The sequence below is a fragment of the Sorex araneus genome, chromosome 2, assembly GCF_027595985.1.
Source record: "Sorex araneus isolate mSorAra2 chromosome 2, mSorAra2.pri, whole genome shotgun sequence".
Taxonomy (NCBI): domain Eukaryota; kingdom Metazoa; phylum Chordata; class Mammalia; order Eulipotyphla; family Soricidae; genus Sorex; species Sorex araneus.
The window spans coordinates 263,051,254-263,122,051 of NC_073303.1; the positions used below are offsets into that span (position 1 = coordinate 263,051,254).

The 70,798-nt window shown below is 49.8% G+C and overlaps 6 protein-coding genes across 6 annotated transcripts; 1 reads left to right on the forward strand and 5 right to left on the reverse strand.

Annotated features, from left to right (window-relative positions):
- Positions 1–5,227: 5,227 nt before the first annotated feature.
- LOC101541974 (olfactory receptor 14A16-like) lies at positions 5,228–6,187 on the reverse strand. The gene has a single exon (XM_004611604.2). The coding sequence runs from the start codon at positions 6,179–6,181 to the stop codon at positions 5,228–5,230; it is 954 nt and encodes a 317-aa protein (XP_004611661.2). The 5' UTR covers positions 6,182–6,187.
- A 12,528-nt stretch (positions 6,188–18,715) lies between these two features.
- LOC101542244 (olfactory receptor 6F1-like) lies at positions 18,716–19,675 on the reverse strand. Its single transcript, XM_004611605.1, has one exon. The coding sequence runs from the start codon at positions 19,673–19,675 to the stop codon at positions 18,716–18,718; it is 960 nt and encodes a 319-aa protein (XP_004611662.1).
- Positions 19,676–27,871: 8,196 nt separating this feature from the next.
- On the forward strand, positions 27,872–28,804 carry LOC101542510 (olfactory receptor 14A16-like). The gene has a single exon (XM_004611606.2). The coding sequence runs from the start codon at positions 27,872–27,874 to the stop codon at positions 28,802–28,804; it is 933 nt and encodes a 310-aa protein (XP_004611663.1).
- A 7,809-nt stretch (positions 28,805–36,613) lies between these two features.
- Positions 36,614–37,576, reverse strand: LOC101542769 (olfactory receptor 1C1). Its single transcript, XM_004611607.2, has one exon. It carries the CDS (start codon positions 37,574–37,576, stop codon positions 36,614–36,616), a length of 963 nt encoding a protein of 320 aa, XP_004611664.2.
- Positions 37,577–50,964: 13,388 nt separating this feature from the next.
- Positions 50,965–51,927, reverse strand: LOC129401855 (olfactory receptor 1C1-like). Its single transcript, XM_055124766.1, has one exon. It carries the CDS (start codon positions 51,925–51,927, stop codon positions 50,965–50,967), a length of 963 nt encoding a protein of 320 aa, XP_054980741.1.
- A 9,302-nt stretch (positions 51,928–61,229) lies between these two features.
- On the reverse strand, positions 61,230–62,210 carry LOC101543044 (olfactory receptor 14A16-like). Its single transcript, XM_004611608.2, has one exon. The coding sequence runs from the start codon at positions 62,208–62,210 to the stop codon at positions 61,230–61,232; it is 981 nt and encodes a 326-aa protein (XP_004611665.2).
- Positions 62,211–70,798: the final 8,588 nt, after the last annotated feature.

Consider the following 70,798-nt stretch of genomic DNA (forward strand, 5'->3'; position numbering starts at 1 on the left):
ACACACTCACACACACACACACACACACACACACACACACACACACGCTGTTGAGGTCACAGACTTGGCTGCCTGAGAGGCACCAGCAGCCCCGCCAGGCTCCCTCTGAGGGCTGAGGGTAGCGCAGGTGACCGAAGGGAGAGACAGGTGTGCCGTTGGTGGTGGGGCCAGAGACGATCTCCTGTCAATCACAGGGCCTGGCCGTGCTGGGGTCAGTGGCGTAAGCCTGGCCAGCCAGACCTCTCTGGGGTCGGTGGGACAGTGTTTCTGCCCAGGCCACTGGGATATTTATCACATCATTCTGGGACACACAGCCCAGCCAGGTAGATCAGAGCAGGTGTGTCTGTCCCGCCCCGGACCCCCGCCCACGCTCAGAGCCCACCCCTGTGTGGGATGTTTCCCGCCCCTCTGTGGCTCATGCTCACTCTGACCCTCGTCTCGTCCGGATCCCTCTGGCTCCCAGCTCGAGACGGGTTGAGAGGCTCAGCTCAGGGGCCCTGAGGCTTTTCTGCCCAGGAACTTTCTGCAAGCTTGGAGGCCCCAGAGGCTGCTCACCGGCTGCGCGGGTGGCTGAGGTGCGCCAGTCCTACCAGCTCTCCCCGGCCCTGGCATGAGGGAGGCAGGAGATGCCTGCCTGAAGGCTCGGTGGCTTTAAAGAGCACTGGGGTCTCTGTGCCAGACACACGTACACCCTGGGGAAACAGGGGCTGGCAGAGAGCAGCTCCCCCTGGGGCCGGAGGGCCTGCCTGCGGGGCCCATTAGTCTGGTGGCTGGTCCAGGGCTGTCCCTGTTAGCTCTCCGGGGCCCCTCCAGCAGGAATGGACTGCAGGGTCCTTCCAGCAGGCCAGGCCAGGGCTCTGGGGCCCCTCCTCCTACTCAGGTGGAGCTGACGGGGAGAAGAGATGTGACCACAGCCCCCCTCTCAGCCTCAGCTGAGGGATGGGATTCTGCAGGGGCCTCAAGATATCTGGACCTGATTTTTGTTCTCCATTTTCCCACATTTTGCTATTTATTACCATTCCTCTGAGGTGACAAAAATATGCATTTTTTTTTTAATTTTACTGGATCACCACGAGATAGTTACAAGCTTTCATGTTTGGGTTACAATCTCACAATGATCAAACACCCATCCCTCTACCAGTGCACGTTCCCCACCACCAATATCCCCAGTATACCACCCCTTTCCCACCCTCCCCCTGCCTCTAAGGCAGACAATATTCCTCATACTCTCTCTCTACTTTTGGGCATCATGGCTTGCAACACAGACAGAGACCAAACACAATCATGTTTGGTCCATTATCTACTTTCGGCATGCATCTCCCATCCCGACTGGTTCCTCCAGCCATCATTTTCTTAGTGATCCCTTCTCTATTCCAGCTGCCTTCTCCCCTCTGCTCATGAAGCAGTCTTCCAGCTATGGGGCAATCCCCCCGGCCCTTGTATCTACCGTCCTTGGGTGTTAGCCTCATGTGATGCTACCCTACACTCCACAAATGAGTGCAGTCCTTCTATGTCTGTCCCTCTCTTTCTGACTCATTTCATTTAGCATGATACTCTCCATACTTATCCATTTATAAGCAAATTTCATGACTTCATCTCTCCTAATAGCTGCATCGTATTCCATTGTGTAGATGTACCAAAGTTTCCTTAACTAGTCATCTGTTTTAGGGCACTCGGGTTGTTTCCAGATCTTGGCTACTGTGAACAGTGCTGCAATGAATATATAGGTACAGATGTCATTTCTACTGTGCTCTTTTGCATCCTCGGGATCTATTCCCAGAAGCAGTATTGCGGGGTCATCTATATGGAAGCTCAATTTCTAGTTTTTGAAGGACTGTCCATATTGTTCTCCAGAAAGGCTGGACCAGTTGGCGTTCCCACCAACAGTGCATTTTGACTAGAAATAGTTCTCCAGCTCGAGGTTTTGGCAGTGTGGGCAGAGCAGAGCTCTGAAGCGTGGTGCCATGTCCTGATGTGACGGTGGACCAGGCCCTGAGACTCAAAGCCTGTGACCCAACCAAAGGCCAGACTGGGGTGTGGGCTGGAGGGGGGTGGTCAGGAGGCGCTTGCCCGCCCTAGCCCATCACCTCCATTGGTGAAACCAAAGGCTGGGCCGTATGGACCCCAGGAGGGATTTCCAATGTGGGCTGAGGCGCCGCACATAGACTGTGGACTGTCGGTGACTGTGTCTCACCCCCTGCCCCCTGCAGAGTGCTGAAAGCACCCGGGCCAGCCACCGGGCAGCGCCCCTCTGGCACTGGGACAAACACACAGCACCCCCACGCCAGGGAAGCAGCGAGAGAACTCAGGCCTCCCACGCTGTCCCAGCCGTAACAGGGCAGCACCCCGTCAATATTCATCAGAGGGGGTGTGGAACAGGGTTACAGCAGAGGGACAGACCCAGAGTCTTCCTACCAGAAAGCCAAGAAGAGACTATGGAGAAAGTGGGGGGGGGAGAGAGGGCAAAGAGAGGAAGAGAGGGGGAGAGAGGGAGAGAAAAGGAGAGGGGGAGGGGAGGAGTAAGGAAGAGGGAGAGTGAGAGGAGGGAGAGAGAGGAAGGGAGAGGGGAGGGAGAGAGGAGAGTGAGAGAAGGGAAGGAGAGAGAGGAGAGAGGAGGAGAGAGACAGAGAGGGAGGGAAGGAGGGAGAGAGGGAGGGGGAGAGTGAGGCGAGAGAGAGAGAGAGAGAGAGAGAGAGAGAGAGAGAGGGGAAGAGGAAGAGACACAATATTAAAAGCATGAAAACTGGAGGCTGGAACTATAGGACAGTGGGGAGGGCGCTGGCTTTGCACGCAGGTGTCCCAGGTTCAACCCTGGCATCCCATGCGGTCCCTTGAGCTCCTCCAGGAGTAACCCCTGAACATCACGGTGTGGCACCCAAACAAAACAATAACAATGAAGATGAAGGGCCAGACTGATGTGGTAAGGATCTTAATGCGACACCATAAAAATTTTACAGCCAACTATCAGACAGATGCTTGACATTAAAACATACCCCCCCAGAGAAGCATTTAGAGGAGATACAGACACATCAAAATTATGACAGCACCCCATATGGTCCCCATCCTCCAAGCTTCGCCAGGAATGATCCCTGAACACAGGGCCAGGAGTAACCCCTGAGCAACACTGGGTATGGTCCCCCCAAAACAAGAAAGAACAAACAAGCCATGTCCCTGGCACCCCAAGCTAACCAACGAATAAGAAACTAAAAGTTTTACCGTGATGAATAGAAGCAAAAGAAGGCATGGGGTTCAGCACGGGAACAGGGGCTGAGAGAGGAGGCAGTGGGTGTGAAGTTCAACAGCCCAGATCCCTCTCTCCAAGAGCTCAAGACAGGAGGGAGATGAGTGTCCAAGAACAGATGACTGGTTAGAGAAACTTGGGGGGTAGGGGTGTGGGGGTAGGGGGCAGTTTCTGGGTGTGACTGCCTAGCTCCTGGAAAATGGGGGATCTGGGTGGAAGAGGCCCAATCCCGTTCAGAGCAGGCTTGGAGATCTCAGCCACGGGTCCCGCACACCTGGTTCCTCTGCCAGTTCCTTTATGTGTGAGGCTCGTCTAAGCATGTGGAGAGAGGCCTTGAGCATGACTGTGGCTGGGTTCTGGAGCTCTTTGCTGCCAGGGCTTTTCTCGGGGTGGGGAGGGAAACTCAACCCGCCCCCTCCGAGGGGCTCCGGTGAAGACAGCTAGGTGCGGGGTCAAGAGACTCCACCACTGGGATCATTGGTGGTGGAGAATGGGCACTGGTGGAAGGATGGGTACTCGATAACTGTATGACTGAAATGCAAGCACGAAAGTTTGTAAGTCTGTGACTGTACCTCATGGTGATTCACTAATGAAAAAATAAAGAAGGAGGAAGAAGGGCAGTAAGACCAGAGCCCCACCACCCCCAGGGAGGCTGAGGGTGGGGAAAGAGCAGATGCCCAACCCCCAGATGGGTCAGAGTCATCACCAGGAGCGTGACACCGGCAGGAGAAGGCCCCACAGAGCCACATCTAGAGGCGGTGGAAAGACCCCCTGAACACAGACAGGAGGAGGCGGTGGCTGAGGGGGAACCTGTTCCTGCTGGCTCCTATACCACAGGTGTGAGCCGCAGTCTCAAGGTCCAGCCAAGGCCAAGGACACCTCCGTTAACCGTGTGGGGCTCAGACTTCCAAACGAGAGCAAGGTGCCAGGGAATTTCAGTAGGCGGAGTGACCCCTGCCACACTCTCACCATTGCCACCAGAACGAACCATCATGCTCCCATTGCAGATTCCACCACAACAGGGGCAGGAGAAGAAAAAGGAGACGGTGAGTGGCCAGAAAAAGAACAGTGAACAGCTACAGGAAAGAGGTCATGGACAGGGAGTCAGTTAAATGCTGTTTTTAAGGAGGAGGAAAATAAAAATGAGGAAATACAGGGGAAATGACAGAAAAAAACAACAAGTGTAAGGACAAGAGACCCAGAAAAGAACAATAGTGGAATAAAGCCAATATAATACAAAGAAAGCTAATTTACACATGACTATATTACACGTAAACTGGAAGTAAAAACAAACTAAGGCACACATTTAACTGTTACAAACTAACATACAATTAAAAATAATTTTAGGGGTCAAGGAAAATGAACAAATTTAAACTGAGAAATGGAACTTCAATCTCAATTAAGTGCTACATCATTTGACATTGTATTTCTGGGAAACAAGATTGTGAAGGACAAAAATACTGCAGAGGAAGCATGGCTGGTGTGTCCCCTAACTGCTCTTGGTCAGCTTCCTCAGAGGGGTAGTGAGAATTTCCCATGTGCAAACCAGTTCCTTAAAGACTGCAAGACGGTAGTACTTGCAAAACCAGATCTGTGCATCAATGACTGAATCCATCCAACTTTCTTTGTAAAAAACTCGTTGACACACAAACAAATAGTGGACAATCACAAATCTGAAATTACTCGCTTTCAGAAACTACTGCAAGGATGACCTGGAAGCAGGATTTGCAGTGCGCACAGTCTGAAACCATGGTGCCACCGTCCCAAAGTGGGAACAGAAGCAGTGCTGGTGAGGAAGTGCAGGAACTGAAAATCATGACTGCATGGCCATCATGACCTATGGATGTCAACGTCGGGCTGGGATCGCCCCCTGACCGGGGAACTACTAAGACACTACAGACCCATGGGCCCCACACACCACGGGGCTGCATCAGTGAGATAACCTGCAGACGAGAGTGCATTTATACTCCAGTCCGCTGGCATCAGTCACTGTGATTTTAGATTGCACTTTTTCCTACCCCAAAACTTGCTAAGCGCCACCTTCATATCTCTATTTCTCAGACTGTAAATGACAGGGTTCAGGCTGGGAGGCAAGAGAGAGTATAGCACAGACATGAAGACATTCAACGTTGACGGTGACTCTGAAGCTGAACCTAAGTAGGCGATAAATCCTGAGAAGAGGAAGAGGGTGACCACTGTGAGGTGGGGCAGACAGGTGGAGAAGGCCTTAAACCTGCCCTGTGCGGAGGGGATCCTCAGGACAGTGGAGAAAATGTGGACATAGGAAACTACCATCAAAGCGAAACACACAAAAGCCAAACCACAGCTCCCAATGATGAAGGCGTACTCGAGAATCTGGTCCCCGGGACAGGCCAGCACCAGCAGCGACGGAATGTCACAGAAGAACTGGCGCACGATGTTGGGCCCGCAGAAGCGGACGGAGAACGTCCCTGCCACGTGCAGAGAGCCGTACACGCAGCCGCTGAACCACGACGCCGTCACCATCCGCACACAGGCGCCTCTGCTCATGATGGCCTCATAGTGCAGGGGGTGACAGATGGCGGCATAGCGGTCATAGGACATTGCAAGCAGGAGGGCGAACTCTGCCCCTGCAAAGCCAATCACCAGGAACACCTGAGCTGCACAGCCCGTGAAGGAAATGGAGCGGCTGTGGGCCACAGAGTTCAGGATGGACTTGGGGACAGTGGCAGAGATGTAGCAGATGTCGATCAAGGACAAGTTCCTCAGGAAGAAGTACATGGGCGCCTGGAGTCGCTGGTCCGTGGTGGTGAGGGTGACAATGAGCAGATTTCCCGTCAGGGCGGCCAGGTACATCAGAAGGAAGAGGCTGGCACAGAGAGTCTGCAGCCCCTGGTTGTCAGGGAGCCCCAGGAGCAGGAACTCCGTGACGGCCGTCATGTTGGCTGGTGGCTCAGGCATGCTGACTCTCAACCGTGCAGGTATAAGACAGTTGGCGTGGTGCCCAAGAACCATTCTCTCCTTGCCGGCCCTACTATTCATAAAGCATGCGACCATTCCCCGGGATGAATTGTAATTTCCTCAAAGGGTGCAAAGCTAAGCACATTAGCTTTATAAATAAATTATAAATTAGCTTTACAAATAAAGCTAAGCAGCTTGTTCTATGACAGCCTTGAGTTTATGCAGAAATCCCACTAAATCCCACCTTGTCTGTCCATAAGTGAAAGATTTCTCTGTCTTTCACAGACTAGCACCAGAGGAGCAGGGGGTGTGGATAAAGGAAGCAGCATGAAATCATGGTTAGAAATCTGCTTTGGTTGGCTGTGAAATGTATTTTCAATACGCTGGACGCGTCTGCAAGAGTAACTGGGAAACCAGCTTTCCCCCTTCCTTTTCTAGCCCCTTGCGGTGTAGCCCAGTGGGGAAGGGGGCATGGCAGGAATCTAAGGTTTCTCTTGGCAGCTGTCTGGGACAAGGTAGAACTGCACCAGTGATTCGTGGCCGTTGACTCCAGGAAACTGTAACTTAGACGCCGTTACGTGGAGAGCTCAAAGCAAGCCAGCCTCCTGTGACTACTGCAGAAAAGCCAGCAGAACCCTGGAAGTTTCCACACATCCACACATCCTGGTCTCACAGGAAACAGCTTGTCCATCAATATTTTCCTTCTTCAGGGCCTCAGGCCTGTGCACACACTGGCCAGTGTGGTGCATGTGAACACTCTAACTGAGGGGAACGGTGACTTTTCTGGGAAGCAGCTGCACCGAGTCTCCTACTCAGCATCTCCAGGGAGCGGAGCGCTGCTGTGCCCATGCCCCTTCTCACTGTGCCCTGCCCTTACCCCTCTCACCAGCAGCTCTCCAGTCTTTCAGATCCCCTGGTTTCCTGGTGAGTGCAGCACGGTGCCCTTTAGGAGGGTGGAGAGTGGAGGTCCACACCCTCCCCAGCGGGGGCTGGGGGTCCCTTCCCTCCTAGAAATGCACTTTCCCCACTGGATTCTCAGGGACACTCGGGGCCCTCTGGCTCACCTGGAAGTACCTGGCTGCTCTGGAAGGCTGGCCCTGCAGGATGCATGCGCCCACCTCATTGCTGCCCGGGCCATTGCTGCTCCAGGGCCACGGGCTGCAGGAGGCTTAACTGGCCTCACACCTTCTGGGACACACAGACTGGGAGCTAATTAGCAGGTTCCCAGGAGCTCTGCTGCAGAAAGGTGTCAGCCCCTGAAGGGACCCTCCTTCTGCCCAGTGGGCGGCTGGCCCCGAGGCCCAGCAGCAGCAGGGACACAGCAGATAGCTTGCCTCACTCTTGCAAGGGAACGAAGGGTGGACATGCTGCTGCCCTTCAGTCTGTGTCCACCCCTCCTGTCAGGACAGTGGGCCACTTCCTATGCCACTGTGCACATTAGGGGCAAGTGTCGAACCTTCCACGGCCTTCCTGCTTTGTGTTCCAGGGGCTGCTGGGAGAAACGGGCATGTGTCCCCAAGACCTGCTGTAGAACGCCCCTGGTCTACAAAGCAGCACAGAGACGCTAAGTCACTGCTTGCTCTGCCGGGCTGCTCGTCCTTCACGCGTTTCCCAGAAACCCATTCGGCAGCTGCTGGGGATGCCCAGTCTTCCATTTCTAATGCATGTATATTTCTGAATGTGAATAAAAATATTTTAAAATTTCAACGTGAAAAGTCAGCTGTGAATAATACCGTACAAACATTTTACAGATGTGTGCTTTCTTTTGAAACAGTTTTGAGCAATTTCATAGGTTAAGTCACTTTTAGACTGACGTGTGCCAAAGAGCCCGAGGCCTGTGCCCTTTTGCATTCGTCCTCCCTGCCAGCACTGCACGCCCGTCTGCAAGGAATGCCTCTTCCACGGGCTTTCGCTTAGTCTGGAACTGAAACACTCTGCTTGTGCAGTCTGCAGCTGCCTACTCGGAGACGTGAGGGTCAGCAGCACACAGAAGTGAAGTTGCCCACTGCGACCCTCCACACCAGCACTGCACAGTCCGAGTTCAGGATGAAACTCTCAGCACCACGGACACTGGCATCACTACACCCAGAGGACAGAGTCACGGGCATGGACACGTGGCAGATCCACCTGGAATGAGCTGCACACGAGACGAAGCTCAGAGGCAGTGGACGTGTGGGCTGCTCCCAGAGTAGACGCTTTGCTGAGGGGTGGCCCCTCTCAGGGACCTGAAAACTCCCTCATTCGATCTTGGTACCAGCAGCTGCTGGGTGCAGGGGTGGGGGCCAGTGTGACTTTGATAAAAAATGATTTAAAGTGCCCCTCAGAAGAAGCCTGAAAACGACGAGTCATGAAAAACTACTCAGTCCTTGTCCCACTAAGCGGGAAGCTGGCCGTGTGGGGGACAGACAGAACATTCTACTCCCCACAGACGCGACGTCTGACTGGCCTGGAGGGCAGCGAGCCGGCACTATGGGGAACTGAGTCTGTCCGTGCACACTGCCGCCCCTGACCCAGCCAGGCCCAATGAGGCGCCTGTCGACACGCACCCACTGTATGTGAGACACCCCCACCCCCGACTGCACATGCCCAGCTGTATACACCTGATCATCAGATCCGACTCACATACCACAAACTATACACATACTCGACTGTACTGCGCAGGGTGGGGCTGCCCCCAGGCCACTCCCTCTGGTCTCAGCCGGGAGCTGCCACACCACTGCTGATGCACCCACGTGAGAGAAGCAGCTGGCCACTGTTTCCAGGGTCAGGATGAATGGTACGTGCCCATGGCATGTAGCCGATGAACAGTATGTGTCCCTGGCGTGTGGCTCTGTGCCAGCCCTGGGTTCCCGAGGTGCTTATGTGCGGGTGGTGACGGCATGTTGGTTCAGCGGCTGCGTGTACGGCTCTCTGCACATGGCAGGGATGTTCTCCGTCTGCTCTTGTGGGCCCAGCATCGTGCAATAGTTCTTCCGCGACATTCCCTTGCTGCTGGTGCTGGCCTGTGCCGGGACCAGATTCTCGAGTACGCCTTTATCATCGGGAGCTGTGGTTTGGCTTTTGTGTCTCGCTTTGATGGTAGTTTCCTATGTCCACGTTTTCTCCACTGTCCCGAGGATCCCCTCTGCACAGGGCAGGCTTAAGGCCTTTCGCTCCTGTCCACCCCACCTCACAGTGGCCACCTTCTTGCTCTTTTCCGGGATCATCACATACTTAGTGCCAAATGTGATCTCCTCATTATCCCTGAAGGGAATGGTATCCTTACTCCATACAATGTGCTTCCTCTGACCCTGAACCCTCATCTACAGCCCGGGAAGCTGGGGTATACAGAGGGCCGTGGGCAAGGTCCTGGCTTGGTCCAGACATATTTTTCATTTTAACGTGTAAAATGAAAGAAATAGGGTGATGACTGTGGACTGTCATTTCTAAGGGGACGCCTCTGTTCCAGCAATGCTCCCGTGCCTTGTTGAACTTGTGGGCACCTGGGGCATAGTGGAAGGGCTTCTCCCCAGTCTGGTTTCACCCTTCTACATTCTCTGGGAGAAAGGGACATTTGCTGGCACCTTCGGCTCCCTCCTGGCTTCCTGTCATGCTGAGGAGCAGGTACTCCGCAGGCTAGAACAGGCTGCAAGATCCTGCTTCTGGCTTCTGGGGATTCCATTACGTCCTGACCATCCCCAGATGCTGGGGAAGGGAGTGTCTGAACAGCACCTGAGGAGGAAGCCTTTTTTAAAAAAATTTTTAAAATTTTATTGAATCACCATGAGATAGTTACAAGCTTCCATGTTTGGGTTACAATCACACAATGATCAAACACCCATCCCTCCACCAGTGCACATTCCCCACCACCAATATTCCAATATACACCCCCTTCCCACCCTTTCCCTGCCTCTATGGCAGACAATATTCCCCATATTCTCTCTCTACTTTTGGGCATTATCGATCGAAACACAGACACTGAGAGGTCATCATGTTTGGTCCATTATCTACTTTTGGCATGCATCTCCCATCCCAACTGGTTCCTCCAGCCATCATTTTCTTAGTGATCCCTTCTCTATTCCAGCTGCCTTCTCCCCTCTGCTCACAAAGCAGTCTTCCAGCTATGGGGCAATCCCCCCGGCCCTTGTATCTACCGTCCTTGGGTGTTAGCCTCATGTGATGCTACCCTACACTCCACAAATGAGAGCAGTCCCTCTATATCTGTCCCTCTCTTTCTGACTCATTTCACTTAGCATGATACTCTCCATATTTATCCATTTATAAGCAAATTTCATGACTTCATCTCTCCTAACAGCTGCATCGTATTCCATTGTGTAGATGTACCAAAGTTTTTTTTCCCCCCACAGGCTTATGGATTTTTATTTTTATTTATTTTCTATTTTTTTACTAATTTTTACTAATTTATTTATTTTTAATTAGTGAATCACCATGAGGGTAGAGTTACAGATTTATACATTTTTGTGCTCATGTTTCCCCCATACAAAGTTTGAGAACCCATCCCTTCACCAGTGCCCATTCTCCACCACTGGTAAACCCAACATCCCTTCTACCCTCCCCAATCCCATCTCCCCCCACCCCACCCTGCCACTGTGGCAGGGCATTTCCTTTTGTTCTCTCTCTCTAATTAGGTGTTGTGGTTCGCAACAGAGGTGTTGAGTGGCCACTGTGTTCAGTCTTTAGTCTACATTCAGCCCGCATCACCCTTCCCCCGCATGGCCTCTGACCGCATTATACTTGGTGATCCCTTCTCTGAGTTGCCCTCTCCCCAGAATGTGAGGCCAGCTTCCAAGCCATGGAGTCAACGTCCGTACCAAAGTTTCTTTAACTAGTTATCTGTTTTAGGGCACTTGGGTTGTTTCCAGATTCTGGCTATTGTGAACAGTGCTGCAATGAATATACAGGTACAGATGTCATTTCTACTGTGCTCTTTTGCATCCTTGGGATATATTCCCAGAAGTGGTGATGTGGGGTCATATGGAAGCTCAATTTCTAGTTTTTGAAGGACTGTCCATATTGTTTTCCAGAAAGGCTGGACCAGTGGGCATTCCCACCAACAGTGAAGGAGCGTCTCTTTTTCCCCACATCCATGCCAGCACTGGTTGCTTTTGTTCTTTTGAAAGTGTGCCAGTCTCTGTGGTGAGAGATGATATCTCATTGTTGCTTTGATTTGCATCTCCCTGATGAATAGTGATGTGGAGCATTTTTTCATGTGCTTTTTGGCCATTTATATTTTTTTTTGAGGAAACTTCTGTTCATTTCTTCTCCCCATTTTTTGATGGGTTTAGAGGTTTTTTTCTTATACAATTCTACAAGTGTCTTGTATATCCTGGATATTAATCCCTTATGAGATGGGTATTGGGTAAATATTCTTTCCCATTCTGTGGGCTCTTTCTGTATTTTGGTCACTGTTTCTTTTGAAGTACAGAAGCTTCTTAGCTTGATGTAGTCCCATTTGTTTATGTTTGCTTCCACTTGCATGGCCAGTGCTGTTTCGTCCTTAAAGATGCTTTTAGCTTCAATGTCATGGAGAGTTCTGCCTACATTTTCTTCTATGAACCTTATAGATTCATGTCTGATATTGAGGTCTTTGATCTGCTTTGATCTGACTTTTGTGCCTGGCATTGGACAGAGGTCAGACTTCATTATTTTGCAGGTAGCTATCCAGTTTTCCCAGCCCCACTTGTTGAAGAGGCTTTCCTTGTTCCACTTTGCATTTCTTGCTCCTTTGTCAAAGATTAACTGGCCATATATTTGGGGGTCTGTGACAGAATATTCAACTCTGTTCTATTGGTCTGCAGATCTGTTTTTATCCCAATACCATGCTGTTTTAATAACTACTGATTTGTAGTAGAGTTTGAAGTTGGGGAAGGTGATGCCACCCATCTTCTTTTTCCCAAGGATTGCTTTAGCTATTCGTGGGGGTTTATTGTTCCATATAAATTTCAGGAGTGTTTTTTGTCTATTTCTTTAAAAAATATCATGGGTATCCTGATAGGGACTGCATTAAATTTGTATAGTACTTTGGGCAGTATTGCCATTTTGATAATGTTAATTCTCCCTATCCATGAGCAGGGAATATGTTCCCACTTCCTAGTGTCCTCCTTTATTTCTTGAAGTAGTGTTTTGTAATTTTCCTTGTATAGGTCCTTCACCTCTTTGGTTAAGCCGATTCCAAGGTACTTGATTTTCTGAGTTACTATTGTGAATGGGATTGTTTTTTTTAACATCTCTTTCTTCTCTTTCATTATTTATATATAAGAAAGCCATGGACTTTTGGGTGTTGATTTTGTAGCCTGCCACTTTACTATATTGACTTATTCTTTCTAGGAGCCTTTCTGTAGAGTCTTTAGAGTTTTCCAAGTATAGTATTATATCATCTGCAAATAATGATAACTTGATCTCTTCCTTTCCTATCTGTATGCCCTTGATATCGATATCTTTTTCTTGTCTAACTGCTATGGCCAGGACTTCCAGTACTACATTGAATAGTAGTGGCGAAAGTGGGCAACCTTGCCTTGTGCCCGATCTTAGAGGGAAGGCTTTCAGTTTTTCCCCATTGAGAATAATACTTGCAGTGGGCTTTTGGTAGATGGCTTTGACTATATTGAGGAAAGTTCCATCGATGCCCATTCTGCTGAGAGTTTTCATCATAAACAGGTGCTGAATCTTGTCAAATGCATCTCTGCACCTATTTATATGATCATATGGTTTTTATTATTTCTTTTATTAATATGATGAATTATGTTGACTTGCGAATGTTAGATCATCCTTGCATCACTGGGATGAATCCTACTTGGTCATGGTGTATGATCTTTTTGATGAATCGTTGGATTCTATTTGCTAATATTTTGTTGAGGATCTTTGCGTCTGTGTTCATCAGGGATATCGGTCTGTAATTCTCTTTCTTTGTGGCATCTTTGTCTGTTTTTGGAATCAGGGTGATATTCACTTCATAGAAACTGTTTGGAAGTGTTTTTGATACTTCAATTTCCTGGAAAAGCTTAAAGAAGATTGGGAAGAAGTCCTCTTTAAAGCTTTGGAAGAATTCACTAGTAAATCCATCTGGGCCAGGACTTTCATGCTTGGGGAGACTTTTTATTACCATTTCAATTTCCTTGATGGTGATAGGTCTGTTCAGGTATTCCAGGTCTTCTTGGTTCAGCCTTGGGAGGCTATAGGAGTCTAGGAATTTATCCATTTCCTCGAGGTTTTCATGTTTTGTGGCATAAGGATTCTCAAAGTAATCTCTGAGGATCCTTTGAATTTCTGCAGTTTCTGTTGTAATGTCCCCCTTTTCATTTCTAATTCAGTTTATTAGGGTTTTCTCTCTCCCTTTTTTGGTGAGTCTTGCTAGAGGTTTATAAATCTTGTTTATTTTCTCAAAGAACCAGCTCTTTGTTTCATTGATCTTTCGGATTGTTTTTTCGGTTTCCATCTCATTAATTTCTTCTCTGAGTTTTATTATTTCCTTCCTCCTGTTAGCACTGGGTTCCTTTTGTTGGTCATTCTCCAAGCTCTTAAGCTGTGAGGTTAGGTTACTTACATGGGCTCGCTCCTCCTTCCTGAGGAATGCTTGTAGAGCTATGAGCTTTCCTCTTAACACAGCTCTTGCTGTGCCCCATAGGTTTTGGTAACTCGTGTCCTTATTGTCATTCATTTCCAGGAATCTTTTGATTTCCTCTTTGATTTCCTTTCTAAGCCACTCATTGTCCAATAGTGAGCTGTTTAATTTCCAGGTATTTGATTTCATTTTAATGTTTGTGTGTGATTTATTTCTAATTTCAGCATATCGTGGTCTGAGAAAATCGTTGATACAACCTCTATCTTCTTCATTTTATGGAGGTATGTTTTGTGGCTCTGCATGTGGTCTATCTTGGAGAATGTTCCATGCACACTTGAGAAGAATGTACATTCAGCTTTTTTAGGATGAAGTGTCCTGTATATAAATCCTTTTCTTCCACTTCTTCCCTCAGATGCTGTATGTCCTTGCTAAGCTTGAGTCTGGTTGATCTACCAAGAGGTGATAAAGTGGTGTTGAAGTCTCCCACTAGTATTGTGTTGCTATCAATGTCTTTCTACAAGTCTATGAGTATTTGTTTTAAGTACTTTGCTGGTCCCTCATTAGGTGCATATATATTTAGTATTGTTAGTTCTTCCTGTTGTACAGATCCCTTTATCAATAAGAAATGACCTTCACTGTCTCTTGTGACCTTCTTCAGTCTGAAATCAATGTGGTCTGATACTAAGATGGCTACACCAGCTTTTTTATGGGAGTTGTTCGCCTGTAGGATTGTTTTCCAGCCTTTGACTTTGAGCCTGTGTTTGCTCTGATTGTTGAGATGTGTTTCTTGCAGGCAGCAGAATGTTGGGTTCAATTTTCTAATCCATCCTGCCACTCTGTGTCTTTTAATTGGTGCGTTTAACTCATTGACATTGAGAGAGATTATTGTTATGGGGTTTTGTCCCATTTTTCTGCTGAAGTTTGGTGTATTTGAGGGTCCTGTCTTGTCTTAGAGTAGCCCATTCAGTTGTTCTTGCAACCATGGTTTTGAGTTTATGAAGTTTCTGAGCTGTTGTTTACCTGTGAAACTGTGTGTTTTTCCTTCTGTTATGAATAAGAGTCTAGCTAGGTACAGTATTTTTAGTGAGGCATTTATTTCATTGAGTTTTTTCACTATATCCCACCACTGTTTTTGGGCCGTGAGGGTTTCATCAGACAAGTCGCCTGTGAATCTTAAGGATGCTCCTTTATAGGCAATTTCTTTGATCTTGCTGCTTTCAGGATTTTGTCTCTATCTAAGGTTTTGGTCATTTTGATCAGGATGTGTATTGGTGTATTTTTATTTGGATTTCTTCTAGCTGGTACCCTTTGGGCCTCTGAGGAGGAAGTTTTGATCCAAATAAAGTCCAGCCTGAGGTGATTCTGAGCACCTCGTCCCTGTCGCCACCTTCTCCTGTCCTCTTTCTTCCTGTGTCCACTGAGAGACTTGCACTTTCTTTCGTGAGTTTTTGGTTCTTTTTGGGGCCTGCCCACACTTCCAGGCTGCTGCTGTCTCTTCTCCTCCCTTCCAACGAGAGGGCCCATGGGCAGTGGGGCTCCCATCCAGCCCGAGTACTCACAAGCAACCAACAATGCTCAGATGGGGGTGTGCAGTGCTCATGGCAGTCGTGGGACTGTAATGCAGGGTGCCACTGCACACAGGGACGTGTGAGAGCAAGTGCTCATGACCAAACGGTCTTGGGGCCAGAACCTGGGAGGCCGCTGGGGCTGGGAGGGGAGGTGCTCACTCCACCCTGTCAGCACAAGGCTCTGTCTGTGAAGCTCCCCAGAGGGAGCCGGCATGCAGGGGAAGCTGTGTCCATGCTCTGTGTGCCCCCAGCCCTCACACCCAGAGGACATGAAGTGGGGCCCTGGGGACATGCATGAAAGGCCTGACTCTCGTCCCTTCTGATATTTGGTGGTTGCACTCCGATGAGGGAGTCTTGGCAGTGGCTCTTAGCCATGGCTGGTGTCTGGGAACTCACTGTGGGCAGCACAGAGAACTGAGGGACAGCTGTGTCCACTCTGCATGCACCATGTGTCTCCTGAGGGGGCTCAGGCAACATTGGAAGAGGAACATCTCCTGTAGCTACCCCATGACACTCTCGCCTGTGCTTTTGCTCATCCCAGAACAGAGATGTCTGCTGGTGTCTAAACTAGATATCTGTGGGTGTCTAAAGTTTCCTCAGCTCTTCATGACTCTCACACTCAAGGCTCACTGTGAGGGTGTGCAGAAGTTCCTGCACTCTCTGGTCTTTCCTCATCGGTGTGGGATTTCTCGGCAGGGTGCGTCTGCTTCATTGCGCTCACATTCAAGTGTGTCCCTTTCACCCAGACTTCTCTCCAGGGCAGAGGTCTCATCCCACAGTCCAGTCAGAGCTGGTCAACGAGTGCATGTCCTGTTGTTACAGGGAGGAGCTGGGGTGGGGGAGGGAACAGCGAGTCCTTCAGGTCCCCAGACAGATGGCTGCACCATTCCAGAGGGTCTCACATAACTGCAGACCAAGGAGATAGGCCAGGATGCATGAGGCCGGCCCAGGATTCTGAGAGTGGGGACTTGAAATACAGAGCTTCCGAGGCACACAGAGACAAGACAAAACCCTGCTCTACCTGCCCCCAAACACGCACAGCAGAGGGCTAGATGTCTCACTGGTGCCGTGCACACTTTTCCTGTGTTTCTGCAGAGTTCTAAGATTCCCATCTCTTTCCCATGCCTCTCCCCCCGGCCCCACCCAGCCTGCTGAACAAAGCCAGTGGCAACCACATTTACCCAGAGGGAGACTCCGAATCGTGGCCTTGTGGAAGAGGAAGGACGTGCGGGGAGGGGCTGTAGTTTCTGTCGATGCAGCTTCACCAGTGCATGAGTCTGGAAATACGGGACACAGCTACACTCCAGCCACCAGCAGACTGCCAGACACCAGCACTGGAGATCGGGGGAGGGGTCCCTGAGCGGAGTCCTGGGACATTCAGCCTGCCTGCCTGAGGCATGTGTCACAGGAAGAGGAGTCTGAGGCATACATGTGTGACATGTAGTTTCCCTGGGAGACGGTCTGCAGGGGACGGGCTCAGATCCCTGGGACTAGGAGGCCCCAGGTGGACGTGAGGGGTGTCTGAAGCTCAGTGATGCTCAGATGCTAAGTCAGTGTGCTGGTGATGGAGTCGGGGTACAGAGAATTGGGGTGCAGGAGGAGTTGGATGTGGAGAGCAGGGGAGATGGGGTGCAGGAAGTCAGGACATGGAAAGTCAGGGTGCATGGGAGATGGGATGTAGGGAGTCAGGATGCAGGAAGTCGAGGTGAATGGGGTACAGGGAGTCGGGGTGCAGACAACAGGGTAAAGGGGTGTGGGGTGTGGTGATTGGGTAGGGGAGTCGGGGTGCAGGGGTGGTGGGCACCAGGAAATGCCAGGGCGCAGATCTTCCAGGCCAGGCCCCCCCGGAAAGTTCCTTCTAGAAGGAACAACGCTGTGTGGAGTTTTTGTGGGGAAGCGGCTCCCTTCAGGCTGTTCCACAGGGAAACGGTGGGGCAGAGGGTTCGTGTGGAAACTGCTGAGAGGAGCCGTGGGAAACAGGCGAACAGTTAGTGCAGCAAGTCGACACCACTGTTACGGGACAACACAGAACCCTAGAAGCATCTCCAAAAGCAGGTCCACAGTCTGCTGGCTTGGGGCTGTGCCAAGTGATGAGGCTCACAGGGCCCATGCCAGGCGGCAAGCCTTGGGACCAGACCTGGCACGGCCCCCTGACCACCACCAAAATGGCCCCTTATAGAAGACAGAAATATGGGGCCAGGAAGATAATGCGGGGTGAGGGCCCATGTCCTGCACGTGTGGAACCCTGGTCTGATCTCCGGCACATAGTTCCCCAAGCATCGCTGGCAGCACAAGACCTGAGTACTAAACCGGTTGGTGGAGAATCACCAAGTGCAGCCCCAGGAAGTCGCCAAGTCCCCCAAACACACAAGTGCCTAAAGCGCCTCGTCAAGTTTGAGACAACCAGAAGAGAAGCTAAATCTCGAAAACAGCCTCCAGATGTTCCCCAAACACCTCAGGAGCCTCCCCAGCTCTCACGATCAAAAACAGGCGTCTGCTTCTTTCCCACCTTCCTTTCCTGTGGAGAAGAGCAAGGTGGAGGACAAAGGGGTCAGAAAGGGCACCCCAGCATGCTGCCATGGCACATGTACCAGGAGTTCCCTTCTGCCCGGGCCACTGTGCCCGCTCACTGCCCTGCGCCCGGGCCCCAGCACCCTCTGTGCCCGCTCACTGCCCTGCGCCTGGGCCCCAGCACCCTCTGTGCCCGCTCACTGCCCTGTGCCCGGGCCCCAGCACCCTCTGTGCCCGCTCACTGCCCTGCGCCTGGGCCCCAGTACCCTCTGTGCCCGCTCACTGCCCTGTGCCCGGGCCCCAGCACCCTCTGTGCCCACTCACTGCCCTGTGCCCAGACCGCAGCACCCTCTGTGCCCACTCACTGCCCTGTCCCTTGGCTGGTTCCCCTGGCAGAGTTTCTCCATCTATTGTGCTGACTGACCGTGAAACACAGCAATCTTATTCCAAGGATTCTCCCCCTGCTGCCCCCTGACGCAGCCGATAGTTAAGTCCCCGTTCCCAGTGACATTGCCAGCCATGCCTGCCGCCACAGAGTGCCACCCTGACATCCATAAGGAACAGGTTTATTGGGTGCATGACTGAGGGGCTTAGTGGTCCACTCAAAAGCCCACCCACCAGATGGAGCGACATTGCTTCATTGCTGGAAATGAGTTTCAGTCCATCTGAACATTCATCTGACAGTGGACCAGCTGGTGTCCCCGCAACAGGTGCCCTGGGGACTCAAGGCCCTTGGTGCTGACCTAAGGCATTCTTCAGTGAAGAAACAGAGGCTCAGGCTGCAATGTGGAAGGCAGAGAGGTGCCCTCATGGGTGGCACCACATTCTCAGTCCAGGTCCCAACACTACATGTGCACGGCAGAATGCCTTCCAAGGGGCCCCTCTTGGTAGTGATCAAATCTCTCGCATGTTTCCAGCCGAAAGCCATGCCTTGCGTGCCAGCACCTTCTTGACAGCTTTCTTCACATCTCTGTTTCTCAGGGTATAGATCAGTGGGTTGACCAGTGGCGTGACCACGCAGTAGAACACAGAGATGACCTTGCTGATGGTGAAGTTGTACTTGGCCGGCGGGCGGACGTAGGCAAAGATGATGGTGCCATAGTAGATGGTGACTACGGTGAGGTGGGAGCCGCAGGTAGAGAAGGTTTTCCGGCGAGCCTCGCGGGAGGCCAGCCTGAGGATGGTGCGCACGATGTGGCCGTAGGAGGACATGGTGAGCAGGAAGGAGCTCAGGATCACCACGGAGCTGCACGTGTACCCCAGGGCCTCCACCAGGAACGTGTCTGAGCAGGAGAGCTTGAAAACAGGGTCTGAGTCACAGAAGAAATGGTCGATCTTCTGGGGGCCACAAAAGTGCAGCCGAGAGATGAGCAGGGTCGGTAGGAGTGGGGCGATGAAGCCCCCGACCCAAGACCCCGCGGCCAGGCGCAGGCACACAGGCAGGCTCATGAGGAGTGGGTAGTGCAGCGGGCGGCAGATGGCCAGGTACCGGTCATAGGCCATGACGGCCAGCAGGATGCACTCCGTGGCGCCCATGGAGAAGAAGAAGTAGTACTGGGTGATGCACCCCGAGACTGAGATGGTGGCCACCTGTAAGATACAGGTGGCTAGCAGCTTAGGCACCGTGGCTGTGGTGTACCAGATCTCCAGGAAGGACAGGTTCCCTAGGAAGGTGTACATGGGAGTCTGGAGAGTGGCGTCCAGGAGAACCAGGATGATGATGAGCGTGTTTCCCGCCAGCGAGAGCAGGTAGATGGTGAGGAACATCACAAACAGCGCTAGTCGCAGGGTGAATGTCCCCGGGAACCCGAGAAAGATGAACTCGGCCACGGTTGTCTGGTTGGTCCCATCCATGGCTCATCCTCCCTGACCTAAAGAAACCCCCACAGGTGCCAACATGAACGGGGTCCCATTTCTCCACTGCTCATGGTAACGCAGTGGTAACGCAGAGTGGCTGGCAAAACACATGGCACCTTTGGAAAAATACCAAGGGAGTCTCAAACGGCCACACTCCCCTCATGGGCGAGAGGTGGGAGGGGAGACAGGGACCTGCATTTGCAGCTGGGGTGGGGCTGACCTGAGAAAGCCCAGTCCCAGTCACCACAATCCTGTGCCCACCGCAGGGCTGGTGGGAGGCGGGTGCCCGAGGCAAGTCCACTTCTTGAAAACAGAGAGCAGAAAGGAACATTTATCTGGAATAATTATTTCATAGATATTCTAACTTTCCTATTAGTGGCTGGGTTGTTTTTAGAGTCAGATATTCACTAATCTTGCTAGGAACCATCTAACAATGTCAATAATGTGTTATATGTCACATAGAACATATGCATGTACACACAGGTAATTTTATTTGCCACAGAAATGATTAGACTGGGTTAAAAAGTGAGGTTCAGTTTCTATGGTCAAGGCTTGTCTAACTGTCCCACTAAATTGACCTGTAGCTACTAGTCACCAAACATCCTTGATCTTCTTGCTGTGGTACCTGAGTAACAGAGGCAAAGTTGTACATCTGCCAACGATAGGTGGTTTCAACTGAAAACCAGTGTCACTAACTTCACCTAGAATTTATAACAGGAAAAACAAACTGGGATGAATTGTGAAGTTTAGAATGTTTTCCCTCAGGTTGATTCTCCGGTTCCACAGGAAAAATATCACATTAACGTTAGTCATGTAAGTCAGGAGCCTTGGCCTGAGAGATGGCTCATCCCTCACCACGAGTATGAAATGGATCTGCCTGAGCATGTCCTCCTGGCACTGACAAAGAAATCCTGGACCATCTGGGAGGACTGTCAGTGGAGCTTCGCGTCAAGAACAGGCCACATCATCCTGAGAGAAAGACCCTTCTCCCGAGTAAAGAGAAAAATGACTGAGTTCCGCTCCGATAAAGTCAGGGTGGAATAGCCCAGGCTCCAGGGAACCTTAGGAGGAGATGGGAACACCAGAAAAATTCATTTAAAACCCTTTAACACTTTCATAAATAAAACAAAATAAAACAGCACCTTACTAGAAGAGAACTTAGTCTTTCCTAAGTTTATTGGGTTGTTTCCATTTATAAGCCAGAGTCATCACCCAACGATGTCCCACCAGTACGGGAGAATATTTTGATTCCAAAGCATCCCAAAGACCCTGGATCAGGCCACCCTGGAAATAGTCCTGCTGCCCCCCAGGTACACTCACGACCCACGGAGCGGGATTCCAGGGATGGGATGTTGCCGAGTTCCACCTGATGCACCTTTGCCGTGTGTGTGTGCACAGACTCCTTTGTTCACTAGGAACCATGGAATCTTTTCCCTGTACCCCTGCACCACAAACGCCAGAATCCACGAGCGGCTCTTCCTCCCTCTCCCCTGATGGCCAGGGCAAGGCGATCAGCCATGAGAGCCCCCTGTGAGCCATGTTGCATCAGCTGGGGCCCTGGCATCGTGCCCTTCACCCTGGGACTGCCACAGAGCTCCGAGGACGCTCTGGGGAGAGGGTCAGCAGGTGCCCCTGGGCCCCGGAAGCGCCCCCAGGCACACGGAGCCTCCTGGAGTCTTAATTGCACTGATTTTCTGTTTGATTACCCACTCGCCAATCATTTAACAAACTGAACTTGATCCCTGCACATGATCAATTATTTAAAACAGAATCTTTATTCTTCCAGCTGAGAAGTGTGAGAGAGAAGCTGTCTCCAGCGTATCTCAGCAGGACCTAGGAAAGTGCACTGCTCAGACTCTGTCCCTTCCTAAAAGCTCTCACAGGAACACCACAGGCTAACCAGCCAGCCCAAACACTGCCGCAGCAAGCTGCCATTTCCCAGGCACAGGCAGAGCACCGGGGCCAGGACTGCATCAAGACTGGCGCACGTGAGAACTGCTGTCGCCGAGGGAAGCAGCATGGGCTCAGCTCCGTAACACACGCAGGGAAAGAGAAAGAGAGAATCTTGTCAATTGTATAGCATTAAAATCCATTTCAGGGGAGCGAGCCATTAACAGTTACAAGCCGAGGGGTGGAGAGAGAACAGGGAGCAGGGCGCTGGCTTTGCACATGGCCGACCCGAGCTGAGCCCCAGCACTGCAACAGGGCCTCCAAACCCCGCCAAGATTCCCCCAAGCCCCCACTACGCCAGCTACGGCCCAAATAAGAAAAGAAAGCAAGTCAAAAATGGAAACTTACAATCACGTCTTCAAGAGGGTGAGGTCAGCAGAGGGTAGAGACGCCTGTCAGGAGCTTGATCCCCAGAGGCCTGAAAACCCAAGAGAAAACGTCAGGACCAGTGTCACCAGAATGTAGAACACCCAATCGGTCGGCTCAGCCGCAGGGAGGGGATGGAGAAGCAGCTGGGAATCACCAGGCACAGGCTGTGATGGTCATGTGCCCACGTAGTGGCCTCCCCAGCCCTGCAGCCCGAAGGGGACTCCGCCCCCACACAGACCCGAGCCTCTAGATCCGCACAGTCAGATGCAAGGTGCCCGTTTGCGGTGCACCTGGGGAGGTCTGTGGAGTCACTCAGAAGCATGCCAGTTGAGGGGGCTGGGGTTAGGGCAGGGAGGGGCCAATGTCTATCATCTATGGTGGAGGAGGAGGTGGTGCTGAAAGATGGCACAGAATTATGTATGAAACCCAACTAGCAGCAGTACTGTAAACCACAGCACAAAACATATACACATGTGGAAAAATACATGCACACGCATAAAGCTACGGGCACATATATGCAGAGTTCCTCTCATAGAAGCTGACTAGTGGATGGGAGGCAAGTGGGGCTGGGTGGGTTTGGCGGAGGGAGGTGGAACTGGTAAAGGGATCGGTGCTGAAACGCGACTGAAACCCATTCATTAGTAGCTTTGTGATTTCACGTTGACAAAAAAAGTGTCTTTTAAAAATAAGTAAATGAAAGCAGTGCTCCCAAATGACACGACAGGCCCACATGTCAGGCACTGGTAGGCACAGAAGCTGGGGGATGGTTCTGGTGGGGACATGCAGCTGACTGTTGAGGTCAGGAGGAGAAGCAGGACACTCACTGGGAAGGCAGCTCAGGAGAGGCTGAGAAGGTGGAGGCTGGGAGGAGGCTGGCCCCTGTGGTGGGGTCTCGCTCAGGAGAAGGCTGTGGGGTGTCGTGGTGGGGAGACTGGCACTATCAGAGGCTGACCGTGGGTGCAGGCATGTGTTCCCTCTCCCCTCCCTGCTCGAATGCCCAAACTCAAATCACTGAAATACTCTGAGGGTCCAAGGCCAGGCTCAGGAGGTAGTGTACACACAGAAGTTTTTGTTGTTGTTTGGGGGCCACACCCAGCGATACTCAGAGCTTACTCCTTACAGTGCACTCAGGGACCACTCTTGGTGGTGCTTAGGGGACCATATGGGATGCCAAGGATCGAACCCAGGTTGACAGTGTGCAAGGCAAGTGCCCAAGCTGCTGTGCTGTCTCTCTAGATCCCACACGTGGAAGTCTGATCCTTGGCAATGCAGGTCCTCCAAGTATCTCGGTGCAGCCACAATAGCACCTGAACACTACTAGGCCCAAACACTAAACCATTAGCCTAGACATAAGGCCACGTATCGCCATGAATGGAGCCCTAGTGGGTGTGGCCCTTATCAAACCTATTTCCAAAAGTCACCAGAATGGAATCTAAGCAAGAAGACTACTAGGGTCTCCAATGAAGGGTCAGAGCAGGAAGGGGAGCACATGCTTCACCTCCAACACCCTCCACCCCACCGACAAAGATTTTCAGCAAGCCTGGGGCAGAGGAGGGCTCTAATGGTCAGAGTACACAGTGCTCACACACCCATGTGCATGCAGACGCACATACCCCGGACACAGGAAACAAATTTCTGCCATAAAGCCAAAAAATCAAAGGACAGCTATCATTCCTGGTTAAGCCTGGTGATGAGAGAGAGGGGGGGAGGGAGAGAGAGAGGGGAGGGAAGGACAGAGGGAGAGAGAGAGGGAGGGAGGGAAAGAGGAAGGGAGAGGGAGGGAGGGAGGGAGGGAGGGAGGGAGAGGGAGAGGGAGAGGAAGAGAGAGGGAGAGAAAGGGAGAGAGAGAGAGTTGTCAAAACAATGGGTACCAAAAAATATACTCAGGCTGCTGAAAGGAATCCTGGACAAAATAAAGCGAGATAGGACAATGATGTGGAAACAAAATGGAAGTATCAATGGAGGTATTAAAATGATGAAGACCAGTGTTTACACCTAAAGTTATTTAGAGTTCCAGAATATTCTGGGGGAGGTGGTGGCCAGAGCTATAGGACAACAGGTAGAGTGCTTGCCTTGCAGGTGGCCGACACAGGTTTAATACCTGGCACCCTCAGCATCACCAGGAATGATCCCTGAATACAGAATCAGTAGTAAGCCCTGAGCATAGCTGAGTATGGCCCAAACTGAAACACCAAAACCAAGAAAGTTCATTTTTCCAAGCTCTTTTTGTGAGGGGAAGCATTAAGAGATGTAACTTAATCTAATGAGGTTACTGCACTCTTTCTTTTTTCTTTTTCTTTTTGGGGTCTCACCCAGTGATGCTCGAGTTACTCCTGGCTCTGCACTCAGGAATTACTCCTGGTGGTGTTGGGAGACCAATTGGAGATCGAACCCATGTTGGCCGCGTGCAAGGCAAACGCCCTACCCACTGTGCTATTGCTCCAGCCCATTACTTCACTCTTCTTTTTAAAAGTAAAGACCTCCATGGGCTGCAGAAATCAATCAACAAAACTATTCTTGGAAATAGGTACATTTAATAGATACAATTGTTGGAAATAGAACCACAGTCCACTAGAAGTGTCCAGTGGACTGCAGTTCATTTTTAAGGTGTTCCAGTTAATTTTCTAACCTGTGGGAAGTTGGTGGGGGAAATCTTTGAGCTCAGTGAAAATTAAAAGGTTCGGGGCTGGAGCAATAGCACGGCGGGTAGGGCATTTGCCTTGCACGCAGCCGACCCGGGTTTGATTCCCAGCATCCCATATGGTCCCCTGAGCACCGCCAGGAGTAATTCCTGAGTGCAAACTCAGGAGTAACTCCTGTGCATCGCCGGGTGTGACCCAAAAAGCAAAAGCAAAGAAAAAGGAAAGGAAAATTAAAAGGTGCAGTTCTGGGTACATCTCTAATTAGATCGTGGACTGCTTAATTACTCCTACCTGAAGCCTCTGTATGTGTGTATTAGACTCCTGAGAGGCATTTTCAGCACTATGAAATCTCGTTTTACTGCCCTCAGGATCTAATGTCCTGTCTTAGGTAACCCTCTAGAAAACAGAGTAAGTCTGAATATTGTGCCAAATTATGCCTTTTGGAAATGATGAAATGGACATTTATGAGATTGGCAGGGTCCCATGCACTTCCAGAAAATCTGATTTTTGGGGTTTATGTAACAGACAACACTGCGTAAGAGATTCATGCAGAAGTGTGGACATGCCACTCTGGTCTTTCGAGAACCAGTTGCTTTGTGGGTTTCTGGTCCTTCTGCTTAGATGGAGTCAGCACAGTTGGGATAATACCTGCTTATTTAATTGAATGAGTTGTCATTTGACTTCCACAATGATAGAAGTACTTGTCACAAATTGAATTTAATTAAATATAGTTATGATAAACTATAGTCTGAAAACACTCTAGAAGGTCTTGATTCTGTGAATCTTTTTAAAAATGAGAATTAGATGTATATCTAATTGCGTTGCAGCAGCATGATGAAGAAAATAATTTTGAATAATGGAAAATAGGAAGATAAGACAACCTGAAAACCCTGGTAAATCCTTAATTTCAGCACTGCACACTTTATGTTTGTAAATACATGGATACAGTTAATAAAGTTAATTTTTAATGATTAAAAAAATAAAATAAAATGATGAAGACCAAAACAAAGCCTCTAGCTAAAAAGCATAATCACTGAGATAAGATAAGAAGTTCAGTGAAAAGTACAACATCCAATCTGAGCAGAGAAATAACTGGCAAAACTGAAGGCAGATGGGTAACATTACGGACCCTGATGGCAAGAACGAAAACATACACAGAGAGAAATGTGGGGCTCAAGAGGCTGGAGCTCCTTTGGGAAACCAAGTGTCTGTTGAAAGAGTACGAGAAGAAGGGAAAAACGAGTCGCAGGCAGCGTGTTCCAAGAAACATGGCCCAGATGACCGCTGCTGAATGAGACACATGACCCCAGGCCCCAGACATGTAGGAACAAAGTTTGCGTGTCTTGGACCTTCAGGGGGGTAACTGGAGGCACCGTGGGGGCAGAGGAAGGAGCACATGCTGATGGCAGCACGAGGCCCTGTTCATCCCTGGGAGGCTTCCTCGCCATCCTGGAAAGGAAGCTCTTGGGTCACCTGGAAAGGCAGAGGGAGAGCTCTGCTCAAGCAACAGGGGTCCTCTGGGACCACCCTGCTTACGCTGCTCAGAGCACGCAATTACCCACAGTTGCTGATCCACTAAATGTTTGGGGAGCACATCTCCTGAGAGCTTCTTTCAGGCCCTGGGGTCTTCAGAAGAGACAGAGCAGGCAAGGCTTTAAGGCTGCCGGCTGAGAAGAGGCCAAATGCAGCCTGTGGAAGGGGAGAGGAAGGAAGACTGGACCCCAGGCTGGAATCAGCTGTCAGCCAGCAGTGAGGCGCTTCTCTTTCACATGGAGATGCTTGAAAACTAGCGGGTGATCGTCATGTGAGTGCACCCGTTTGTCCATGAAAGGTATGATCTTGTGGGGCTAAAAAGTGCTATGAACCGTAGGCCCCACAGACTGCAATAAGATCTGCTGTTTCCTTAACAATCACACAGCGGGGGCTGGAGTGATAGGACCGCAGGTAGGACACTTGCTTGGCATGTGGCTGGTCTGCATTCAATCCCTGGCATTCCCTCTGGTCCCCTGAGCCCACCAGGATTAATTCCTGACTGTAGAGCCAGGAGTAACCCCCTAAACAAGCTGAGTGTAGCCCCCCAACCCGGAACAAAACCCAATTCCCAACAGTTTTCCATAGCAGTCCTGGGTGCTAGTCTAAATGACTGCTGAAGAAAAACACAAAACCACAATCAAATTCATGGAAAATACTTATTCTGATACACAGGTATTAAATGCTCAACCTACTCTGGACAACAGAAAGGGAGAGTTTGGGGAAAGAGTTGTTGGCTCAGGGGCCTCTGTGTGTGTGTGTGTGCACGTGCGTGCATGCATGTGCATGTGTGTGTATATGTCTGTGCTTGTGTGAATATGGATATGTCTGTGGTTGTATGTGTATGTATATATGTGTGTATGTGTGTGCACATGTATGCATGTGCATGCATGTGTATATGTCTGTGCTTGTGTATATGGATATGTCTATGGTTGTGTGTATGTGTATGTATATATGTGTGTGTATGTGTGTGCACGTGCATGCATGTGCATGTGTGTGTATGTCTGTGCTTGTGTGTATGTGTGTATATGGATATGTCTGTGGTTGTGTGTATGTGTATGTTTGTATGTGTATGTGTACATGCATGTGCATGCGTGTGTATATGTCTGTGCTTGTGTATATGGGTATGTCTGTGGTTGTGTGTATGTGTATGTGTGTGTGTGTGTGCGTGTGTGCGCGCATTGATGAGTGGCAGCCCAAGGCAGGCAGCAGGCTTGTGGATCCCCGAGACGTGCCTGAGGCCTTGCAGTCCCAGCCAGCACTGCGGGGGGCTCCCTGCTCGCTGCCCTGTGCCCAGCAGGATGGCAGTCTTGCCAGGCACCATCACTCATGCACTGGGAGGAAGCACCAGCCCAAGCAGGCCCCTGCGGCCCCTGAGGGCGGACCTCAAGTGGGCTATAGTGTGGAGCGGAGGCACAGCTCTGTGCAACCACGTAGACTCCCCACACCAGGGACAGTGGCAGGAGTGACTCTGTGAGATGAGCACGTAGGCGTCCTCCCGAGCAAAGCCAGAGCTTCCCAGCTATCGGGGGAAGGAGGTCTGTGTGAAAGAGCAGGACATGTGAGAGGGCCTCCAGTGGTGCGACAAAGCGAGGGTGGGTGCTGGATGGGGCCATGAGGGTCGGAAGACCTCTTGCGCAGACGCCGAGGCCCTGATGAGCTGCCGACCTCCCTCTCCCCGACAGTGCTCTCTTCTTCCAAAATGGCCAACGGCACGGGTAGGGCAGACTTCACCCTGGCTGGCTTCTCAGAGGTTCCTGAGCTCCAGGCCCTCCATGCCACGCTCTTCCTGCTCATCTACGTGGCGGCCCTGGGGGGAAATGCTCTCATAGTCATGCTCACCTCGCTCAGTCAGCGCCTGTCCACACCCATGTACTTCTTCCTGAAGCATCTGTCTCTGCTGGACGCAGCCTTCATCTCGGTCACCGTGCCCAACTCCATTGCTAACTCCGTCACACGCAGCAGGACCATCTCTTTCCTCGGCTGTGCCACCCAGCTCTTTCTGGTCCTCTACCTGGCCTTTTCCGAGCTGGTGCTACTGACAGTGATGGCCGGGGATCGCTATGTGGCCATCTGCCATCCCTTGCGCTATGAGCTCATCATGAGCAGGACACTGTGTGCTCGCCTGGCAGCGGCCTCGTGGCTGAGCGGGGGCCTTGGTGGGGGCCTCTACACCGCCAGCACGTTCTCCTTGACCTTCTGCGGCTTCCTTGTTCAACAGTTCTTCTGCGACGTTCCTTCCTTACTGAAGCTCACCTGTGCTGGCACGCAGACAGCCAACGTGGCCATCACGGCTGCCATCTTTGTCTTGGCTGTGGGCTGCTTTGTTTCCATCATGGTGTCCTACGCATACATATTCCACACGGTGCTGAGGATCCCATCGGCCCAAGGCAGATCCAAAGCCTTCTCCACCTGCCTGCCCCATCTCTTCGTCACCACTCTCTTTGTGTCCAGTGGCAGTGCTCCCTACCTGATGCCCAAGTCAGACTCTCCTTGTCTTCTCGATCTTCTGTTGTCTGTCTTCTACACTGTGGTGCCTCCGACTCTGAACCCTGTCATCTATAGCTTGAGAAATAAAGATATCAAGGATGCGCTACTCAGCATCATTTCTGGCAAGTCCACACCTTCTAACTGATCTCTTTAGGGATGAGTGCTGGAACCTCTGGTGGCTGCCAAGCGGAGGCCATGGAAAGCTGTGGGCAAGTCCACGTGGAAGGCCTGTGGTCTGTGTCACTGGGCACTGAGTCTGCTGTCTGCATTAGCACCTGTGCAGTTCTCTGGCTTCATTTCTGACACTGACACTTCTGAACATTCTGTGATGAGAGCAGCCAGGACCTGTCACCGCCTCCTGCTGAAGACAGACAGAATGGCGGGGCGAGGGGTGGACTACGGGTGCTGGGGCCACTCACTGAGGCCCCTGGAAGATCCTTCCCAGCAACGCAAATCTCAGGTTCTGCTCCATCTGTTCTGAATCTGAGGATCAACTTCGGCTTGAATCCCTGAGAGACTTCATACCCAGTGGTGTCTTTCTCAACAGAATGGCCTCCTGCACGGACGGAGGCCTTGTCAAGAGTGGTGGGGGTGGGTCTTTCCAGGGCAAACTCTCTCTGGACAGATTCCTGTCTTCAAATGGCTGTTTCAATGGGTATTTTCAACACTGGGATGGGAAGCATCCCAGCCCCAGGAGGAGACACGAGGAATGTACCACTCATGTCTTTTCCAGGGAGTGGGGTGACGGGACACTTGGCATTCACTCAGGAGACAGCAGAGAGAGCAAGCAACCCCCACACAATAGCTCACGGGAGTTCTGGAAGGCTGGGCCACTGCCATCGCACCACTTCCTTCAGGGAGGGATGTGGCCAATGCAACGGATAAAGGGAGATTTCAATCCTATTCAATGTTAGTTACCACGTAAACAGATGCCAGTGGCAAGTGGTTAATCTCCTGAATATCCACACCTCTGAAGTGAAAATGGCCAAATTCAGACTTCAAATGTTGAAGAAAACATTTATTTTGTGTCCAGAGTCCCCCTTTTGTTCTCTTGATGACATGGACCCAGTGGTTCTGCTCTGCCCATAAAGGCTGTGTGTCCTCGGGTGTCATGCTTGGTAACTCACAGATCCACAGACTAATGACTGAGCAGGTGTCCTCGAGTCTGCTCTCCCCAGACCCTTAACTAGGCTTCCCAAAGAGCATGCTTCATTTCCGGGAAGTCAGGACTAGTGTCTTTCATGCTGACAGTTTTCAGTGCGTCTTTTCAAACTTCAATCACAGAAATTACAAAGTTATAAAGTTATTTATGGCTGAGTTTCAGGAATACAATGTTACAACACCAGTCCCTTCACCAGTGCCTCTTCCCTCCACCAATGTCCCCAGTTTCCCCCCTGCCCACCAGTTTGCCTCTATGCCTCCCACTTTCTCCTTTTTCAATTTCCTCCCTTCAGGCTCTGTGGTTTACAGTACTGCTGCTGCTGAGGTGTCATGCATAACACCTTACCTCCTTTTGGCAGTACAGTTTTCAGTATGTCTTACACAAAATTTCTGAGACTATCCAAATGAGCGATAGCACAGCGGGTAGGGCGTTTGCCTTGCATGCAGTCGACCTGGGTTTGATTCCTCCGCCCCTCTCGGAGAGCCCGGCAAGCTACCGAGAGTATCCTGCCCGAATGACAGAGCCTGGCAAGCTACCCGTGGCGTATTCGATATTCGATATGCCAAAAATAGTAACAAGTGTCACAATGGAGACGTTACTGGTGTCCGCTCGAGCAGATGGATGAGCAACAGGATGACAGTGATACACTGATACAGTGATTCAAATCTTCTAAAGGTCCTCTATATTCTTCTAGAAAATATGCAAACTTACCTCTTACATTTAGTCAATGACCCTTTCTTAGCTAGTTTTGTACACAGCACAAAGTAACATTTGAGATTCTACTTTTTTCTGTACATATTTTCTATCCAAATTTTGTTTTAACAAAGACAATCTTTCCCTGTTTCATTATGATCAATCTGTGTGGAAGCCAGTTACTTTCAATCTGTGTGTTTATGTCTTTATATAAACATGTTTATAACTCTTTATCTGATTTATTTGTTTCTATAATGCAAACAGAATCACCAAAAGTTCTCCAATTTGGTACTCCTTTTAAGAATTTTTAGAATTATTTTTATATTTAGATTGATACATGTATTTCAGAAAGTATGTAATATACACACATGAAGTAAAAATTAGGAGGTTATTATGTACAAGTATACATAATATATACATATGTATGTGCATATATTCACCCCATTCCAGAATCCTGAAAATTAGGTAATACTGAATAGGATATACTTTCTATATGCTATGATATGCTATATGTTACGATATGATATCATAAGCCAGGTAAGGTGACCACAGATTTTTCTTTAGACATGCACTGTAGTTACTAGCCAATGCAACTCAACTCTAAGTATGAATAAAGAAAGCTGGAAACAACCATCCCATTATATCTATCTGCAAGGACATAATCATATACTTAGGCTAAAGGAATGAACAAAAGCACAATTTCAAGCACAATATCACAGAAATAAAATAATTCCTTTTTGATGAATGTTAACATATAATATTATAGTAATATTCAGTGGAATAAATTTGACAACTACACTAGAGGTTTATTTAAAGCTTTAGGATTTGGAGAAATCCCACCACTCCCTGCACGGCATTGGGGGGCTAGCAGTGAGGGCAGGAAGCAAGGAGTGAAATCCAGGGCCACTTCTTCTAGAAGCTTCCCAGCATCTAAGCCCAGAGGGGCAGGAGGACCCTGCTGGCCTCTGCCCTGAGATCATCAAGACCCTCTCCCTGGTGTGAGCTGGGCGCAGCTGGTGCTCACTGCACACACGTGGCTAGTGGCCAGGCCAAGCAGAGCCCCAAACTTCCAGCCACACGAGAGAGCTTGCAGTGCCTGGTTCTGCAGGTTGCCAGGTCCCTGCCACATACTCGTGGCGTGCACTCAGCCCCTGCCTCTCCACGGGACAGCAGGAGAAAGGCAGAGAGGACTGGCAGCACAGTGCCCTGCTCCTAGCAGCAATTCCAGCCCTGCCCCCTCCGTCTGCTCCTTATGGCAGGGTCAGGCCACCTCAGTCTGCTCCTGATGGCAGGGTCAGGACCACCCTCCACCCCCTGTCTACTGCAGACTGCAGGGTTAGCCCTCTACCCCTTAACTGCTCCTGACTGCAGGGTCAGGGCTCTCTTGAGTGCAGGGTCCTCCCCCCACCTACACACACACACACACACACACACACACACACATACACACACACACACCGTTTCTGATGGCATGACTTGAGCTGAGGCACAGGAATCATGGCAGGGCTGTGCAGCTTGACAGGCAAGAGGGAAAATAAAAAACTTCTGTTAGACGAGGGGGAACATGGACAGAGATTATATCTAAGTTGTTTGTTAAAGAGGAAGCCAGGGGGGAGGTATATTATGATTCTTGGTGGTGGAATATGTGCACTGGTGAAGGGATGGGTGTTTGAGCATTGTATAACTGAGACTTAAACCTGAAAGCTTTGTAACTTTCCACATGGTGAACTAATAAAATTTAAAAAAAAAAAAGAGGAAGCCAGTGAGTCCTCAGAGCTGGTCTGTGGAGCCAAGCATGCCTGCTATGAGGCTGGGATGGGGTCACTCATGGAAGAGAAGGGGTGTGTCTGCAGAGCTGCAGAGAACACTAACCCAGGAACAAACCCAGTTTGCATTTCTCTGACAATTCCCCACGATTTCAAGAATTAGAGTGCAACTCAAAGACAATGAAGCATACCCACGACCCAGCAGAAATGCAGCCCAAGACACACATGCACACAAAGACTCTTGCACACAGAAAAGTGCACATAGACATGTGCACAGACACATGAACACAGCCATGTGCATATACAAGCAAATGCACAAAGACGTGCATATACAGGCACATGCAAAAGATATGTGCACAGACACATGCACGTAGATGTGCGCACTAAGAGTCCTACACACAGACATGAGCACACAGACACATGCAGAGATATGTGCACACAAACACGTGTACATACACATGCTCACATATACATGCAGACTCATGCAGATATGTGCACAGACATGTGCATACAGACACATGCACACAAATGCAGATACATGTACACAGACATGAGCACACACAGACACATGCACACAGAACATGCACAGAGACATGAGTACAAAGACACATGTAACCAGACATGTGCACAAAAACACTGCAAACACACAGAGACAAGAACCTATGCACACTGACAGAAGTACAAAGACAATGCACACAGATGTATGCATTTTCAGACTCATGCAACACAGACGTGTGCATGTGTGCACATGTCTGTATGCAGGTGGAGTGTCTGTGCACATCTATGTGTGCATGTCTGTGTTTTCATGTGTCTTTGTGCATGGGTGTGGTGTGCATGTGTCTTTGTACTCGTGTGAGTGTGCATGTGTCCTTCTGTAGACCCAAACACATGCACACAAGATATGCACACACAGACATGTGCACACCACACTCACACCCTCATGAGTTCCCCCTCCCTAGCGCCACCCTTCTCCCTCCTCAGGAAGAAGGACTGGGTGAGCAGAGTGAGGACGCTGGCTGCTGGCTGCATGTGCATTAGTCGGGCTGGTGGGAGATGACACCCTGGATCATAAAGGAGTGAGCAGATGTCAAAGCTCACCAGTATGATGATCACTCATGTGCAGAGCAGATACAGCATAAAAACTCTAGTTATTGGTTCAGCGGGAAAGTTGGTGCTACCTGCTGTGAGCGCTGCCTTCTCTCGCTGTGCTGTGGCTTACAGGACAAGTCCCACTGGGTGAGCAGAACCAGACAGGCAACAAGCCTCATGGAGGCTCCTGGAATGTTCTAGCTGCACACCCAGTGGGCAGTGGGGCAGGTCAAATGAACAGAATTGTCACGCCTGTGGCCTGCATCTCAGGTTGCTTCTTTCTTCTTTCACACCACTTGGCCACAGTCCAGGGCAATGGACCACCTCATGTATGAGGGTGCCTGGTGTCTGCTGGGCTTTGCCAGTACGCGGGAGCTGCGGTTGCTGCATGTGGGGCTCTTCCTGCAGCTCTACCTGGCCATGCTGTACAAGTCTCCATCGCTCCTGGACTTGCTGGTGTCTGTGTTCTACACGCAGCTCTACCTGGCCATGCTGCACAAGTCTCCATCGCTCCTGGACTTGCTGGTGTCTGTGTTCTTCACGGTGGTGCCCCCAACCCTGAACCGCCTCATGTACAGTCTGAGGAACAAAGACAGGAAGGCGGCACTGAGGAGGCTGGGAACAAATGGGTGTCGTCCACCAAGATAAAGAGACTCTAGCTCATGCTCTCTCATCACTGCATACTTGGGGTCTGAGAGCACTGGCTCATGGCGGAGGGGCTGTGACGGGGATGGCGCCGTGCTGGGTGGGGGTGGCTAGCATCCCAGGGCAGACAGGGATCTGCCTTTCCTCTGACTGACAGCAGAGTGGCAGGCTGATGGGCAGTCACAGAAATCAAGTGACCACTGTATGGTCACTGCTGGCACAGGTGACGTGTGAAAAGCGGAGAGAGGCGGGGGAGGGTGTGCTGCATGCATTATCCTGAAAGGAAAGGCGCAAAGAGGTAAAGAGGCGGGGGAGGGCCACAGCTGACTGTCTGTCCACTCCCCGGTTCTCTTCCTCTTTCTCACTTTCTCTCTGGGAACAGGAGGGAAACACAGTGTCTCCCTCTGCTCCAGACACATGCTAGGCCATGAGGCCCAGCTGTGGCTAAATGGCCAAGCCAGACACGGGCCACAGAAGCTCAGAGCTGGCACCTGTGAACAGTGACACGGGAGCCATGAGGAGGTGCTGAAGCTGGTCTATGTGGGGAAATGAGGAGCAGATCCAAAAAGGAATGTGACCCCAGTGAGACCCCACACAAAAAAACCCACAACAATTTTCAGGGTGGGGAAGCTGGTCTGGGCCTAGGATGGCCACTAGCAATCTGAGCTTTGTCCCCCGAGGGTACGAGGAAGGAATTGAGGGGTTTGGGCAACAGAGGGTGGACACAGTGGTTGGCAGCTGAGAACATGCCACCCGAAGAGGGGGAAGTTGGAGCAGCAATGTCCAAACAGAGAAAGGAGTTGGACCGGGCTGGCATGAAGGGAGATGGCAGAGGGCAGGGCACTTGCTGTGTACACAACTCACCTGGACTTGATCCCTGACACCCCACATGGTCCCCAAACTACAGTGATCTCTGAGCAGAGTAAGCCCGAGACCGCCGGGTTGGCCCCAAAACACCATTCTTCCCACCCCAAAGAAAGAAAGAAAGGAAAGGAGAACAAATGAAAAGAAGAGGGGAAAGGAGACTGGACTCCCCATGACGCCTCCAACCATGGGACTGTTTGAGGAAGTGAGCACAGCCCTGCCTCTGCCCAGACACTGCGCTGCCAGTGATTCTAGGGCACAAGGCTGAGAATCTAGAGAAGGCTTGGAGAATAAGGACAGCAGTGGACCCATCCCCTCCTCTGCCCATGGAACTTACTGCCTGTGTCTATCAAGCTTTGAATGTCTTATCTATACTGTCTGTACTATATGCACCCGAAGAGGTGTACACACGCAAAGACCTGTCAGTTTGGAAGAATTAAGTTTTTAATGACGAGACATAATCTTACTTATTATTAAAATCAAAATAGGCTGAAAGCAATTGGCTGCTCTGCAATCGAGCGTATAAAGCATGTTTCTGCGTTTGTCAAAGGCAATGGATTGAGATATTTTCTGTAACAGTCTGACCCTGTGTACACAGAAAGTCTGGGTCATAAGTAACCATTTTCAGCATATGTAACCAAGATCCTAAGGGGCCCACAAGTTCTGAGAGTTAGGCAATATGGATGCCGGCTCTTCTTGGAGCCAAGGATAGCGTGGCCAGATCACTCCCAGCACACCGATCAAAGCCGACCCTTGAGGGACACAGGCCTCCTCCCTTGGCAGGCTGCTGCCAGGCCTCTTCCCTTCAAGCCATGACAAATGTGGTTAGTGTCACATCTGAGATCCTTTCTGTGAGGCAAAGTAGCCCTCTCAAGGCCCACACCTTCCCCAGACCCACGGACATGTCACCCCAGAGGAGCAGGGAGGACATGGGAAACGAGGGACCCCATGTTCAGTTTTTTGGGAGCACCCCATTCCCAGCGTCCACAAGCACCCACTGAAACACCCGACTGTCTCCCCAAGCACCCTCTACAGCACCTTGTTCTCCGTATTCCCGCACCAGCAGCCTCTGCTCCACCCTATTCCTGTGCTGCTCCCTTGTGAGTGCTCAGGCCATGGCTGAGTTCTCCTTCCGGGGGCACTTGGGAACTCCCAGGGCAACTTGGATTGGTCTAAGTGGCTCTCCTTGGGGGAAGCTGTGAGGATGACCCTGGCGAGAAGGGCACACCGGCTCTGGGGCTGCTGCTGGCAAGTGGATGGGCGGCCTAGGCATGGGATAACACCTCACAGATGGGCTGTGCCACACCTGGGAGCAGCTGCCCGTGTGCGGGTACGTGACAGTTCGCCTACCGTGGCTAATGGGAGCCAACTGCGGCCATAGACTCCCGTCCTGGGATCTTGTCCCGCCACGATTCTCCATCTGCTTTGACACACAGCAGCTAAACCTTCCCCTCTCAAGTCCAGCCCCCTGTCCAGCAGCAAGGAGGGCTCCTGTACGCCAGTGTGGCCCGGCTCAGGAGTGCCTGTCCACTGAGCCCGACAGGGACCACCCCAGGAGCCGGCACCCCGGGACACTCAGCAAAGGCTGACTGGCAGCTCACGCCCGGATGCATCTGTGCTGCAGCCTGTGACACCGCCCACTGGGCCTCTGCCTTCATGGGAGCATGGGCCCGGCACAGGGTTCCCCTGTGAGCCCTTGGGGGTGGGGCTCAGGGTGCACCGGGCACAGGCTGCCTCACCCCTCCCTGGGCTCCGGCTGGCTGCCAAGGGCCCGGCCACGGCACAGCAGGCTGCGGAGTGCTCGTTGCATGTCCCGGTTCCGCAGGCTGTAGATGAAGGGGTTCAGCAGGGGGGTCACCATGTTGTACATGATGGCCGACAGGGTGTCCCTCTCTGGTGTGTGTGAGGAGGAGGGGCTGAAGTAGACGGCAATGGCTGTGCCATAGAACAGCGCCACCATAGCCAGGTGGGAGCCGCAGGTGGAGAATGCTTTCTGCTTGCCCTGTGCAGAGGAGACCCTCAGGATGGCTGTGGAGATGAACCCGTAGGAGACGAGGATGCAGATAAAGGGGGTGATGGCCAGCAGGCCTCCCACTATGAAAATGACCAGAATGTTGATGGAGATGTCAGAGCAGGAGAGCTGAAGAAGGGGGTTGAGGTCACAGAAAAAGTGGTGGATGACATTGGACGCACAGAAGGTCAAGCGGGCCATGAGGGCCGTGTGGAGGAGGGCGTGCAGGCAGGTGAGCAGCCAGAGCCCCACCACCAGCTGGAGACACAGCCGCAGGGTCATGATGCTGCTGTAGTGCAGAGGGTGGCAGATGGCCACATACCTGTCATAGGCCATGACACATAGGAGCAGGCTGTCCATGTTCACAAAGGAAATGAAGAAGAAGAGCTGTGTGAGGCAGAGGGCATAGGGGATGGTGCGGGAGCCCGACAGGGTTTGGGCCACCATCTGGGGGATGGTGGTGGAGCAGAAGCAGATGTCCACGAGGGCCAGGTTGCTGAGAAAGAAGTACATGGGCGAGTGCAGGTGGGGGTCAAAGGTGATAGCCAGGATGATGAGTGTGTTCCCCGACACGGTGACCAGGTACATGCAGAGGAACAGCACTGACAGGCGGTGCTGCTGCTCAGCCGGGAGGGACAAGCCCAGCAGGACAAACTCCTCGACCAGCGTTCCATTGGTCTTCTCCATGGCCCCCATCTACAAGAGCAAACGGGAAAGGCAGGGGATCAACAAACAAGAGCTTCCCTTTGCTAGGGACGCGCAGAAGGTCATACACGTGATGACTCGTGTGTGTGCAGGCATGGTGCCTGCGTGTGGGTAAAGTGAGGAGCTCTCCACATGCTCTCCCAGACACTGTCTGTGCAGTGCTCTGTCCAGAGATCCAGAGGCAAGCTGGTCAGACACGCACCTTCTTAGAGAAAGATTTCCTCTCCCATATAAAAATGTGACTCTGTCACAATAACTACGTGGGGATATCTGTTGGGTGTTAGGTTGCTCACAAGATTCCCATCTGACTGGGAGTCTGTGTTGGCCACTGTGCACTTGCTCGGCCCCTTGGGAACAACTGCTTCAGTGCGTATCTGTCTCGCTGCTCTGGAGATGAAGTCCTTCCCAGGAGGACGGAGGGCACACTGCAGTCCCCTTCCCTTGGACAAGTAGTCTGTGTGCACAAAATCCCCAACACAGTCTGCTCCTTGGGTTAGCTTCCAGTCTTTGGTCCTGAGGTACGGCAGTCCTGCAGGGACTCTCCCTGAAGTGGGCACTCAAGTCCCTGCCCAACATGGACTTTACTGACTCCTGTGCCCCTGATCCTGCCCAGGTCAGTCACCACTCATCCCTGTGCTCCTCTGTCCAGCAGCTATGTCCCTAATGTCTGTGCTCCTGTGTCCAGCCTGGAGGTCACTGACCCCTGAGCTCCTGACTCTGACCAGCTTGGACGTCAATGATCCCTGTGTACCTCTTTCCACCATGGATGCCACTGACCCATGTGCTCCCTGACTTTTTGCAGCACAGAGGTCACTAACCCCTGTGCTCCTGACTGTGCCTCACACAGAGGTCACTGGGCCCTGTGACCCTCTGTACAGTCAGAAGTCACTGACCCTTATGTCCCTGACTCTGTCCAACATGGATATCTCTCACCCTTATGCTCCTGACTCTGTCCAGAACGAATGTAACTGACCCCTGTGCCTCTTTGCCCAGCCCAAACTTCACTGACCCCTATGCGCTCCTGACTCTGTCCAGCATGATGACACTGACCCCTGTGCTCCTGACTCTGTCCAGCATGACGACACTGACCCCTGTGCTCCTGACTCTGTCCAGCATGGATATCACTCACCGCTGTGCTCCTCTGTCTGGCATGGAGGTCACGATCCCCTATGCCCCTGCCTCTGTCCAGCATGGTTGTCACTGATCATGGTTGTCCCCTGACTCTGACCCTTGTTCCCCTGACTCTGATGCTCGCTGTATCCAGTGCTCAGGGATGGTCTCTTGCAGAGGCTCTTCCCTTCTTCCACTAGAGCAGAGTCACTTCTATGCCCTCAATCTGCCTTGACCTGCGGCTCCCACTGCTCTCTGGACACGAGTCCCTGCCTCTGCACAAGCCCAGGGGGCACCTTCTGTGTCAGGCTACAGGCAGCGCAGGAGCTGTGCAGAGCCTTCTTCCTGCAACATTTTCTTGGAGCATCCCGATGCTGTCTCCGGAGACGCCTCTAGTCCTACCCACTTCCATGCCTTCCCCACCAACTCAGTGTCCCCTGAGCCACGACAGGAAGGAGCCCCTTTCATGCTGTCCTTGAGAGGGGTGTCCCACAAAGGGGTGTCCTGCAGAGCGAGCTTCCCTCTCTGAGGCAGGATCTGCGATGCCCTGTTTCTTCTAGGTTTTGGGGTACCTGTGTTCAGGAAATCCCCCAGTACTGCTCAAGGGTCTGTAAGTGATGCCGGGGTCGAGCCTGGTCTGCGTGCAAATTCTGAGCTGACCACATTGAACTCTCTCTGTGGCCCAGTTATACCCATTTCCTAACTCTGCATGCTGACTTCACATCAAGCTATTTCTCTGCTGTCTGTTTCACCGAGGCCAGTGACACACTGCTGGCAGAATTTTAACTGTGATGTTGAACCCTTGGTATGCAACACGTACATGCAGACAAAGGACACGTCATTGCTACAAAATACTGTTTATGGAGACAATGAATGCACACACCCTCCTTTTAATCTCTACCTACCACACACGAGATCATCTTCAGTTTGTCCTGCCTGTGGATTATTTTGCTCAAGCTGATACCCCCCAAATCCATCCAAGTTGCTGTGACCTGAATGGCTTAATTTTTCCTTGTGGCTGCACAGTATCTCGCCATAGGTGTGTGTGTACCACTTATTTTTATTTATTCATCTGAGCATGCCAGATTAGTGGGGGTGAGGAGTGGGAACAATTAGGTCACTAGCATGTAACATGGTGGGGCCAGAGTGATAGGACAGCAGGCAGGGCGTTTGCCTTGCACGAGGCCCACCTGAGTATCTCTGGTATCTCTGGTAGCCCCGAGCACCACCAGGAATAATTCCTGAATGCAGAGCCAGGACTAATACCTGAGTATCACCAGTGGAACCCAAAACAAATAAACAGACAAACAAAAAGACTCCAAGCATGTAACATGGGAATGTAAGTGAAGGGTCTCAGGCACACCGGTGGTGTACCGAAGGGAGGTAACAGTTTGCATCCAAACCACAATGGTATGAACAAATATGGGGGCAGGGATGAGAGGAAAGGTCTTCTGAATCAGACTCGATGAAAGAATATGAAGAGGGTCCTGAACATTCTGACTGGACATGGAGAAGGCAGTAATTTTGAACATCAATACCATTAACTTGAGCGCTATTGTAGTCCTTTTCCCTGAATTAAAAAAAAAATGTAAATTGAAAGTAAAATGCAATGAATATTTTGGAGAAATCACATGATTTTGCCTCATGAATGAATTTTTGGAGGAAGTTTCCACTACATCATCCCATTCAGAGCATGTCCTATAATTGCCGGGTTTTCTTCTAGAGCTGCATGATAAGAAATTAATCTGCCCTTACAGTATTTACTAGCTTCATTGAACTATTTGCTGTTAGAACTTGCGGAGTGAGGCCCAGGAAGCCCTCAGTAGGGGCACAGGCAGTTCCGTACATACCCTGGTCACTGACTCCTTCACGGGCTGAGCCTTCCCTCCCGCAGACAGGCAATGGTCTGTGTGCAGACGTGGCGGGAGAGCAGAGAAGCCTCTCTGGGGCCATGCAGGAGGACTCCCTCTGGCACCCGCTGTTTCCTTATGTCCCCTCCCAGGCAGACTGGGCCCACCCCCTCCCCAGGGCCCAGTGCCCTTGGGGCTGTCCCATGTCTGAGTGCTCCTTCTAATGACTCGGGTCTCTTAGATCAATCGATTTCTCCCTACAGTAGATGGGAGGGGGGTTTCTCTTACAGGTGAAAGAACCAGGGTAGAAACTGGGAAAACGGAGAGCGTGCCCCACCCAAGTGTCCATCTTCATTGGGCCCTGGTCAGCCAGACTCAGAAGAAGTCCATTTAGCTCTGCTTCTGAGCAGCATTTCAGCTTCTTGCTGTCCTTTCCCTGTTTGGGTGTGTCCCCTCTCCCCTTCCCTCGAGTTTCTCCCATCGAGGACATTTCTGCAAGTGTGTGATGCTGCCTCAAGCACAGGCTCCCTGACGCTCTTCCAGTCTGGCTCTCTCGGTTAACAAAAGTTCTGCTTGAAGTGGAAATGATGGCCCGTGACTGCAGTGCGACAGGTGACATGCTGTGCCAGATACCTCTGTCCTATGTTCGCGGGGCTGCGTTCAGTGTCCACAGTTCCCTCACCTCGAAGGAAGGCTGTGCCCACAGCCTCACCAGCTCTTTACTGACCACACTCACAGCTCACACTGGCCACCGTGCCACCCCACCCCAAGTTCTCACTCAGTCTGTGGGACTTTCCAGGCAACAGCGGAAAACTTCCACACACAGGGCTGGCAGGGCACCAGTGGGGCTCTGGAGCTGGCCCTGTGGAGATGATCTGCAGCTAAATCAACCGTGCTGAGGTGGAGCTGACATCTGCCCCTCAGAGTCTAGACAGCAATGAGTAAACTGATTTTAGGTGTGACAACAGCCGACTAACTTAATTCCATGCATGGAACAGCAAGGTTGGGTGCTTCCTGAGGGCAGATCCCCTGCAGAGTCCTGAGGTCTGAGCACTGCAGCAAGGGACACAGAAGGCCATTTCTTGGGGGCAGAGGAGGGGTGTGGAAACAAAGACTTCCAGTGACCAAGGTAAATTTCCTAGGTAGAGGTTTTTAGTCATCAACTAGAACAAGAAATTCTTTCGTGAGCCCGAGTTGTAGTAGAGGGGAAAGTTGCTGGGGCTCCACGGACTGACCCCAGTTTGATCCCCAGTACCACGTACGATGCCCCACCCTCTGCTAGGAGTGACCACTAAGCGCAGAGCCAGGAGTAAGCCCTGAGTAATGCTGAGAGTTCCCAGCCCCTGACAAAGAAGAAACTATTTCATGTGATTCACCAACGTTTTTGTATTGGTAAGAGAACAAAAACCATTTCAAATGCTATTCAAGTAAAAGCTGTTGGTGGACACAAACTCTTGTCAAAGGAAATGAAAACTAAAGAGCGCCAATATTTCACCTAGAAGAAATTAAAATATCTAAATCAGTAGTTGTTAAGTCAATAAGATACAAATTAGATTCAAATTAAAACCAATGCTGTTAGGGGTTGGAGCATTGGTAGAGCGGGAAGGGTCCATCCTTTACACGTGGCAGACATGGGTTTGATCCCTGGCATCCCATAGTGCCCCTGAAGCATCACCAGGAATAATTTCTGAGTGCAGAGCCGGGAGTTACCCTTGAGCATAGCTGAGTTTGATCCCAAAAAAACAAAGAATAAAATAAATAAAATAAAACCAATGATGGTGATTTCTGAGCTGGAGTGATAGCACAGCGGTTGGGCATTCCCTTTCACGCAGCCGACCCATGTACGATTACTCCGTCCCTCTGGGAGAGCCCCACAAGCTACCGAGAGTATCGTGACTACACGGCAGAGCCTGGCAGGCCACCCGTGGCATATTGGACATGCCAAAAACAGTAACAATAGTCTCACAGTGCGAGACATTTCTGATGCCCGCTTGAACAAATTGATGAGCAACAAGATGACAGTGACAGTATAGTGACAGTGATGGTGATTTCTACAAGCAAATAGTACTTTAAATCCCTTTGTGCAATTTTGTGTCACACTAAACTCTTTCTTTGTGTTCTTGTTTATATATTGTGAGAACATCCTCTCACAGAGGATGCAGAAAATCAGTGATTTCACCATCCAGCTTCCTTGGGTTCCTTCTAGTTTCCTCATGCCCATATTCCACCCCCCAAGTCGCCTGCAATCCCTTGAATTGGTGGCTGTAAACTAGTTTATGTTGCCAAGGTTCACAGAGATGGGGGTTATAATCATATTCTCTCTTGGAGGCAAGGGAATGGTGTCTATATAACCTTATTACCTTGAGATGTTTATACCTCATGTATTAACCCAGAGTTATGCCTTCTTATTGAATATGTTCTTAGATCTTTAAATTGTGTTCTATAATTCAGCTATATTTTCTAGCAATTAATTTTATTGCATAAGACCTGTTGTATTGTTGATATATATGCATATATATAAATATTTTTGTTGTCTCTGGCTTGTTATTTCTTTACCTGTCCCTCTCCTTCTTTAAAATTTTTTTTAATGAATCACCAAGAGATAAAGTTAAGAGATTTACAAACTTTTAAGATTATGTTTCAGTCATAAAATGATGTAGTACGCATCCCTCCACCACTGCCCATTCTCCCCACCAATGTTCCCAGTATCCCTCCCTATAAATATATGTAATCTTGAGGGAATATATTGTCTATATATATATATATATATATGTAAATCTCCTGAGGGAATTCTGTTAGAACCATTTTTGTTTGTTTTGGGGGACACCACAGCAGTTCTCAGGGCTCACTCTTGGTTCTACACTCAGGAATCACTCCTGGCGGGGCCTGGTGGACGACTGTATGGAGCACTGGGAATCCGAACCAAGTCAGTCATATCACTCTGGTTCCTACATGGTCATGGTTTAGGCCTCCAGTGTTCTAAAATCTCTATACATCTTCAGCTCTATCAGTTTTCAGAGTAAAATTGTTTTATGTTTATCTGTTCACAGATTAATCCTATGTATTTAATGACTCTGATTCTATGGTCAAAGCTTGAGTTTTATCGTACATTATCAGCAGATATGCAATTTATTTTAGGCAGCAGCATGACACTGCAGTCTTTGGTTACTGAACCCAGGTATTTTTAAATTCTAGTATGTGGGATGCACAGTCCCTGGGGAAATATCCAGGGAAGGAACAAGAATTTGTTTCTCTTGATGTCGTGCCTTATGAAAGTTTATTATCATCTTGTAGATGTTTGATACACAGGTATGTGGAGGGTTATACATGAAGAATTGTGCTATATGTATAATTAACAGACAAATACATAAGTAACCTTTTATATTTTTAAAAAAAGATCTTTAAAAAATACAATAAACCCACTATATTAGATTGGATAAAGAAAGAGAATCAAGAAGTGCCCTGTAGACAATAAATCAAGGCTTATATATCCGGGAATTTTATAAAATTCAAAAGTTTTAAATATTAGAAAGAGCATATATGTAAAAAACAAAATTAGCATGATATAATATTCAACTAGAAAATAGCGACTCATGTGGCAGGAGAGCTGGTACAGTGGGTAAGGCACTTGCCTTGCACATGGCCCTCCTGGGTTCAGTGCCCAGGACCCCCACATGCTCCCCCGAACACTGCCAGGAGTGATCACTTGAGCCAAGCTCTATGTAGTCCCAAGCCAAATAAATAAAGAGTACAAGGAAACAGAGAACTGAGAAAATGCTCTTGGTCTCATGTCCGCGGACGTTGTAAGTGAAGGCTTATACTTTCCAGGGGAATTTAACATTCAAAGACAATGGACATAACTATTAACACCAAGGGCTACTCTGAAGAATTCTCTGTTCAATCACAAAGGCCTTTCCTGTCACAGTCATCCTTCAAGCACCCGCAATTCCTGAAAACACTGAGTCTGGCAACTGTCTGACTGATGGGATGGAAGCATGGGTTCTGCCTGCACCCATGAGGCGCCTCCTGATTGGACACACGCCTCTCCCTCCCCTTCCCCCCCCCCCCCCCCCCCCCCGGAGCAGTGTTCACAGACACCTGCAGGCCCCTCTGGGTCTGGCCAGAGTTGGGCCTGTGCTCCTCAAGAATCCCTGCCTGTGTCAGCTGCCTGCCTTTCCTGTGTTACCTGCCGACCCGCCAGGAGTAGCAGGCCAGAGAGGACCCTCAGGAGACAGGCCTTGGAGAGCTCCAGGCGATTCTGTGCTACCTTGTTAGCATAATGAGTCCCAGGGCTGTTCCTCAGACACCCAGCCTTCCTCCAGGCCACAGTACCTCAGGAGGCTAATGACACACTCCCTTCCTCTCAGAGCACAGTGTGGGAACAGGCCCCCCTGGCTCAGAGCCAAGCAGCCTCCAGATTCCACAACTGCAGAATCACAGCCACAGAGTTCCCATAAGACTCCGCTAGGAAGAAAGATCCAAGAACGACCCACCAGATTGATTCTACAGAACAAAAGAGGCTCTGTCTGTGTCTCAGGTACTGTCCTCTGGGAGGAAAGTGTCTGAAGGCACTGAGAGTGGTGACAAAGGCCAGGCTTCCTTCGACCTATGGCCAGCATGAGGGACATGCTGGAGAGGTGACGATGAGCGAAGTCAGTGAGTGCTGGCACGGCAGGAGACCAGTTCCGGCTGGTCTCATTCTGAAAGGAGCAGGGCGCTGCCACCCGAGGCACAGGTTGGCTCAAAGCAAAGGACTAATCCTCACCTCCCGAATTATGGGGTTGGTAGTCATCGAAACCAATGGACAAGGTCACACCCATGAGCTAATCTCCACATTTCAAACTTTAATGATTATAATTCGTATTAGTCTGAAGAATTCAAGGAACCTTTGGAGGGTTCATATCAAGGCAAATTGATAGAAATCTGTACTGCTTAGAAGCAAGAGTTTCTGACATTTCAGCCAGTGCTGACTTGCTTAGCTGACTACAATCAACAGTAAATGTACATCGACAGATTAGCTCTTCTTTTAATTTCATGTCTGGGGCTGGAGTGATAGAACAGCACATAGGGCTGTCTGCTCCTGATGGCAGGGTCAGGACCACCCTCCACCCCCTGTCTACTGCAGACTGCAGGGTTAGCCCTCTACCCCTTAACTGCTCCTGACTGCAGGGTCCCCCCCCCCCCACCTACACACACACACACACACACAAACACTTTCTGATGGCATGACTTGAGTTGAGGCTCAGGTATCATGGCAGGACTGTGCAGCTTGACAGGCAAGAGGGAAAATAACAAACTTCTGTTAGATGAGGGGGAACATGGACATATCTAAGTTGTTAAAGAGGAAGCCAGTGAGTCCTCAGAGCTGGTCTGTGGAGCCAAGCATGCCCGCTATGAGGCTGGGATGGGGTCACTCATGGAAGAGAAGGGGTGTGTCTGCAGAGCTGCAGTGAACACTAACCCAGGAACAAACCCAGTTTTGTTCCTGGATTTGTTTCTCTGACATTGTGTTTCTCTGAATTGTCATTTCTCTGACAATTTCCCACAGTTTCAAGAATTAGAGTGCAACTCAAAGAGAGTGAAGTGTATCTAGGACCCAGCAGAAACACAGCCCAAGACACACATGCACACAAAGACTCTTGCACACAGATAAGTGTACATAGAATGTGCACAGACACATGCACACATTCATGTGCATATATAATCACATGAACAAGGACATGTGCATATACAGGCACATGTAAAAGAGATATGTGCACAGACACATGGATGTAGACATGTGCAAACTAAGAGTCCTACACACAGACATGTGCACACAGACACATGCACATAGAGATATGTGCACACAAACATGTGTACATACACATGCTCACACATATACATGCAGACTAATGCAGACACATGCAGGTATGTGCACAGACACATGCATACAGACATATACACATAGACAAATGCAGACACATGCACACAGACATGAGCACACACAAACACATGTGCACAGAACATGCACAGAGTTACAAGTACAAAGACACATGTAACCAGACATGTGCACAAAAACATTGCACACACACAGAGAACGGTGCAAGGACCTATGCACACTGACAAAACTACAAAGACAATGCACACAGATGGATGCACATTCAGACTCATGCAACAGAGACGTGTGCATGTGTGTACACGTCTTTGTGCACATGTCTGTATGCAGGTGGAGTATTTGTGCACATGTATGTGTGCGCATGTATCTGTGTTTGCATGTGTCCTTGTGCATGTGTCTTTGTACTTGTCAGTGTGCATGTGTTCTTGTGTGCACCCAAACACATGCACACTACATGTGCACACAGGCACGTGCATACCACACTCGGAAATGAGTTCCCCCTCCCTAGTGCCACCCTTCTCCCTCCTCAGGAAGAAGGACTGGGTGAGCAGAGTGAGGACGCTGGCTGCTGGCTGCATGTGCATTAGTCGGGCTGGTGGGAGATGACACCCTGGATCATAAAGGAGTGAGCAGATGTCAAAGCTCACCAGTATGATTGATCACTCATGTGCAGGGCAGATACAGCATAAAAACTCTAGTTATTGGTTCAGCGGGAAAGTTGGTGCTACCTGCTGTGAGCCCTGCCTTCTCTCGCTGTGCTGTGGCTTACAGGACAAGTCCCACTGGGTGAGCAGAACCAGACAGGCAACAAGCCTCACAGAGGCTCCTAGAATGTTCTAGCTGCACACCCAGTGGGCAGTGGGGCAGGTCAAATGAACAGAATTGTCACGCCTGTGGCCTGCATCTCAGGTTGCTTCTTTCTTCTTTCACACCACTTGGCCACAGTCCAGGGCAATGGACCACCTCACGTATGAGGGCGCCTGGTATCTGCTGGGCTTTGCCAGTACGCGGGAGCTGCGGTTGCTGCATGTGGGGCTCTTCCTGCAGCTCTACCTGGCCCAGCTGCACAAGTCTCCATCGCTCCTGGACTTGCTGGTGTCTGTGTTCTACACGGTGATGCCCCCAACCCTGAACCCCCTCATGTGCGGTCTGAGGAACAAAGACAGGAAGGCGGCACTAAGGAGGCTGGGAACAAATGGGTGTCGTCCACCAAGATGAAGAGACTCTAGCTCATGCTCCCTCATCACTGCATATTTGGGGTCTGAGAGCACTGGCTCATGACGGAGGGGTTGTGACAGGGCGCTGTGGTGATGGGTGGGGGTGGCTAGCATCCCAGGGCAGACGGGGATCTGCCTTTCCTCTGACTGACAGCAGAGTGGCAGGCTGATGGGCAGTCACAGAAATCAAGTGACCACTGTATGGTCACTGCTGGCACAGGTGACGTGTGAAAAACGGAGAGGGGCGGGGGAGGGTGTGCTGCATGCATCATCCTGAAAGGAAAGGCGCAAAGAGGTAAAAAGGCAGGTGAGGGCCACAGCTGAACTTCTGTCCAGTCCCCGGTTCTCTTCCTCTTTCTCACTTTCTCTCTGGGAACAAGAGGGAAACACAGCATCTCCCTCTGTTCCAGACACATGCTAGGCCATGAGGCCCAGCTGCGGCTAAATGGACAGAGCCAGACACGGGCCACAGAAGCTCAGAGCTGGCACCTGTGAACAGTGACACGGGAGCCATGAGGAGGTGCTGAAGCTGGCCTATGTGGGGAATAAGGAGCAGATCCAAAAAGGAATGTGACCCCAGTGAGACCCCACACAAAAAATCCCACAACAATTTTCAGGGTGGGGAAGCTGGTCTGGGCCTAGGATGGCCACTAGCAATCTGAGCTTTGTCCCCCAGGGTACAGGGAAGGAATTGAGGGGTTTGGGCAACAGAGGGTGGACACAGTGGTTGGCAGCTGAGAACATGCCACCCGAAGAGGGGGAAGTTTGAGCAGCAATGTCCAAACAGAGAAAGGAGTTGGACCGGGCTGGCATGAAGGGAGATGGCAGAGGGCAGGGCACTTGCTGTGCACACAGCCCACCTGGGCTTGATCCCTGACACCCCACATGGTCCCCAAACTACAGTGATCTCTGAGCAGAATCAGGAGTAAGCCAGAGACCGCTGGGTTGGCCCCAAATCACCATTCTTCCCACCCCAGAGAAAGAAAGAAGAAAGAAAGAAAGGAAAGGAGAACAAATGAAAAGAAGAGGGGAAAGGAGACTGGGCTCCCCATGACGCCTCCAACCATGGGACTGTTTGAGGAAGTGAGCACAGCCCTGCTTCTGCCCAGACACTGCGCTGCCAGTGATTCTAGGGCACAAGGCTGAGAATCCAGAGAAGGCTTGGCAGAATAAGGACAGCAGTGGAGGATATACCCTTCCCCTCCTCTGCCCATGGAACTTACTGTCCGTGTCTATCAAGCTTTGAATGTCTTATCTGTACTGCCTGTACTATATGCACCCGAAGAGGTGTACACACGCAAAGACCTGTCAGTTTGGAAGAATTAAGTTTTAATGACGAGACATGATCTTACTTATTATAAAAATCAAAATAGGCTGAAAGCAATTGGCTGCTCAGCAATCGAGCGTATAAAGCATGTTTCTGCGTTTGTCAAAGGCAATGGATTGAGATATTTTCTGTAACAGTCTGACCCTGTGTACACAGAAAGTCTGGGTCATAAGTAACCATTTTCAGCATATGTAACCAAGATCCTAAGGGGCCCACAAGTTCTAACAGTTAGGCAATATGGAGACCTGCTCTTCTGGAGCCAAGGATAGTGTGGCCAGATCACTCCCAGCACACCCATCAAAGCCGACCCTTGAGGGACACAGGCCTCCCCCCTTGGCAGGCTACCGCCAGGCCTCTTCCCTTCAAGCCATGACAAATGTGGTTAGTGTCACATCTGAAATCCTTTCTTGAGGCAAAGTAGCCCTCTCAAGGCCCACACCTTCCCCAGACCCACGGACAAGTCACCCCAGAGCAGCAGGGAGGACATGGGAAGAGAGGGACCCTGTGATCAGTTTTGGGGAGCAGGGCTCCTCTGGTGATGCCTCCACAGGTACTGGTTCATATATATCCACTTTTGTTTGGAGTCCTTGATTTACTTGTTATCGTGCGACAGGAAAGTTAGGAGACAAAAGCAAGTGCTTCGGTTTTTAATGTCCCATGGCTTTGTTTGGTTGGAAAGGACCACTGACCGCTGTGCCGGCAGAAAGACTAAGAGCGGAAGGGGTAGCACAAGACACACTTTCTGATAGAGACTGCCCAGGGCTTCCCAGGTACCAGTGGCTACCAGCATCCCCCTAAACCGGGAGCCACACCAGCAGTGTTCCCGGCCCTCCTGCACTTAGGCCCACGGAGCCACCAGTAGAAGCAAGGCAGCAGGTCACGGGGTTCACCTTTCTGCACCTGTGACGGGGACTGGGCCACCGACTGGCAGTGAAGGCCACTGCCTTGGAGCCGCTCATCCCCTGCCCACAGAGCCTCTCCCAGAGCACCTCATTTCCTACCTTCACCCAGCACCTTCCAGAGCATCTCCTTTCTCTACAACCTCCTGAGGAGCCCCACAGCAGCCGGCCTATCATATGCTAGGCACTGGCCCCAAACCCTGTTCCCGGATCACCCAGAATCCACCGTATGGCACCCCAGTCTCTGACAGTCCTCCAACCAGCCCCACAGCAGCCTATGCTGCCATCTTGCCTGAGCCTAGAGACCCCCCCTCCCACACCTAGCACCCCATTCCCAGAGTCCACAAGCACCCACTGAAACACCCGACTGTCTCCCCAAGCACCCTCTACAACACCTTGTTCTCTGTATTCCCGCACCAGCAGCCTCTGCTCCACCCTATTCCTGTGCTGCTCCCTTGTGAGTGCTCAGGTCATGGCTGAGCTCTCCTTCCGGGGGCACTTGGGAACTCCCAGGGCAACTTGGATTGGTCTAAGTGGCTCTCCTTGGGGGAAGCTGTGAGGATGACCCTGGCGAGAAGGGCACACCGGCTCTGGGGCTGCTGCTGGCGAGTGGATGGGCGGCCTAGGCATGGGATCACACCTCACAGATGGGCTGTGCCACACCTGGGAGCAGCTGCCCGTGTGCGGGTACGTGACAGTTCGCCTACCGTGGCTAATGGGAGCCAACTGCGGCCATAGACTCCCGTCCTGGGATCTTGTCCCGCCACGATTCTCCATCTGCTTTGACACACAGCAGCTAAACCTTCCCCTCTCAAGTCCAGCCCCCTGTCCAGCAGCAAGGAGGGCTCCTGTACGCCAGTGTGGCCCGGCTCAGGAGTGCCTGTCCACTGAGCCCGACAGGGACCACCCCAGGAGCCGGCACCCCGGGACACTCAGCAAAGGCTGACTGGCAGCTCACGCCCGGATGCATCTGTGCTGCAGCCTGTGACACCGCCCACTGGGCCTCTGCCTTCATGGGAGCATGGGCCCGGCACAGGGTTCCCCTGTGAGCCCTTGGGGGTGGGGCTCAGGGTGCACCGGGCACAGGCTGCCTCACCCCTCCCTGGGCTCCGGCTGGCTGCCAAGGGCCCGGCCACGGCACAGCAGGCTGCGGAGTGCTCGTTGCATGTCCCGGTTCCGCAGGCTGTAGATGAAGGGGTTCAGCAGGGGGGTCACCATGTTGTACATGATGGCCGACAGGGTGTCCCTCTCTGGTGTGTGTGAGGAGGAGGGGCTGAAGTAAACGGCAATGCCTGTGCCATAGAACAGTACCACCACAGCCAGGTGGGAGCCGCAGGTGGAGAATGCTTTCTGCTTGCCCTGTGCAGAGGAGACCCTCAGGATGGCTGTGGAGATGAACCCGTAGGAGACGAGGATGCAGATAAAAGGGGTGAAGACAACTAGGCCTCCCACAATGAAAGTGACCAGAACGTTGATGGAGATGTCAGAGCAGGAGAGCTGCAGAAGGGGGTTGAGGTCACAGAAAAAGTGGTGGATGACATTGGACGCACAGAAGGACAAGCGGGCCATGAGGGCCGTGTGGAGGAGGGCGTGCAGGCAGGTGAGCAGCCAGAGCCCCGCCACCAGCTGGAGGCACAGCCGCAGGGTCATGATGCTGCTGTAGTGCAGAGGGTGGCAGATGGCCACATACCTGTCATAGGCCATGACACATAGGAGCAGGCTGTCCATGTTCACAAAGAAAAGGAAGAAGAAGAGCTGTGTGAGGCAGAGGGCATAGGGGATGGTGCGGGAGCCCGACAGGGTTTGGGCCACCATCTGGGGGATGGTGGTGGAGCAGAAGCAGATGTCCACGAGGGCCAGGTTGCTGAGAAAGAAGTACATGGGCGAGTGCAGGTGGGGGTCAAAGGTGATAGCCAGGATGATGAGTGTGTTCCCCGACACGGTGACCAGGTACATGCAGAGGAACAGCACTGACAGGCGGTGCTGCTGCTCAGCCGGGAGGGACAAGCCCAGCAGGACAAACTCCTCGACCAGTGTTCCATTGGCCTTCTCCATGGCCCCCATCTACAAGAGCAAACGGGAAAGGCAGGGGATCAACAAACAAGAGCTTCCCTTTGCTAGGGACGCGCAGAAGGTCATACACGTGATGACTCGTGTGTGTGCAGGCATGGTGCCTGCGTGTGGGTAAAGCAAGGAGCTCTCCACATGCTCTCCCAGACACTGTCTGTGCAGCGGTCTGTCCAGAGATCTGGAGGCAAGCTGGTCAGACACGCACCTTCTTTAGAGAAAGATTTCCTCTCCCATATAAAAATGTGACTCTGTCACAATAACTACGTGGGGATATCTGTTGGGTGTTAGGTTGCTCACAAGATTCCCATCTGACTGGGAGTCTGTGTTGGCCACTGTGCACTTGCTCGGCCCCTTGGGAACAACTGCTTCAGTGCGTATCTGTCTCGCTGCTCTGGAGATAAAGTCCTTCCCAGGAGGACGGAGGGCACACTGCAGTCCCCTTCCCTTGGACAGGTAGGCTGTGTGCACGTAATCCCCAACACAGTCTGCTCCTTGGGTTAGCTTCCAGCCTTTGGTCCTGAGGTACGGTAGTCCTGCAGGGACTCTTCCTGAAGTGGCCAGTCTAGTCCCTGCCCAGCATGGACTTTACTGACCCCTGTGCCCCTGATCCTGCCCAGGTCAGACACCACTCATCCCTGTGCTACTAGTCCAGCAGGTATTTCCCTAATATCTGTGCTCCTGTGTCCAGCATATAGGTCACTGACCCCTGCACACGTGACTCTGGACAGCTCCGACGTCAGTGATCACTGTGCCCCTGACTCTTTCCAGCACGGATGCCAATGACCCCTGTGCTCCTTGACTTTGCCCAGCACAGTGGTCATTGACCCCTGTGCATCTGACTGTGCCTAGCCAGAGGTCACTGGCCCTTGTGCCTCTCTGTGCAGCTCAGAATTCACTGATTCGTAGGTATGTCCCTTACTCTGTCCAGAACGGTCATCTCTCACTCCTATGCTCCTGACTCTGTCCAGAACGAATGTGATTGACCCCTGTTCCTCTTTGCCCAGCCCAAACTTCACTGACCCCTGTTCGCACCTGACTCTGCCCAGCATGGATGTCACTGACCCTTGTGCCCCTCTGACCATATACATGTCACTGACCCCTGTGTTCTGACATTGCCCAGCACGAAAATCACTGACTTCTGTGCGCTCCTGACTCTGTCCAGCATGACGACACTGACCCCTGTGCTCCTGACTCTGTCCAGCATGGATATCACTCACCTCTGTGCTCCTCTGTCTGGCATGGAGGTCACGATCCCCTGTGCCCCTGCCTCTGTCCAGCATGGTTGTCACTGATCATGGTTGTCCCCTGACTCTGACCCTTGTTCCCCTGACTCTGATGCTCGCTGTATCCAGTGCTCAGGGATGGTCTCTTGCAGAGGCTCCTCCCTTCTTCCACTAGAGCAGAGTCACTTCTGTGCCCTCGCAATCCCCCTTGACCTGCGGCTCCCACTGCTCTCTGGACACGAGTCCCTGCCTCTGCACAAGCCCAGGGGGCACCTTCTGTGTCAGGCTACAGGCAGCGCAGGAGAGCCTTCTTCCTGCAACATTTTCTTGGAGCATCCCGATGCTGTCTCCGGAGACGCCTCTAGTCCTACCCACTTCCATGCCTTCCCCACCAACTCAGTGTCCCCTGAGCCACGACAGGAAGGAGCCCCTTTCATGCTGTCCTTGAGAGGGGTGTCCCACAAAGGGGTGTCCTGCAGAGCGAGCTTCCCTCTCTGAGGCAGGATCTGCGATGCCCTGTTTCTTCTAGGTTTTGGGGTACCTGTGTTCAGGAAATCCCCCAGTACTGCTCAAGGGTCTGTAAGTGATGCCGGGGTCGAGCCTGGTCTGCGTGCAAATTCTGAGCTGACCACATTGAACTCTCTCTGTGGCCCAGTTATACCCATTTCCTAACTCTGCATGCTGACTTCACATCAAGCTATTTCTCTGCTGTCTGTTTCACCGAGGCCAGTGACACACTGCTGGCAGAATTTTAACTGTGATGTTGAACCCTTGGTGTGCAACACGTACATGCAGATGAAGAACACATCAATGCTACAAAATACTGTTTATGGAGACAATAAATGCACACACCCTCCTTTAAATCTCTACCTACCACACACGAGATCATCTTCAGTTTGTCCTGCCTGTGGATTATTTTGCTCAAGCTGATACCCCCCAAATCAATCAAAGTTTCTGTGAACTGAATGGCTTAATTTTTCCTTGTGGCTGCACAGTATCTCGCCATAGGTTTGTACGTACCACATATTTTTATTTATTCATCTGAGCATGCCAGATTAGTGGGGGTGAGCAGTGGGAACAACTAGGTCACTAGCATGTAACATGGTGGGGCCAGAGTGATAGGACAGCAGGCAGGGCGTTTGCCTTGCACGAGGCCCACCTGAGTATCTCTGGTATCTCTGGTAGCCCCGAGCACCACCAGGAATAATTCCTGAATGCAGAGCCAGGACTAATACCTGAGCATCACCAGTGGAACCCAAAACAAATAAACAGACAAACAAAAAGACTCCAAGCATGTAACATGGGAATGTAAGTGAAGGGTCTCAGGCACACCAGTGGTGTACCGAAGGGAGGTAACAGTTTGCATCCAAACCACAATGGTATGAACAAATATGGGGGCAGGGATGAGAGGAAAGGTCTTCTGAATCAGACTGGATGAAAGAATATGAAGAGGGTCCTGAACATTCTGACTGGACATGGAGAAGGCAGTAATTTTGAACATCAATACCATTAACTTGAGTGCTATTATATTCCTATTCCCTGAATTTAAAAAAATTGTAAATTGAAAATAAAATAAAATGAACATTTTGAAGAAATGACATGATTTTGCCTCATGAATGAATTTTTGGAGGAAGTTTCCACTATATCATCCCATTCAGAGCATGCCGGGTTTTCTTCTAGAGCTGCATGATAAGAAATTAATCTGCCCTTACAGTATTTACTAGCTTCATTGAACTATTTGCTGTTAGAACTTGCGGAGTGAGGCCCAGGAAGCCCTCAGCAGGGGCACAGGCAGTTCCGTACATACCCTGGTCACTGACTCCTTCACCGGCTGAGCCTTCTCTCCCGCAGACAGGCAAGGGTCTGTGTGCAGACGTGGCGGGAGAGCAGAGAAGCCTCTCTGGGGCCACGCAGGAGGACTCCCTCTGGTACCCGCTGTTTCCTTATGTCCCCTCCCAGGCAGACTGGGCCCACCCCCTCCCCAGGGCCCAGTGCCCTTGGGGCTGTCCCATGTCTGAGTGCTCCTTCTAATGACTCGGGTCTCTTAGATCAATCGATTTCTCCCTACAGTAAATGGGAGGGGGGTTTCTCTTACAGGTGAAAGAACCAGGGTAGAAACTGGGAAAACGGAGAGCGTGCCCCACCCAAGTGTCCATCTTCATTGGGTCTGGCCAGAGTTGGGCCTGTGCTCCTTAATAATCCCTGCTTGTCTCAGCTGCCTGCCTTTCCTGTGTTACCTGCCGACCTGCCAGGAGTAGCAGGCAGAGAGGACCCTCAGGAGACAGGCCTTGGAGAGCTCCAGGCGATTCTGTGCTACCTTGTTAGCATAATGAGTCCCAGGGCTATTCCTCAGACACCCAGCCTTCCTCCAGGCCACAGTACCTCAGGAGGCTAATGACACACTCCCTTCCTCTCAGAGCACAGTGTGGGAACAGGCCCCCCTGGCTCAGAGCCAAGCAGCCTCCAGATTCCACAACTGCAGAATCACAGCCACAGAGTTCCCATAAGACTCCGCTAGGAAGAAAGATCCAAGAACGACCCACCAGATTGATTCTACAGAACAAAAGAGGCTCTGTCTGTGTCTCAGTTACTGTCCTCTGGGAGGAAAGTGTCTGAAGGCACTGAGAGTGGTGACAAAGGCCAGGCTTCCTTCGACCTATGGCCAGCATGAGGGACATGCTGGAGAGGTGACGATGAGCAAAGACAGTGAGTGCTGGTACGGCAGGAGACCAGTTCCAGCTGGTCTCATTCAGACAGGAGCAGGGCGCTGCCACTCGAGGCACAGGTTGGCTCAAAGCAAAGGACTAATCCTCACCTCCCGAATTATGGGGTTGGTAGTCATTGAAACCAATGGACAAGGTCACACCCATGAGCTAATCTCCACATTTCAAACTTTAATGATTACAATTCGTATTTGTTTGAATAATTCAAAGAACCTTTGGAGGGTTCATATCAAGGCAAATTGATAGAAATCTGTACTGCTTAGAAGCAAGAGTTTCTGACATTTCAGCCAGTGCTGACTTGCTAAGCTGACTGCAATCAACAGTAAATGTATATTGACAGATTAGCTTTTCTTTTAATTTCATGTCTGGGGCTGGAGTGATAGAACAGCACGTAGGGCGTGGCCGGATCAACAGACTGGAGCCTTCCCATGGCGTGTATAGTCACACGCCTCAGCTTCTCCAGCAAGCCCTCGTCTGTAAGCACCATGTTCCAGTAGCTGAGCACTAGCTACGGACAACTACTGTGCCCTCGAAGTACAGTGAGCCTGAATCCAGATGGATGTTCAGTTATACGATCAATCTTGGGTTTCGGTCTGCTAGAAAACATGACAAGCAAAATCTCATTAATGATTTTCTGTTGCATATACTGCAGGTAGTTACACTAGAAAGTCAGAATAGGGAGCTTTTCAAGATTTTAATCCAGCATTTAATGACTTCGATAAGCAGAGCAGCAGGAGTTTTATAAGTAGAGTATCAGGAAAGAGTAGTGATGTTGGAGTAAAAATCAAACATCATCCAAGGCTGGGGAGACAGTGTCACGGGTAAGGTGCTCGTCAGCATGCAACCAACCCTGCTTGGATCTCCAGAGCTGCACATGGTTTCCTGAACACTGTCAGGTGCAGCCCAAACCACCCTCTCCCCCCAACACACATCACCCAAATGATGATTCATTTGAGTATCAGATCTCAATTAAATTTCCTCTACCCATTGTAATTACTCCATTTTCCTGGAAAGGTACGTTTGATGGACATCTTGGCTTGTCTTGGAGAAAATACAATAAACAATTTCCAATTAAGGATGGTCTGCTGAGGGGCCACACCTCATTTCTGACCACTTGTTCCACTGTGGTGCTCAGAGGTTCCAGTACCAGAACCAAAGACCATTCATGTGTAAAGGATCCTCAAGATTCAAGAACAGGTTGATGATGTCATAAGGGGAGAGGTGCAGCAATTCTGCTATTTCTTTTTGTTAAAATTGTTAGTATGCAAGGAAGCATCTAAGCAAGTGTTCTTTCATACATCATGTGAAATACAGACAGAACAGAGCCACAGACTGAAGCCAAACAGGGGTGTTGAAAAGACATTCCGTAATTTTGAAAGTCAAGAAATTTAATTAGAAATTAAAAAATGTGTACTTTTCCTAATGAATATTTTAAACAAAATATATCTTACTATTGTTCTATTTATCTCTACCTGTCAGAATTTTGGGGGATTAACATACAATCGGTGTGTGGTTTCTGACAAAATTCTTTGCAAAGAGAAGGGTATTTTTCCGTTTTAGATGAATACTTGCTTGAACCCACTGCCATCATCATGGTATTGTTTTGTAGACTGTAGTCTGAAGGATTCAAGTCAGAATTACCACAGAATAGACCACAGAAATGACACGGTAGAGACAGAAGGAGACTCTAAATTCGGCTTCGATGGAGAGGATAAAATGCAACCGGCACAGAGGTGGAATACAGCTGTTAAAAGGGTCTTAGACTTCATCTTTTCTAACAGCTTCATAGTATTCCATTGTGTAGATATACCGAATTTTCTTTAATTAGTGATCTGTTCTCGGGTACTTGGGTTTTTTCCAGATTCTGGCTATTGTAAACAGTGCTGCGACGAACATATAAGTGCAGATGTCATTTCGACTATACTTTTCACCTCTCTGGGATATATTCCCAGAAGTGGTATTGCAGGGTCAAAAGGGAGCTCAATTTCTAATTTTTTGAGAATCGCCCTCTATGCCTCTATTGTTTTCCCAAAGGGCTGAACCAGTCGGCATTCCCACCAGCAGTGTAGAAGGCTCCCTTTCTCCCCACATCCACGCCATCACAGGTTACTTTTGTTCTTTTGGATGTGTGCCAGTCTCTGTGGTATGAGGTGGTGGATTGAACATGATGGCCATTCCATACTCGTCTTGCAAACCACAACAACCAAAAAGAGAGAGAGAACGAAAGAGAATGCCCTGCCCTGGGGTGGGGGAGGGATTGTGGGGTGGGAGGGATACTGGGATCATTGGTGGTGGAGAATGGGCACTGGTGGAGGGATGAGTTCTTGAGCATTGTATGACTGAAACACAAGCACGAAATATGTAAATCTTTAACTGTACCCTCATGGTGATTCACCAAAAAAATAAATAAATAAAGGCTCTTAGAGTGGCATTCTGAGGACAAAATATTCATGACTGGAGAAGATAAAGACAGGAAATGTCTGTGAACACTGAAGAGCACAAGCCAGCAGCACACTGAGGATAATAGTAAGATGTCTACCCTCCAGGCTTTCTGAACAGGAAACAGCTTGTTGTAGCTAGGGAGTGTCAGAGAGCTACGGCTCACATTTGACCCACATGACAAGAAGGAGGAGCCCTCGGTGAGCACCCCAACACCCCCAGAGCCACTCACCCAGGAGCAGCTGACCTCTGCGTGCTCGTCCCCCTGCACATACTGAGATCACAGTGCAGGGAGTGGCACATGGCCGACTACTGATCACAGCTCAGTGCTATGAGGAGGTTATTAATAAATAATTAAAGAACCCCAACACTTTTAAGAGAAAGGAGTCAGAGAGGAAGTGCAGTGGGTAGGGCAACTTGCCTTAAACACAGCCTTCCCAGGTCTGATCCTTAGCACTGGGCTCTCAAGTTCTGCCAGGAGTAAGTCCTGAGCAGTCAGAGACCCCCAGCAAATAAACAGAAAATACAAAGAACTAGTACCTCTGCAACATAGTCAAGTTAGGAGATCGGGTAGTTGTGAATCAGTTGGAAATGGACTTGGAGACTGTAACAAACCAAGGGTATGGCATAGCTAACTACATTACACGTTAGACTGAAAACCGTGGGTATTTGTGTATGTGGAGAAGGAAACAGAGCCATTAGTCTTGATCTCATAACATTAATAAAATGTACCTTCCAATGACAGGAAGGTTGAAGATCTTATAGGACACAGTGAAAGATGGCAATTTCCTGTTGGTCTGGCATGGTCAATGGTGCACTTGTTTAAACAGTGAAACTATCTTAGGCTCATGAATTAATATTAACAAAATTTTTCTAAGCAGAAAAATCAAAATGTCAAACCATTTACAAGGAAAAGTAAAGTGTGTAGCAAGTTGTCATGCACCAAGGTCAGAATCAAACAGCCCAATGTCTTATATTTTTCTAACTTTTGCGGGTGCTTCCCAGTGAGCGATGGCATCCAATGACACCCCATAATCAAACCAGCTGTGGTGGAAGTCAGGCTCAGGCCTGATTATCACCTCTGCTGGGTGAGCTGGTTGAGAACGAGTTACTCTGATCTGGAAGGGAGTCAGAACTCTACTTTAGTTATGAAACCCGTGGGCAATGAGTTTCCAAATGTTTAGTGCCAGAGAAGAAAGAACAAACACCACAGGCGCCAGCACTCCAGAGCTCTAGGGCAGCAAGCATGTGTGTGGGGACACAATTGGCCTCGGTTGAGGATCGGAGGGAGTTAAAATTAAAGAGGGCATTTTGGTTTCCAAATTTCAATTTTCTTCAAATTGCTTACATTTCTGTAAGTCTACATGGAACGGTAGGTGTTTTACTGCACTGAAGTCCAAGGAGCTGCCTTCTCTTACCACGTGTCTATTCAGAGGTGCTGGATAAAGCACTGTCATGACACAGTATCCTCCCAGGGCAGTTTCCAGAGCTTCCCTTGTCCTGTGGGTAACTGGTAAGTGGAAATGAATTCATACTGCAAGTGTCGTGTACTGGTGTTACTCACCAGATATTTCTAGGGATATTATGATGAAGTCTGCTATACATTATTTTGCTTTTATAATTATAGTTTATTCATGCTACTTGTTCTTTAAAACTTCCAGAGCCACAGAGATAGTAGAGGGGTTAAGACACTACCCTTGCACACGGTCAACCCTAGTTTAACCCCTGCTTCTATATATGGCCCCAGAGCCACCCAGGAGTGATCCCTGGGCACAGAGTCAGGGGTAAGCCCTCAGCACAGCAAGGTAATAGCTCAAAGAAGAAAACAGACAAAACAATGAGATATGTAGAGAAACACTGTGAAAATTCTAAAGAAGCAACTGATAATGAAGTCACAAATTTCTTCATCCTACTACAGTTCTGATGGTTTAGAAGCTCCATGTTCAATCTAAACTATAAAACTTGTACTAATGAAAAAGATGGAAAAATACAAAACTCATTGCCAAAAACCACATCAATTGATTCCAAGATACAATGCAGGGAATAACAAAGGCCCAGACAAAGAACCTTTTATTACCACCCTCTCCTTTCTCCAGCGAATTCTGACTCTTTTTTTGTGTGGTTTGCAATAATGTGCTACCACTCATGAGGCCGGAAAGGATGGAAAGCTGGAGCAATGAGTCATTCAGCGAGTTGGTCAGGGTGGGTCAGTGCCAGCTGACTCCTGCCCTTGGGTCAAAGGCCAAAAGGGAGGTGCCAGAGAGCAGCACTGGCCACCCACGTATCACAGAAGTCTGTCCACGTTCCTTCTGTCCTGGTCATCAGGAAAGAATGGAAGTCTTTTCAAAGGTTGGGTAAGAAGGAGGTAACAAGGTGGAACTGGAGATGTAAGCGAATCAAGGGATTCGCTACTGCATTTTAAAGTACCCTCACGCGTGAAGTCCCACGGGCTGATGTGACACAAACTTGTGGCAGAAGTTAACAGGGAGGTTTCCATGGCTCCACCTCTCCGGGGAGCACTTCCCAGGAAGGGGGTGTGGCAGGGTGGGCGAGCACTGTACTGGGACAGGAGGCCCAGCTCTATCGGCCTGGGCTCCAGTGTGGAGATGGAGACAGGAAAGCAGCGTATTCCGGGAGCATGAATGAGAAACGCAGCTGGCAGCGGCTCAGCTGCACCCAGCACAGACTTTCTTCCTGCCTCTGAAGCAGGGAGCATGGGAGCCAGGCTCACTCACGCAGCCAGAGCCCGGGCAGAGACCTGGTGACCCAGTGAGCTGGCAAAGCCTCACCAGTGGTCCATGGGGAAGCCCCCACCTGGACTCAGGGAGACTGAAGAAGAGCACAGGATCCAACCGAGCAGTTAGAGGAGGCCTTTCGGACATAAGCACGAGAGAAGCCAACTCTATTCCAGGAGGAAAGTCATGAGGTTCTCTTTTGTCAAGAGCTTCCTAGTGATTAGCTTCTTCAAACCTGCCTTCACGTCCTTGTTTCTTAGGCTGTAGATGATGGGGTTGAGAGAAGGGGGCAACAAAACATAGAACGAGGATAAGACGAGGTCGGCGGATGAAGGGGCCCCTAGGATAGGCTTCAGGTAAGCAATGAAGGCGGTGGAGAGGAAAAGCACAACCACGGCCAGGTGTGGGAGGCAGGTGGAGTAGGCACGGGACTGCCCCTCCGTGGAGGGAATCTTCCTGACTGTGGCGAATATGCAGATGTAGGAGATTATGATGCAGATAAAGCAAGTGAAGTCCAGGAAGGCGTTAGTGAGAATGAGCACAATTTCTGTCATCACACTCTCCGAGCATGTGATGGCTAAGAGCTGGGGGATGTCACAGAAGAACTGCTGCAATTCGTTGAGGTCACAGTAAGACAGGGAGAAGACCTCTGCCGTGTGTACAAGAGAGATGAAGGCACCACAGAGCCAGGACAGAGCCACGAGCTGTGCACAGGTGGCCCTGGTCATGATGCCATCATAGTGCAAGGGGTGGCAGATAGCTGCGTAGCGGTCCATGGACATGGCTGTGAGGAGGAACAGGTCCACCACAGCTGAGAAGAGCACCAGGAAGACTTGTGCAGCACAGCCCAGGAAGGAGATGGAGGCCCTGTGTGTCAGGGCGTTGGCCACAGCCTTGGGCACGACAGCCGAGATGAGGCACAGGTCTAGCAGGGACAGGTTCCGCACAAAGAAGTACATGGGTGTGTGCAGGTGAGGGTCCAGGGCTGTGACCGTGAGGATGAGGCCGTTGCCTGCCAGGGCCACCAGGTAAACCAGCAAAAAAACCCCAGATGGCAAGAAATGGAGCTTCCAGGGGCCAGAGAAACCCAGCAGCAGGAATTCTGTCACCACAGAGCTAGTGTTCATTCCTGGGGAAACATTCTGCATAAGAAAGGAAAGGTCTGGTCAGAACCCTGGCGTGGCTGACCACCTGGATGACACTGAAAAAGGCTGAGTCCCTTTTGAGCACTCAAAGATGAGTAATGGCGGGGGTGGGGGGTTAGGAGTTCCTACAGCATGCTAGAACACGAGCAAATGAGAGACAAAGTGAGAGTGAATGTGTGTGTGTGTGTGTGTGTGTGTGTGTGCGTGAAGGAGAATAATGTGAGTGAATAAGTGTGTGGGTTGGTGGGTGTGGAGGGGGCAGCTAGGAGTCACTACCGCACACTCAAACACAAGCAAATGAGTGTGTGTGTGTGAGAGAGAGAATAATGTGAGTGAATGAGTGTGTATGAGAGAAAGAAATTGAATGAGTGTATGTGTGTGTAGTGTGTGTGTGAGAGAGAGGGAGAGAGAGAGAGAAGAAAGAGAATAAGAATGCTAGTAGTCCCTACCTCACGCTCAAACGTGAGCAAATGAATGTGAGTGTATACGAGAAAGGTCAGAATGTGCTTAACGGTATGTTTCTCACTCATCCACCCAGTATGTTTCACAGTTTTGGGCAGTGTTCCTGGTTCTGACGTCTATTAAAATCTGAGGAAAAAGGAAATGCTGCATGTGGATTGCCAGCACAACACAGATAAGCCTCTTCTTTCCAAGGACATGGAGTTCCCATATTTCCAGCTCAGCTCCACTACTTTTACTCAACTGACTTATTAAGGAACTCTTAATGTCTTAAAAAAATTAAACTCCACGAGAGAGGGCATCATCTCACCCTCCCCTTCCCCCACTCCCCTGCAACTCTACCTTCTCTTATCCGAATTGCATCACTGTTTCTCATGCAGCAGTCAGCACTGCCTCCTTTGGTTTCTGAACTGCTTCCTTGCTTGATGCTCTCAGCTGCCTCATTTTCACCTTTTTAGCGTAGCTTTATAGATCTTTGAAGTGCACATCCTCAGAGACAGGACAGAGAGGTTTCAGAGGTGGATAGGCCTCATTTTCATATGCTGCTATCCAATGTAGGAAAGGCTAAATTTCTGCCTCCAAATCTTTATCTCCCTTCTCTGCATTTTAACAGGAACAACTTGATCCAACCTCTGCAGACATTTTCATTCATCCCCAGTATTTTTCCTAAATTCAATACAATCTTAAAGATTTCTATATACTTCTCTACTTGACTTACCATCTGCTAATCATTGGCAGGGAGAGATTAAAAAGGCAGAACTGGGCTGGAGCGATAGCACAGCGGGTAGGGCGTTTGCCTTGCACGCGGCCAACCCGGGTTCGAATCCCAGCATCCCATATGGTCCCCTGAGCACCGCCAGGGGTAATTCCTGAGTGTAGAGCCAGGAGTAACCCTTGTGCATTGCCAGGTGTGACCCAAAAAGCAAAAAAAAAAAAAAACAAATAAAAAACAAAAAAGGCAGAACTACAGATCTAGTCATCAAATTCAGTAACATCTATTTACAGCTTGGGGGACACGTATCATCCACCGTTATCTAGTTATTGGTCTTTATTCTATGTGTCTCCCAACTATCATCTCATGTGTCTCAACATGTTACTAGAGCCGCAGCTGTTTAATTACATAGTTGAGACCTTTATCTACATCTTTTTTCTTTGTATAAAGTAGCACTGTAGAACTGTCGTCCCATTGTTCATCAATTTGATCAAGTGGGCACCAGTAACGTCTCCATTGTGAGACTTGTTACTGTTTTTTAGGCATATCAAATATGCCACGGGTAGCTTGCCAGGCTCTCTGAGAGGGGCAGAGGAATCAAACCCGGTTCGGCTGCGTGCAAGGCAAATGCCCCACCCGCTGTGCTATCGCTCCAGTCCAACCTAAAAGTATTCCCCATCCGTTTAAGAATTTAATTAACTAGCCAGAATTCAAATTGATAAATATAATGAATTTGTTGGAAAAGTTGGATGAAGGCTGGAAAGCAAGCAGAGTCATGAAGTACCCCAGGTGTTTCTCTGAGCCCCACCAGGACTGGTCTCTGAGCACAGCAGCCCAGAGTAAGCATTAACCACATCTGGGTATAGAGCTAGAACAAAAAAGTTGAATGAGCATCATCTGTGGTAGAGACAAAACGAAGGAACAGACTACCAAATGATGCAAACCCTTAGCTTCTGGTTGCAAAGCTGAGGTTACCAAGCAGTAGGCAGTAGGTGCGTGGGTGAGTGGAGGTGACAGAGCTGGGTACTAGAAGTGACATAAGGACTGTGGTGGACAGTCTTGGGCATTTTGGTGGTGAGGGTGCAGGAATTTTATGTATCAAAACCACAAATGTTAGCACTGTTGTAACCATGTTACCTACATTACCAAGTTACCTAAATTATAGCATTCTTAATTTAAAAATTGGGGAATATGTTCAGAGTAAAGTGCTGACACAAACCAACTTTTGTTCTTTTGAGGTCATAAGGAGGCAGTAACAATCTAATAAAATTGCTTATCATGTTCTTCAGTGAACAAATTAGATGAAAATAACCAAGCACTTAACTCATGCAGCGTTGTGAAGATATGCTTTGTCAATATTCTCCTTTATGCTCTTAATTATCTTCTCTATAGATAGAATTGAGATGTAGGTATAGATTCAGATCAGAGCTCCTTGAAAGTTGGGAGTGCATACCTTTTAAAATCTTGTTTAAAAATAAACTTCGGTCTTACTTCTCTTAGCAAGATATCAGAAGAAGGAGGAGAAACACAGGATGATGTCACTTATCAGTGGGATATAACCTAACTGCATGCCTAGATCAGCCTTGCCCCCAGGGAAGAGGAAAGAGAAGCACAGAGAAGGGAACATTCACGGGGCGAAAGCACAGAGAGGGAAGTAATGGGGGAACATGGGTTGGGGTTTCGGTTATACCAGGGGTGTGGGAGAGTGGTATAGCAGTATGTCAAAAGCACAAACTCAACAACTCTGAAAACATGAGGCCTAAACTACAACCACAGAACTCTGCAAGGTGCCCGCCTAGGTGGTTGGTGGGGCAGGGTGCGAGAGGGAGCATGGAGACGCTGATGAGGGAAACGGGTGTGGGACTGGTATCGATACAGTGTCTGCCTAAAACCCAATTATTGACAACTTTGTAAATCGTGGTTCTTTAAATAAAAATTAAAAAAGCTTCCATATGGATATCAGTAAATTTTAAGATGTATCCTTATTTTAAGATGCATATTTATTTTATATACCTATATACACAGGCCATGTAAAATTTTCTTGGACATGGGGCTGGAGCAAAAGTATATCAGGCAGGGCATTCGCCTAGAAGCAGCCAACCCAGACCCGATTCCTGTAGCCCATATGCTCCCTGGCAGCAACGTGCAGGGTGGTATCTCGCCAAGGGAACCACCTCTTCCTCATCTGTCACTTCATTATTTTGTTTCATTCCTTTGCTATGCTTCGCTCATAAATGAAGGAAACTGACCTAATATTTCTACTCCTCTTTCACTCATCCCTCTGAACTCAGCTGCCTATTGAGTATCACAATGAGATAAATAACTCTTACAAAATCAAATAGTCCCAGTCTTCAAGCTCATGCTGCAGAACTATGAAATAGATCACTGTCCCTGTGGTCTGCACTTAGTTCCTGGGAAACTATGTCTAGGGATCTAAAAATAACACTTAATGACCCCAGAAACTTTACCTACAAAAGAAATTAAGAATTTTCTTACAGGTCTATCCAGTCCATGACTGAAACTATAACCAAGTAGAGTAAAGGAAAACTCACTTGAGCATCTGTTCTGGAGCGTGGAGGAAGTCAACAGACTGCAGGTGCCATTGGTGAAGGTGCACAGGCTTACTCCACAATGTGTCTCTTGTTCTGGTGACTTGAGGCAAGACACAGGACAGGTGGCTATGGTTTATACACATGGCTCATCTCCCAAAGGGTCATGCTGGGAAACCTGCCCCAGGCACGTGAAGAGTGGTTCTGTTGTACACACGTGGCTCATCTCCCAAAGGGTCATACTTGCAACCCTGCCGCAGGGAATTACTGCCTCTCAACAGTCAGAGATCAAGGGCCAGAATGGAATGTGCCTTATCAATGAGCAGCTTCAGAGGCAGTGGAAAGGAAGTCAGGAAGGAACATAACCATCTATTTTATGCACAGGGAACAATGCGGCTGAACGAGTCTTTTTCAGGGAGTTTGAGCAGCACGGAACTCTGACTCTTTTCTTTTTGTCTATCTCTAATATTTTAATTTGGTATCTTTCACACAGTGTTTTCCTAGGCGTTTTACTCCTTAAATGATGTTATGTCAGTAATTTTTTATTATTCTATTCAGAGTGTCTCCAGCATAAACTATCATCTAATGCAACCCCCCTATGACACTATCCTGAACCTGAAGGTTCCAGACATGTGAAGAGCAATCATAGGAAGCCCTGGGAATTGGCCAAAAGACCTGAGTCGCACCCTGTCATTTCTTAACATCCCTGGCCCGATGGTAGTTCGCGCACCACAGATGGTACTGGAAAGCCATTCAGAGAGCCTGGGTCCCCGCAGTCAGTCCTGCTGGGACAGGAGGCAGTTTCAGAGGCCTTATTCTGGGCACAGAAGCCTACTGCACTAACACCTGCCCAGCGGCCTTCCTAGGACAAACGGAAGGGAAGTGCTTCCTGGGAGGGGTCAGTGAGTCAGAGCAGCAAAATCTGACAGGTCTCAGTCTTCAAGTTCATGCTTGAAGAACATATGAAATAGATCACTGTCCCTGTGGTCTGCATTGGCCTAGGGATCTTAAAGTAACTTAATGACCCAAGAAACTTTATCTACAAAAGAAATTAAGAATTTTCTTACAGGCCTATTCAGTCCATGACTGAAACTGTAATCAAGTAGAGAGTGGAGGAAGTCAGCTGACTTCGGGTGCCATTGCTGGTGAAGGTGCAAAGTAGGGAATTGTGACCTGCAGGATAAAGCTCCCGCTCAGGCCCTGGGGGATATAGTGCCCTGTAATATAGCTGGCAAGGTGAGCCACGGCAGGAGAGAGGGGGCCCATCAAAAGCCCAGGGATGTGCACCCACTGAGAGAGCCCAGGGTGGTACCCACTGAGAGAGCCCAAGGTGGCACCCACTGAGAGAGCCCAGGGTGGTACCCACTGAGAGCCCAGGGTGGTACCCACTGAGAGAGCCCAGGGTGGTACCCACTGAGAGCCCAGGGTGGTACCCACTGAGAGCCCAGGGTGGTACCCACTGAGAGCCCAGGGTGGTACCCACTGAGAGTCCAGGGTGGTACCCACTGAGAGCCCAGGGTGGTACCCACTGAGAGCCCAGGGTGGTACCCACTGAGAGCCCAGGGTGGTACCCACTGAGAACCCAGGGTGGCACCAACTGAAATCCCAGAGTCGCGCCTGCTGAGAGAGGCCAGGATGGCCCCAGAGAGAGCCCAGGAAGCCCAGCAGCAACGTTTCTGGGCCCAGCTCCGATGGCAGGAAGCCCAGGAACATGCCCTGTCACTGGCTCTCTCTGAGGTCAATTCAAATTCAGACTAAGAGAGAAGAGTTCTGTAGGGTTAAGATGTTTTGCAAAAGGAACACGACCAGATCTCATTTGATATGTACCTCCTCTTATCTTAATGAAATGCTATGTCTTCTTCATATCACAGTATAACCATCAGCCTTTTTAGTGCAGTGAAAAATTCAAAGGTCATGCCCCTAAATTGAGAAAATTCCGTACATATTTATAATTTATAGTGTGAAACAAATAAAATGACCAGGAAAATCACCTCCGAGAGTCCTTGAAGAGTCTGTCCCACTCATATGCAGGTGAACATTTTTCACTGAGTAGTGGCATTATTCTTTCTCTCACTTGTTTTGCTTGACAACATTGCGATTCCTCATTGCTTGTATATCCTTACACACTGAATTTACCTCAGCTAAGACTGTATGCTGAACTTCAGCCTTAATCTTAAGGCGAAAAGACAGAATAATTTCAATCAAATGTAACAAATTCAAGTAGTTGTTAAAATGTCACAGTCATCAAAACAAGAGAGACTGATATTTCCATCACTGCTACTCGTCCCAGAGTGGCAGCAGTATAAAATGGAACCATTTGTACATGCGAATAAAATCAACAACTGGAGTTTCTAGTTTGTTATTTCTAAAATGGGATGAGATGGATTACTACTTAAAATTTTTTTTTTAATTTTTTATTTTTTGTAATGGATCCCTGTGAGATGCAGTTACAGACTTACAAACTTTCGTGGTTATGTTTCAGTCACACGATGCTCAGCACCCACCCCTCCACCAGTGCCCATTCTCCACCACCAATGATCCCAGTGCACCTCTCCCTGCCCCCACCTCATCCCCCCCACCCTGCCCCACTTCTGTGGCAGGGCATACCCTTTTGCTCTCTCTCTCCTTTTGGGTGTTGTGGTTTGCAACAGAGGTATCAAGGGGTCATTGTGTTCAGTCTATGGATTACTACTTTTCTAAGTTAAAATAAATTCCATATTTTAAAATTTCTTCCATGAAAAGTGAATTTTCTTCTCTCTTATGAAGGCCTGTGAAACACCTCCAAACTGGAGCGTGAGAGTTCCAGCTCTCTTCCGAGCAGGCCTCTGGGTGAAAGTTCACCACCACAAGGGATCTCAACAAAGATGATTACCCATGTGGATTCCTCTGGAATCCAAATGGTTCTCAATTGTCTGGCTTCATGACTCCCCTGGCAGAAAGGAAGAGGGGCCTGCACAGCTTTTACTTTTACTGCTGCTGCTGGTAGCCTGAGTGGATGACTCTTATCTGAGACATGCAATTTATCAAGCTCCTTTATTCCAGTGGGAAACGAGTCTGAACTTTCCTCCATGTCTTGCTTCACTGGCATCAGTGTGACCAATCTCACTGAGGAGCCAGTGCACACAGCATTTACTATTTGCTTTCAGAAATATCATTCATTCGACTGCTGTGCTGTGGTCTGAGCGCCTACTGTGAGTGCACTGTTATGATCTCATGACAATGCGTGAGCTCATCATCAAAGGAGACCTGCTGTCACTCACCCCCATCTGCGCCTCTCATGAGGAGTTTGGAGAGAAGGGGCTGTGAAACTCAAGGAATTCAGAAACAGAGCTGTATGAAGAGAAAGAACAGGGGTTTAGGTGCCTGCTTGCACATGGCTGACTCAGGTGAACCTCCAGCACCACAAAGGATACCCTAAGCACTGTCAGGAGAGTGATCCCTGAGCACAAGAGCCAAGATTTAGTACTGATGACTGCTGGTGTGACAACATAAAACATGAAATAGAAGATGGCAGGTGGAGGAGATAGTGGCAAAGAAAAGGCAAAGAGAAATAACTGAGGAAACTAAATAACAAAAAAGGATAAAGGAAACCTTCTAAGACGTTCACTTTCACATTACAAAAGTATATTGCTTTTATATCTACCCATATTTTGCCATTAATTATATCTGAATGTGTTTGTGAGAGAAAAAGAGAGACAGAGACAGACAGACAAAATTGTTAAGCTGTAGAATGAAAAAAATCCTGCTGCTACTGGGATCTCTCTGGTTTTGTGGTTGCTGAGCCTCAGATGGGGTTATTTACTTGGCTTTCATGTCATGAAAAAGTGACTTCTCGAGGGCTGAAGTGAGAATACAACGAGTAGAACAGATGTCTTGTGGGCAGCTAATCAGGGTTTGATCCCAGGTTTCCTTACAATTCCCCAAGCACTCCCAGGAGTAACTTCTGAGTGCAGAGTCAACAATAACCCTTGAGCATTGCTTGATGAGAACCAAAAAACCAAGCCAAAAAAGAGTGATTTCATTGAAAAATAGTATTGGTCAGGCTAAAATTCTAGAAATGGGTTATCGAAATTTCAATCTATTAATCTTCAAGAGCTTATTTCAAGGCTGTGGTGTACATATCTGTGCATATATGAGTGGCTGTATTTCCCACTATGATTTCTAAGTACTGTCTGTAGCACTGTCCTCCCACTGTTCATCGATTTGCTCAAATGGGTACCAGTAACATCTCCACTGTGAGACTTGTTGTTACTGTTTTTTGGGCATATTGAATATGTCATGGGTAGCTTGCCAGGCTCTCCAAGAGGGACAGAGAAAAGAACCTGGGTCAGCTAAGTGCTAGGTAAACGCCCTGCCCGCTGTGCTAAGTATTTAACAAAAAATGATTTGTTAGCTAAATAGGAGAATTGCTGAGAGAGGTAGAAGGACATAACAGCAACAAATGCCATCTTTCATAGTTGAATCATAAGCCTGTCTCATAAATTACAGGGTGGGTGGATCTCCTTGTACAAACATTTTTAAGACATCTTAAGTGGCTGTGAAAATAAAAATTATGCAGTCTTTTTGTGCATGAATCATGTAGAAATTTTTGCTGTATGCATGAATATTAAAATAACATTTCTAATAAAACCAGAATGACCTTATTATTCATGAATCACTGTTGGAATATTTTCCCCTTTTCTCACAAGAATCCTGGCTGGTCTTTGACATGCAGATTTTAGGTGCTAGCCAGGCCTGACTTGACATTGTAGATTCCAGGCTCCGGCCTAGCCTAGTCTTTGGGATGTAAATCCGAGTGCTTTGAGCCCAAAGAAGGCTTCGGTTTTGGTTTTGTATCTTCTTTCCGGGGGCCTAGATTAATGGTCTGCAGA

Bases quoted from the DNA above. Each gene is read 5' to 3' on its own strand.
- LOC101542510 (XM_004611606.2), top strand. From the start codon at position 27,872: ATGGCCAACGGCACGGGTAGGGCAGACTTCACCCTGGCTGGCTTCTCA.
- LOC101542769 (XM_004611607.2), bottom strand. From the start codon at position 37,576: ATGGAGAAGACCAATGGAACGCTGGTCGAGGAGTTTGTCCTGCTGGGC.
- LOC129401855 (XM_055124766.1), bottom strand. From the start codon at position 51,927: ATGGAGAAGGCCAATGGAACACTGGTCGAGGAGTTTGTCCTGCTGGGC.
- LOC101542244 (XM_004611605.1), bottom strand. From the start codon at position 19,675: ATGGATGGGACCAACCAGACAACCGTGGCCGAGTTCATCTTTCTCGGG.
- LOC101543044 (XM_004611608.2), bottom strand. From the start codon at position 62,210: ATGCAGAATGTTTCCCCAGGAATGAACACTAGCTCTGTGGTGACAGAA.
- LOC101541974 (XM_004611604.2), bottom strand. From the start codon at position 6,181: ATGCCTGAGCCACCAGCCAACATGACGGCCGTCACGGAGTTCCTGCTC.